General features: G+C 36.2%; 1 long non-coding RNA gene across 1 annotated transcript; it reads left to right on the top strand.

The window, feature by feature from the left end:
• Positions 1 to 11,981: 11,981 nt before the first annotated feature.
• Positions 11,982 to 62,988, top strand: LOC117655695 (uncharacterized). Its single transcript, XR_009623289.2, has 4 exons — positions 11,982 to 12,106; positions 15,513 to 15,600; positions 59,195 to 59,288; positions 61,650 to 62,988. It is a non-coding gene; the product is annotated as an uncharacterized LOC117655695 (long non-coding RNA).
• Positions 62,989 to 72,089: the final 9,101 nt, after the last annotated feature.

Below are 72,089 nucleotides of genomic sequence, written 5' to 3'. Positions count from 1 at the left end.
ATACATCTGGGCACAAAGTCAAAATATTCAAAGAGGGGGAGCAACAAAAATCTGCCTTTCAAACTTATTTTTTTTCTTAGATTCTGCCTATGTATTAACCTTTTCCTTTCCCATTAGCAAAAGTCGAGCAAACTCAAGAAACCTTAATTCTGTGGATTTCTTTGAAAGGTCTTCTTTGATATTAACATACCATAATATCATAAAGGATCATAAAAGCCTACTAAAGTAATTCTCCCATGCAATTTATACCTGGTGTGGTTAAGATGGAGTTGACATGACTCTCTTTCTCATGCTTTTGACCTTTCCTGGACTCAAGAATCCCTTCTGTAATAGTAATGTGTCCTCCTTTCTTGCTGCTTTCTCTGTGGCCCCAAAGTTTGTGATAATAGAATAACAGAATAATAGAGTTGGAAGGACCTTGGAGGTCTTCCAGTCCAATCCCCTGCTCAAGCAGGAAACTCTATGCCATTTCAGACAAATGGTTGTCCAATCTCTTGTTTAAAACCTCCAGTGATGGAATACCCACTACTTCTGGAGGCAAGTCATTTCACTGATTAATTGTTCTAACTGTCAGGAAATTTCTCTTTAGTTCTAGGTTGCTTCTCTCCATGATTAGTTTCCAGCCATTGCTTCTTGTCCTCCCTTCATGCTTTGGTCTTATGTTTGTTGCTCTTCTCTGCATACTTTCCAGAGTCTCAACATCATTTTTATATTGTGGCAACCAAAACTGGATGCAATATTCCAAGTGTGGTCTTACCAAGGCATTATAAAGTGGTTATTAGCTCTTCATATGATCTTGATTCTATCCCTCTGTTAATGCAGCCTAGGACCGTGTTGGCTTTTTTGGCAGCTGCAGCACACTACTGACTCATATTTAAGTGATTGTCCACTAGGACTCCAAGGTCCCTCTCACAGTTACTATTATTGAGCCAAGTACCACCTATATTTTATCTGTGCATTTGACTTTTCTTGCCTAAACGTAAAACCTTACTTTTCTCTACATTGAATTTCATTTTGTTAAATGGGCCCAGTGTTCAATACATTTAATCATAGCCTAATTATTGGAACGTTCCCCCCCCCTTGATCTTTCAGGCTGCTATCATTCTATCATATAAAGCGAGCAGTTTTCTGGATGCGCCATTGAGGAGTGTCATTTGGACCATGCTCACTCTTTATTGAATCACTTCATTCTTAATGGGATGGCTCTGGCATAAACTGTTTGCCTATGAGTAAAAAAATATAACATCCAGGATAAGAGCAAGCAAAAAGTAAAATTTTTAGCATGCTTTTAAATCTCCCAATTTGGGAGTCCCAAATCAAGATTAGAACAGTGGTATCTGTCTATAAATGTCAGTCCTGCAACCCACCACTGCTGCATACCCATGGGGAGAGTTTACTTTTTTTTAGGAAGGTTTAATAATGATGATACTAAAAGTTTCATTTCATATTCATCTATCAAAAGCTGTGCAAGACTACTCATATTGCCCTAGCCTGATACATTGGTTTCAATATAGCAAGTATCAGGGACCTATTTATATAAGTACATCATTCTATAATTTCTGTTGGCTGCCGGCTGCCTGCAATTTGGCAGTTCAAATCTCATCAGGCTCAAAGTTGACTCAGCCTTCCATCCTTCTGAGGTGGGTAAAATGAGGGCCCAAATTGTTGGGGGCAATATGCTGACTCTGTAAACTGCTTAGAGAGGTCTGTAAAACATTGTAAAGTGGTATATAACTCTAAATGCTATTGCTATTGCTATTATTGACTGCAGGTTCAGCATTCCCTGTATATTTTGCAAATCTCTGGAAAAGGAAAGTTTCATCAAAATACATTTGATGGTTTTATTGTTTTGATATAAGACAGAATGTGGGTGGTTTTCCTAATCAGGCCAGTATAGGTCATCAGCCTTTCCGCCAATTTCTTATATGTTATTTAAGCACATTTTTACTCATAAACACAATAGCTTTTCTCTGAGTCCATCAGCTACAAGTTAAGGAGACAAACTCAGATGAAAGGGTGGGGGGGGGAAGAGAAAACTTCTGTACATGCCTTGCGATACGATGAAAGGCACACTCTTATTTTACAATGCTTTCTTACTGATGGCTAGTTAAGTTTCATTACTATTTCCATATGCAATTATATGATAGTGGCTAGGCTGTCATTGTACACAAATGACATTGTAAACAAATGGCAAATAGGAGCACCCAAAAATTTCTATAGATGCTGACATATCTGTACTTGCCAACAGGTTGTAATTAAGTCAGAATTTATTATAATCATCTGATAATTGAATGCTGATCTTAACAAGCTCTGTGGAAGAAAAAGTTAAACACCTATTTGTACTGCAGTTACAATTCATTTCCTACAATCCAAAAATTACAGTCCTCAAGACCACCTCACATTCATGAATAGCTAATAAATCATGACATAAACAATAGAAAGTTCCTTCCTGATGCTGCCATATTGGCTCTGAAATGTCTTTCTCGAGGAAACTGATGTTCAGTTTGCTATCTTCTTAATGATTCAGTGGTCAGTTCAATTTGTTTTCGGTTTTTGGGGGACATTTGAAATGTTTCAGTATTAAAAATTGAGCACTATGTTTTATCATTCCTATTCTTTCAGTTTATGTATCTTATGTCTGATATATATTGCTATGCATCTCTGTTTTGAAGTGTACTGTTGTAATGTGATTTGTGATGCTATTATTATTATAATTATAGTTTTATTTATCGAAATTTGCAGAAATGAAAGACATGTCCACAGGGTAATCACGGGAACTCAAAGTTGGTCTCAGATACAGTGTTATAATGGCAGTTTCTGAAATCTCACAGCAGCATTGCTGTCTTCTTTCCCTTCACTCAGAAAACAGTCTCAACTGACACCCCGTATGGAAGAAATAAATAACAGGCAGAGAAGAAAGAGAAAATCTGAGCTCTCCTGCCTCATATGGTTTCTTTCCTTCAACTTGGAGCCAGTCCTGTTAATAAGACAGAAAGATGTAGCTCAAGACACATATATAAATGTCACCTCCCCAAAGATAGTTAGACAAGAAACATTGCACATCCTTTCACTTTCTTCCTTTGTCATATGTTAGGATCCCTGTGCCACATGTCCTCATGGGCTCTCCCTTTTCTGCCTATCACTGCATTGAAGAAAGAAACTAGACTGAGTTTTGCTTATCTCTCCATGTTCAGATTATATTCTCCAATCAACTTTTCTGAAGGTTTGTTGTACATGAAGGTTTGCATGAGGAATTGTGTTTGTGAGAAATGATATGACAGCCTTAATTACTCTGGAAAACGACATCTTTTCCCCCCCAAATTGTGTGCCAAAGTGACAGAAAACAGTATTGGAAAGTGAAGGAGAGAATAGGCTATATTGAGAGTGTTTTGTGTTTTTCAGGCCACAAGCAACAATTGGAAGGTCAAGTATTGAACATGACTACAATAATTCTAAATCAGCTTCTGAGCCATCAAATCACATCAAACTCACCGAGATGGGAACAAGCCTAAAGGTATAAGTGTGATATTTTCATTCTCTGCAGTTTAAATCCTTGCACATATCAGACTGTCAAAGAAGTGAACAATTGGGGATTAACTTCTAATAGCTATGCCTGCTTCCACAGACTCCAGAACAAAAGAAGGAGGCTTACATTTTTATTTCAGTTTATTGATTGACTTCCTCCTTTTTTATTTTACTCCATCTCTGATCAGGCCAGTTTCTGACTCAAATGTCTTAACTTTTTTTTTTCTGAAGTTAAATCTGTGCAATAAATTCTAAATATGATAGCATGGTCTAGTCAAGTGGTGCATGATGTAACTATATTGTTTTCTGTTTAGGGCTTTTTCTTGGATATTTGGAGGCAGCTCTGGATTTTGCACTGCAAGGAAAAATATGGCCAGCACTGACAATGATCAGTGCAAGTTTTCTGCAAAAAGAATAGCGAGAGAAAGGAGAAGGAGAAGGAGAAGGAGGGGGAGAGGGAGAGGGAGAGGGGGAGGGGGAGGGAGAGGGGGAGGGGAGGGGGACGGAGAGAAATAATGCACCATTGGATACGATGCAATATTTCACACAACTGAATTTCATATTGCCATTACTTTTATTTATATTTATCAGTGTTTTATTCAGCAAGTTTTAGAAAAGGCACAGAAACAAATTATAGAGGCTGTTACCAGATCATACTTGTAGAATGCTATGAATATAAAAGACATCCTTTTACAGATCCCTACTTCTGAGGTCCCAATTTTTCTAATTATAATATTTATAATAAATAGCATAAATAGTTGTTGGATGCTTTTCAAATGCTAAATCAGTCATATATAATCCAATACTATTTTGCCTGGATGTTGAACTTCATACAGTTTGCTATATATTACACATATCAGATTGTCAAAGAGAATAATTGGGGACTAATTTGGAATAGCTGCACCAGCTTCTACATTTCTTAAAACAATAGATATTGGTTCACCTGTTATAGCAGCATGAGTACCATTGGGTCTAAACAATTACAGTATTTCTAATAATCCCATCTTCACTGTGCTGCCCTGGCAAGTCATTCAAAAAAGCAAATGCAGAGTTTGACATCCCTTCTTAACTGCTTTAGAGATTTCTCTTCTTTTTGGAGTGATGCTTGAAAGCATTCTTTGGTATATTACATATGATGTATTATACTCAAAAGTATGAGTCCCCAAGTTCTACATGAATCCATTCTAGCACAATATAACTTATAACAGAGTTTTGTTTTGCATACCATTAATTAACCATATATTGTGTTAACATTTTGCAAATATCTGGGGGAAACTTTATTTGGCCTGCTCCCACCCAATGGCACATATAAAAATGAATACAATGGTTTCATACGCAGGATGAATATGGTTCCTGCCTTTGATAGTTTTAAAATTTCAGTACTTCATCATCACTGACAATTCTAGCTTCTCCTCTTCTGCTGAACACCCTTTGGCATACACAGCTTAAAGACTTTTGCTGCCTAAGGATAAGAGTGTAATTCTCCCAAATCCATGTTCACAAACCAACCAGTGGTGGAACAGCAGAACACTAATTTAGGACTATGGAGAAAGCCATTTGGTAAACCCTACTCTGTCCTCCAAGAGCTTATGTTGATTCTTGTCTTCTCAGCATCTGCTCCTTGTAGCAGTCACCTCATGTTGTCAAATAGAAGAGTTAGTATAAGAGATGTCCTAAGGGTATGGGTCAGTGTCAAATGATACCAAATGCATAGTGATGTCATGATGCAAATACCATGATTTGCATACTTACATTAGTTGTCAGGACATGAGTTTTAAATGGCACGGTTTGTATTGTGACATCATGACACACATTTCATTATCACATTGAAAAGTGAATGCTTATGACTAGCCTGGTTTTCATATCACAGAGTTTTCAAGATAGATGTCTTTGGTTTGTGTCAAAAATCTAATTTGTTTCATAATGAGATTATATCCTTTGAGGCCTAAACCAAGATGGAATTGGTAATATCAAAATTATCTTGTCTTACAAGACTTGAATGATTAGACCACCTTAGAAGGAATGAGAAAGAAGGCTGCTGATCACATATGAAAAAATATGTTCCTTCTATGGCTTTTTATTTATTTATTATTTATTTATTGGTTCGATTTATATGCCGCCCTTCTCTGGAGACTCAGGGCGGCTTACAATGCATTAAGCAATAGCCTTCATACTTTTGTATATACCTGCTTAGTAGGGCTTTCACCCCTCCCCCCCAAGCGGTGTTCTGTTTTATACAAAGTCAGCTTATTGCCCCCACAATCCGGGTTCTCATTTTACCTACCTCGGAAGGATGGAAGGCTGAGTCAACCTTGAGCCTGGTGAGATTTGAACTCACAGTAATTGCAGGCAGCTGGCAGCTAAGTACTACTTAACAGCACTTTAGTCCGCTGCACCACCAAGGCTCCTACAATCCTACTCCTTTACCACAATCAGGTAACAATATTCATTGAATGGAAGGTGCTTTGCATGAACTTGTTATAAGGTTAAGAAATGGGGTTGACAGTTGGCAAGAAAAATAGTTTCTAGTGATGTTTTGATTGGCTAAGTAAAATGCCTATTAATATTAATAGTAAAACCTATTATTCTATGTTCTATATGCAGAAGAGCCAGCAACCCAAAATTCTTGCACAACTGTGCTTGACATTTTCCCAATGTTCTTTTATTTCTATTTGTCAAATGAAAAAAACCAATACCTCAAGAACACTAAAGAGATATAACAAAGAGGGAAAATGCTTTAGATGTTATGGTTCTCTTCTGTCTTTCTGTGTTTAAAAATTCATCTGAAAAATTGATGATCTGTTCATTGTGGGTTTTTTTTTTAATATGCATTGTTCAAACAAATTGCTATTGAGTGTTGCATTGCCATAGAAAACCTCCAATAAACTAAAACAAATTAATTTCTCAACAAATGTCTGTTTACTATCTGTCCTCTTACATCTAACAACTTTTAATGTATCAATAACTTCAGTCTCCAATACCTTTATTAAGACACCCTTATTGATAGACAATAAGCAGTTCTGAGACCATACTTTCAACAATTAATATGTTTATAATGAATGATTTTAGAACTTTTGGAATGTCATCTTCTGTTTAAATACGTCAATCATTAAACTGACTCCCATCCTTAGAAATTAGTAATAGCTTACAAATTTGACTACACAGCTAATGTATAAGGCACTCCTATTTTCATTTCTTTAAAAAGAATTTGAAACTAACTTGTGACTATATCCACTTCTGAGACCTTGAAATTCTAGTAACAGAATAGATAATTAGTGCTAATTGGATAGTGTGAAAAGGAATGACAATCAATCTGTTTCCTTTTCCAAGAACTACTACAATTGTTAGAACAACAACAAACAAAAAAGAAAATATTTCCTTCCTTCCTTCCTTCCTTCCTTCCTTCCTTCCTTCCTTCCTTCCTTCCTTCCTCCCTCCCTCCCTCCCTCCCTTCCCTTCCCTTCCCTTCCCTACCCTTCCCTTTCTTTCACTCCATAGCATTATAAGTTTGTTGTGACATTCATCTGGCTGGTGTGTGTAGGGAGAGGAAATCAGAGTTCTTGCTATAAGGAAGGCCTACCACCCTACCTTCTGCTTCTGCTTAAACTAGGCACTTTTCACAATAGCTTCATACTTGTTTACTGCTATGGTGGCAGGCATGTGTGAATACAAATTGGATTCATCCAGAATGTTTCCATTGTTGCTGTACCCTGCAGGCATGGAGTAACTAGGGGAAGTGAGGAAGGAAAAAACTGCTAAGAAATGTTTGATTCCCTCCTCTTACTCAGCAAGTATTTCTCTCCCCCCCAGTTTAATTCATTATTTTGAAAAGAAGTTATATCCTAAACTGAAGTTTTTGCATGAAAAAAAACACTAATGGTTGTCTTGAGGTCAGGACAAGAAGACGGCACTTCCCCAGAGAAATCAGCAAGTTTTGTGCAAAAAGAAGATTCTAGGGTTTTATTGTGATTTCAGATAAACCACTGAGCTGAAAATAGGCTCATTTCTTGAACACAGGTGGGATCATAGAGGTCCAAACTTGTTTTCAAACTGGTACACAATTCTTTGTGAAGATGTCAAAACATTGGGGAAAGTGATACTTGACTAAACAAGTGAATAATACAGCAGTGCAAACCTTCAGAGAGATGTTTTCACTTTGAATAAAGTTTTTCTCAAGTTGCTTCCTAAAGCCTCATGGCCTCCTCATTTCCAAAGCAATGGGAAACAACCCAGTTGTGGGATTCCCGGGCAGACAGCCAAGAACCATTTAACAGGCAAATACTTAGTTAGATCATACAGATTAACAGAGTTGGAGGGGACCTTATAGGTCATCTAGTCCAACTCCCCACCCAAGCATGACAAATGGCAGTTCAATCTCTTGAACTGAACAAAGCCTCCAGTGATGAAACTCCCACAACTTCCGAAGGCAAGTTGTTCCATTGGTCAGAAGGCAAGCTGTTCTCACTGTCAGAAAATTCCTCCTTATTTCTAGGTTGAATCTTTCTTTGTTCTTCACAGGATTAGGCCAGGGAAGGAGTTTTTAAAATGTTAATATAGAGCAGGAGTTTCTTGTCAGAGTTCCTATGTCTTTTTATATAAATGTTCTGATTAGCAGAATTGATTTTATTAATTTAGAATAGGGTTGCAATGCTGTTTCTATGTTTATGTATTTTGATCCTGCATTTTCAGTATTTAAGAGTTAAATTATAGTATTAGACTGTAAAGATTTCAAATTATCTTGTAACTGTGTTGCTTGTGTGTGATGGAGCACCCACAATTTCTGAAGGCAAGCTATTCCATTGGTTGCTTGGTCTCATCCTTAGGAAATTTCTTCTTAGTCCTAGGTTGCTTCTCTCTTTGGTTAGTATCCATTCATTGTTTCTTGTCATGACTTTTGGTGCTTTGGAAAATAGATTGACACTGTCATTTTTGTAGGAGCTCCTTAAATTTCCTAACAGAACAATTAATCAGTGGAACAACTTGTCTCCAGAAGTTGTAAATGCTCCAACACTGGAAGTTTTAAAGAAGAGATTGGACAACTATTTGTCTGAAGTGGTGTAGGGTTTCCTGCCTAATCAGGGGGTTGGACTAGAAGACCTCCAAAGTCCCTTCCAACTCTGTTACTCTATTCTATTGTAAATATTGGAACAGTGCTATTTTATTGTGCTTTTTTACTGTGAATTGGACTAAGGAGAAATTTCCTAAGGGTGAGACCAATCAAGTTGGCCATGCCCACCCAGCCACATGACCACCCAGCCACACCCACCCAGTCTATCATTAGGGCAGAGAACCGGTTGTTAAATTATTTGAATCCCACCATTGAAACAACCACATTGCTTCCCTTTGCTCTGCCCCACCACTGCCCTTCCATTCCCCTCAAAAAAGCTTTTTCAAATGCCATGGAATGCTAAGAAGACTTTCTCCACAGTCCTTCTTGGAATGCTTCATCTCTTGCAAAGCTAGAAAAGTGTTTCTACAGAACAGATTCCTACTTTTCCAAGTGACTGAAAAAGTAAGAGATAATCCAGAGTGATTTGTCAAGACAAAACAGTGCCGTTTTGCTTTTGATGAAGAGAACCACATCATCTCTTGCAATACAAAACCTTCACTGAGGCAAATGGTCATCTTGCACCTGTCTAATGAAAAGCCAAATGGGAAAATATATAGCAAATTGTAGTCTTGTAAAAATAGTTGCACTGGTCTACTATACAATTCTGATTTAATATCTAATCAGCATTAGAACAAAGGTTTCACTTTTAGACTTAACAAAGTGCTTTAATTTAAGAAAAGTAGGAGCTCTCTGCATCAAAGCCAGGAGAAGGAATGTGGAGGTTAAAAAGACAACACGCCACTACAACACTGATTTATGAAACCTGAACTGTTCTCATTCCAGGGAATTGAGAATAAGAGAAAAAAAATATTAATAAGATACTAAGGTGTCATATCTTAAAGATATTTAAAAGAGTAAAAGAGAAGAAAGGTCCATGTTCATACTATTTTCATGCATTTTGCACTACAATCTTATAAAAAGCATCTTTATTATTAATACAGCAGGATTTAACTGCTGATTCTTGTACCTAAAACTGTACCACAACACCAGATGTCAGAACTGTGACAAACCCGAGCACTGGAAAAAGAATGAGAGAAACAGTGGGACAAAGAGAAAAATTTCTCATGCAGAGTATTTCTCTAGTGTCGTGATGGCGAACCCATGGTACGCGTGCCACAGGTGGCACGCAGAGCCCTTTCTGTGGGCACACCAGCCATCGCCTCAGGCCAGCTTCACTGCACATGCACATGTGCCTCCCACTGGCCAGCTGGTCAACGGGTCTTTGCCACACGTGTGTGGGGGGTGGGGCGCATCTGAGGAGCCTGCATGTGCAGGGATGGGGCACATGCGCCGGGGTGCTCCCATTGTGCATGTGTCCCCCCCGTGCCCCATTTTGGGCCTGGAAGGCCTCCTGCACCAACCTGGAAACCAAAACAGGTCACAGGGTGATGTGCGTGCATGCTCTGGAGAGGGGCACATGCACAGGGGGGCACTCACATTGCATTTTGGAGTTCAGGCACACATGCGTGCATTTGCGTGTGCACACACATGCTTTGGGCACTCAGCACCAAAAAGATTAACCATCACTGGAATAGACAGTAATACTTTCCTCCACATTTAATTGTACAATTATGGTAGTGAGAGGTCTTATATGTTCCATTGATTTGAGTGGCATAAGTGCTGTACTATCAGGGTTTAATTGAGAGAGGCAACATAGGAGTACCTCAATTTCAGACATTCAGTCTTCTGGGCTATTTTTCTTAAAGATAATCTAAACTGGTTTCTGCATTTCAAGAATCTCTTAAAGACAAATTGTTTTGTGGATAAAAGAAGGAAGAGCTTAGTTTATTTTGATTTATTATTTTTGTAGGTTCTAACCCTTCAAAGCATATGAAACTCAAAGCACAGGTAGTACTGCTTCTTATTGTGCCACTAAAGCTGAGAATGCCACTTGAGATTTCTATATATTTAATACCTACAGAGGAGCAACTATTCTAGTATCATTATTGTCTCAAAATAAAGCAATCTTTGCACAGCATTATGGGTTAATAAAGTTATTTTTGACGGATCCCAACATCTTCAACATGTACATGGTAATTACTACACATGAACAGCAGGATGTAGACAAGAAACCAAAATGTGTAGTAATTACCATCTGCTATTGCAGGTTCACTAGTTATATGTATTATCACATTTCAAATTCTAGAATTAACCTTTCCCTGAGACAGGGGACCTCTTGCCATCTAATAGGCTTTAATTTAACATGTCATAAATAGCAATCCCATAATGAAGAGTCCATTTGTTTAGTTCACTCAATAGCCAGAGTTTCATTTTGATAGCAACAATTCACAATGCCTTTGGATTTCTTAGGTTTTAGAACATCACTAAAATGAAAAGCCCCCTACTTGTTTTTTGCCATATATCTCAACCAGGACTGCAAGAAAGAAATTCCCAATGGTTTTTGCTTTTAGTTGTTTAATGAAGTGAAATAGAGATACACGGCTATAATTGTTCTATAAATCAGTAGAATAATCCTGTAATGAGCTTTTATTTAATAATATTACAGATATGAATTATAACCATCCTTGGGGGAAGAGGGTACTTTTAGGTTTGCTTTGATAAAGGAGAGATGATAGCAGTTTCTAGATTGCTATAAATTAATCATGTTGTAAAGAAAGTGTACAAAAATACTTTTTCCCTCCCTTCTGTTTCTAAATTAAAAGAGCACAATCTGTGAAAGTCTTGGGTGCAGCCCTCAGAGATCATTAAATTGTTTGTCTATTGAGCTGCAGATCACCAAGTGTTACAAATTCTATTTTTTAATGTGGCAGAAGGGGAAATTATTAAATAATGAGCGGGTAAGATGAACCTTATTAACTATATTTAATTTTAATCAAATGTATATGTAAGTAGGGTAAAATCAAATTACCTTTTGTCGTGGCTCATCCATAACTTTTTGAAGCATAGCCTCCAGCATATTTCACCAAGGACAAGGACAATGCTTGATGTAGAAATAAAAGAATAATAGGGTTATAATAAGGAATATCATCTGCCTCCTCTGCCCATTCTCACACCATCCCAGATGAAAAAACTGTCCAATCTTTGATTGGAAATTTAAAGTGTTATAGTACTCACAACTCTAGAAGGCAGCCTTTTCCATTGTTTAATAGCTCTTATGGGCAAGAAAGTCCTCTTTATTTTGAGATTGGATCTCTTTTATAATTGTCTACTCATTGGTTCTTGTTTATCTTGTGCACTGTGGAGAATAATAAATGACAGCTCGTCAGGTATTTTGCCACAATCTATCACTCCTGTAGATTGGAATTTATTCCCCCAAATTAAAGGGACTTAATCTAAAACTGAATATAATGTCCATATTATTATAGCCTCTTCTTTCATCAACCAGACTTCAACCTTCAAGACATAAACTGGCATTTGGACTGGCATGTTCCAGGGGAACAGAATCAGAGAAAGGCCCAACTAACCATGGTAGAGACTCATTCCCAACATCCTTCCTTCAAAGGTTTAAAGGTAAAGGTAAAGGTTCCCCTCGCACATACGTGCTAGTCATTCCTGACTAAAGGTGGTGGTGCTCATCTCCATTTCTAAGCCAAAGAGCCAGCGCTGTCTGATGACAATTCCGTGGTCATATGGCCAGCATGACTAAACACCATAGGCGCACAGAACGCTGTTACTTTCCCATCAAGGGGTCTCTATTTTTCTACTTGCATTTTTACATGCTTTCGAACTGTTAGGTTGGCAGAAGCTGGGGCAAGTAACGGGAGCTCACTCCATTATGTGGTGCTAGGGATTCGAACCACCGAACTGCGGACCTTTCTGATCGACAAGCTCAGCATCTTAGCCAATGAGCCACCGATGCGCATCCCCTTTCAAAGGTTTAGACTTAGTGGGTTGTTTTTTTTAAAAAAATTACAGATGCAACTGTTGTTTGTCTGATGTAAGGTCTGTACCAAAAAAGAGACACAAGAAATACAATGTCTTGTTCTGGATTCCAATGGCTTTGGAATAGAACATTTTTGACAAAAAGAGAGAAACAGATACTTGCTTATCTCTACTCCTAATATCACCAGTGTTCAGCAAAATCAAAGGAGCATACCTCTCTAACAAGATATCTACACATCTCTGTTTTCTATGTTATTTATTATTAGCATAATGAATAACATAGAAAATAACATGGATCCCATTAATTATTGTCTTCTTTTAAAAGACTTGGAACAGCTTTGTGTCTGGTTTGTCATCAGAGAAAGAAGAATTTGTCATTATTGAAGAATTTTGCTTGATCATTCGGAATTTTCCTGTAGGTTCTTGCGAGGATCCATGTTATTTTCTATATTATTTATTATGCTAATTATTATACTTCAAATAATAAGATAAGTTCAGAGATGTGTCAGGTCTCAAGGAGGTGACAAAGTAGAGCTGAAGTGGACAAGATGGAACAGTTGTAGATTTGGGGGATTGAATTTCAGAGTTTGCAAAATATGTCCTGCACCCTTCCTCAAGGTTCAGGACTTGATAGACTCCAGTTTTGTGAAGTGTTATGGAACTTTCTTTGTGGGGTTTTAAATGGTGCCTGCAGGATTACCTTTATCAATGGATTTTTCATCTTACTTCAAGCCGCTAATTAGAGCCTACATTTTTAAAATCAATCAATGCAGTCATTTAATTAAATTATAAAATGTTTACATATTTTGGACCATGTAATTTAGCTTTGTAATGAGTTTAGATGTGTTTTGCTTTATATGGTACATTTTGCTTCTTCAGATTGCAATGCTTAGGGATTTAAATTTCTATGGATATAGTAAAATATTCCTGGAAAAAAAGAAGTGCTGATCAGTGCTTGAAATTATCAAATAGGAACATACAAACAGGCTTTTAAGAAAGAAGAATAATATAACCTGAAGATTATTTTATGTGTGTATGAGTATGGCACATAATTAACAAATTTAAATGCTTCTATTCATTCTCTAAAAAATAACACCAATGTTAAATATCTGTTTTCTTTTCCTTTGCTTACTCATGCATTTATTCAACACTTTCTATAGCAGTTTATCTAAAATTACGTTCAAAGTAATTTAGGCAGCCATAGTCTGTGTGAGAGATTCCATAGAAGGCTTTAAATCATAGTGACAGGCAGTAGGGCTTGCTGAAAGGAAAGCATTTTTGAAGGAGTCATGGAATAACAATAGGAAAACTTTAAAGATATAACTCTTCAGTGTTTGAGAAAGTAGCCAGCCTACAAAATTGTAGCTTTAAGTTAGGCTCATTAATAGTAAAGATGCTGCATGGTAGCATGCCTTCATGTATTTCAGTGGTATTACTTGAAAGAAGAATACCCTAAATCCACTTTCAGGATTGATCATTGTCTCTCTTTGCCTAATTCTCCCTTCTGGTTGTTTGAAAGAAGCATTTTTTAAAAAAATTATTTAAAAGTTGTTTTTCATGATTGCCATTTCCAGGTGTCAGAATTATCTCTGTGTGGTAAAAGGGCATTTTGATATTTGACATGGAATGACAACTACTAAGCCCTTTCTTAGGTCAAAGTTTATAATATTCACTGCCCAACAGCTTAAAAAAATCAGTAGGATGTCCAAATGGTCAGTTTCCCTGGGAAGAAGAGCCAATATTTACCTAATGAGCAATATCTTGTGAAATTTTATGCCACTCATACTCCCCAAAAGTTGTTCCATTCCATTATTTTATATTATACTTTATTGATTTATCTTACCTTACTTTGCAATGTACCCAGAGAACTTTTGCTGCAGAACAGTTTAGAACTATAATAAATCAAACACAAAAAAAGAGCTAAGCTGTATTTTGGTTCCAAATTCAGTTGGATCTTGCCCCTCATTATCACTGTCACCTCTTTCTCCTCTTCTAAATCTCTGTGTTGCTTTTTCAAATTCTTCTTAAGCTGCTTTATCTTTCTCTTTCTCTTGCTGGCTCAGACAATGGTTCTGTTTCTTTGCCTAGAGTTCGACAATCAAGCTAAAACCCTCAGAGACCCAGGGTAACAGAATTTCACTTTGAGAATAAAATTGCTTGTCTTCATACCAACTTGAATATTGCTTATGATACAATACAAACTGAACCATCGAACATACTATTTAATCCATTGTGTAGAATAGCTTCCAAACTGTGAAACTTTAGGCAATCCCAGGCTTTCCATATGCTCTGTGGAGTCTTGCCTGCCATGGTTCATTCAGGATAACAGAACGCTGGATCAAAGAATTATGGATGGAGTGGTGCCATGAGGCTTAAAGAATTTTTTTTTCCTATAGTCTTAAGGAAGCCCTCCCTCACTCCTGAAAATTGTGTCCACCATAATCCAGTAATAAGTAGCCTTATTACTGTCTGGTAGCAAGATTGGGTGATACTTGCACAGATGAAGTTGTTCTGAGGACACTAATTATTTTGGTTTTTTTCAGCCTTAATTCTAGCCTGCTTTGGGAAGATAATCAGGCATTGTCATCCTGTGTGACGCCCTTCTGTAGAAGACAGGAAATTTGTTTCCGTTGACACTGCCTGACTGAGGTTTTTGATATAGTTAACAATGGTACCCTTCTGGATTGCATATGAGATGGGAATTAAAAGCTTGTTATAGTGTTGCTAATCCTTTTGATAGGAACAGTCTTTGATAGTTGTATTGCAGTTTTGTGACTTGGCTTTCTGGAAGCTATGCTACCATAAAATTCTTTTTATCCCCAGTGATATACAAAATTGTTAGAGCAATTGTTACACAATGCAGGGGGAGGTGTCATTAATTTATATATGATGATAGTTAACTTTAGTTTCCTAATAGCTAAATCAGGACAGATTGAGCATATTCTTAACCAATTTCTGAGTGGAGTGATGGGATAGAGGAGGATGAATTGTAATTATTGCAAAGTGGAATTAGCTTTTTTTTACCTATTTCCAGTGTACCTATTCCAAAACATGGTGAACAGATCTGTGAAGTGGGCAGCTGGCTGTTTATATCATGGATGAAGATCCCACTTTCATCTTTGGTATGCATTGGTCCTTTTAATCTACCGTAGTTTGTTTTTAATTTTAATGTTTCAATGTTTTAATGTGCTTAACCTTCTAATTATTGTATATTGTTATTTATGACATTGTAAACTGTCCGGAGTTACTTGATAGCGAGGTGGGATTATATTTTGAAGTAAGTGTACGGTTTCCAATTGGCTAGTAAGCCACGTTCAGTTGATTTTTAAAAAATAAATATAGTCCTATAGAACTTGAGATCTAGATGTCTGAAAAATTGCCTTGCCAGTATAGACTTGATTATTAGGGAAGGTCCTATATTGAGGTTCAGTGGGGGGGGGGATTCAAATTTTTATATTACTGGTTCTGTGGGCATGGCTTGGTGAGTGTGGCATGGCTTGGTGGGCGTGGCTTGGCAGGCATAGCAGGGGAAGGATACTGTAAAATCTCCATTCCCTTTCCACTCTAGGGGAAGGTTACTGCAAAATCCCCATTTCCTCCCAAACAGCTGGGACTTGGGAGGCAGAGAATAGATGGGGGTGGGGCTACTCAGAGGTGGTATTTACCAGTTCTCCAAACTACTCAAAATTTCCACTACCAGTTCTCCAGAACTGGTCAGAACCTGCTGAATACCACCTCTGTTGAGGTTGACAGAATGGCAACTTGCCTACTTGCAACTGGCCATTTCTGTGCTAGTGCTTACATTCTGTAATGCTTTCTTTGCAAAATGCATGAGTAACATCTATCTGTGAAAGAGAAATAAAGTGAGTCCTCTTTTATTTTATATTATTTTACTACCTTTATAGTTTTTCAGTGTGAACACTATTTTTATGCTGTTTTAAACAATTTATTGTAAAAGGCTTCAAGTTTTACAATATTATTACTATTCCTATTATTCTTCCATCCACTTAATTGGCTTTCTCCCTTGTTCTCTCATTATCTATTTATACTGTTCATATAACAAGGATTCTCTTTTGCCATTTATTAAGCTGTATAAGCTTCACACATCCAAATTTAATTGACTGGACCTGTAACTGTCCGTTCATTGATGCAAGGGGTCTCCCTGTGAGTAGAACAGCTTCCACTCCTGTCAGAGGCTCCTTCTTCGCATGTGTAAATACATGTATTTCAGTCGCTAAAACTGTGCCTATGTCTATACTGAGTTTAAGAAATGTTATTATCACAATCTACAATAATTTGGCAAGATAGTGTACACCATCCTCCAACTGCATTATATGTTAGATTTAGACTACAGTTCAAAGCAATTACAAACAGTCTTTGAACTACTTGGATAAACAGACCAAATACACATTTTCCCCCTTGGGAATATTGATCTGTTTCTGTATCTTCAAATCAATCTCCTCCTCTATCTTGAATACAATGAAAAAGAAAATGGGATTTAAAGTGGGAAAAGGAAATAGATGGTAAACATCCAGGTTTGTCTCAAGAATGGCTTACAATATCTATTTTTTAAATTTTGCTATGTTTTTTTTGTTGTTGTTGGAATTTATAGTTAAGTATAGATTGATTTGTGAGAGTTTTTCCTTGTTATTACATTTAATGGATTAAATAGTGAGCAGCCTTGTCATTTCAAAAAATGATGGATTAAGGGGCAAAACAGTAACAGTAGAAATAAATTATTAAATGGCTCATCGGTATGGACCTTTACTACTTCCTCAGCAATTTTTCCTGGCAAGTAGTGTTTTGCTGACATGGAACCCAAGAACCAGATACTGAGATCATCCTAAAGCTGTAAAATTTGCATTGGCTTATATGAAACTTATTTTCAGGAAAAAAAATGTTTGTATTTATATTTTCTTAGCATCCTTGGGAGTGGGAGTGGGAGTGGGAAAAACAATGTTTGGATGTTAAGCAGATGGTAACAATTAGCTTAAAAAAGAAAGTGAAATGGTAGGAGGCAAATATACAATTATTGTTCATACTGGTAAGTCCATAAGCAATAAATGGGAGAAAAAAATCTTCATGATTTGATGTGCAAAAAGATAGCTGGTAATTGGCTCTGGAATTTATTATTTTGAGCTAACACTTAAAATTGCCCCCATAAATGATTAAAACTAAAAAGTGCAACATTTGTTAAAAGTGAATAATAATCCTTACTATACACTACACTACCAGCAAAAGGTCAAAGTAAAGGTTTCTCCTTTCCAGTTTTGTTTGATTCCAAGGGATGGTACTTACTTCCGATTCTTAGCCAAGGGAGCCAGTATTATCTGAAGGCATTTTGGTAGTCATGTGGCCAGCATGACTATATAGAATGTTATCTTCCCACCGCATTCCAATTCTTCTATTTGTTTATTATTTTCCTTAGAGGTAATTTGGGATAATAAGTGGCCCTAGTATTCTCCTGTTTTATAAGGAGATGATCTGATATTCCCAAAATCAATTCCACTTCTTTCAAAGATCGGCAACAAAACACTGATCAAATTTCTAATGCTATACGCTGCTCTCTCCATTCCTATGCAAACAGATTGCTCAGCTTACAAAGGGCTTGTACTATAGACAAACTGATGAAGACTGGGGAGGGGAAACCATGTTTCCCGCTTGTTTCTCATTCTTTTTTTTTTTTTTTGCAAAAAACAAATGATCTTCTTTGTGAACTTCTAACTGTGCACGCTCACAATTTGCTCAGATGGCAGAGTGAGAGAAAAATCTTGCAAATGCAACATAAAAGAGTTTTCATGAATTGGTTAGATATCAGTTTATCAAGAAACATGCTTTGCTGGCATTTGTCCACAGGTTTAGGTAAACAAGCAAGATGAAGTTAAAGTTAGTAACAATGGCACAGACAGAATAGTGCTGAAGCATTTCTTTTTGAATCGGCTACAGCAAATTGTGAGAAACACTTGGAGACATTCCTGCAATACAGACTAGGAAAGAAATGTTCTTTCTGTTACTTAGTCTAATTGTTTAAATCATCATTGTCTATCATTCTAATGATGCCTTGAGAACACGTAATGAAATAAAATGTGGCCATTTTAGGGAGACTTAGCATTTAATACTTCCTTATATTTTTTCAGATTGTTGTGCATTTTGGTTCAAACACAGTTTCTTTTGTATCAGTACAAATATTTTTTAAAATACTTTTTGAATTACAAAAATTATGCTTCAGCATATATTTATGCAAACTGAAAAATAGCAGTGTTATAGCTATATGACAAAGAAGTCTCCACGGAATAAGCCTCATAGATACAGTTACCATGGTGGCGCACTGGTTAGACTGCAATTTTGCAGGCTAATTATGCTGACTGCCAGGAGTTCGATACTGACCAGCTTAAGGTTGACTCAGCCTTCCATCCTTCCAAAGTCAGTAAAAAGAGGAGCCAGATTGTTGGGGGCAATGTACTGACTCTGTAAACTGCCTAGAGAGGGCTGTAAAGCAATGTGAAGTAGTATATACTATAAATTTAAGTGCTATTGCTACTAAATATCTGAACAGGCAAATAGATATTTGGAAAGGAGGACAAAGATGGGGAAAGGAAGACACACTATTTGACTTTCTTAGCATGGGTAACAAAAATTACACTGACAAATTGCAGGAAAAAAAAGTACTTAGGTTTCCATGCCCAGAAATTACTTTTTCTAACATCAGAAAGAAAGGTTTTTCAGTCACATTATTTTTCCAACTAATCTTTATTTTCAAGAACATATGCCAGTGATAAGATAGAATTGATGATGACACACTTTTCAAATTTCACCATTAAAACCTATGACAAGTCATATGATCTACAGATTGCAGCGTTCATAAATCTGAAGAGGCTGGATTGGATTGCTGAAATTAGAAAATAAATTAAATAGCATAAATCTAAGCTGTCAAGTTTGTCAATGAATGAGGGTGAGAAAGAAGCAGACACAAAAGTTTGAATGACTACGTTTGTAAAAACAGATCAATTTTTTTGGGGGGTATAAATTTTTATTAAAGTTTTATAAAAGACATAAAAATTAAAAAGCAAGAGCAATAAAAAAGAGAAAAAAGTAGAAAAGCAAAAGGGCAAAAAGAAAGCACCAGAAAGAAAAAATTGAAAGAAACAAATTCTGATTTCCCTTGTATTAAGTATAAATATAATCACAAAATTATCTCTTACTCTCCGATTTTAAAGGGTAAAGTACAACTGAAACCAGAGACTTTTCTCTGGTGAATGAACAAGCAATAAGAAAAAAGTCATAGGACTTTGAATTTATTTATATATATTGCAGAGAGACTACAGGTAGTCCTCGACTTACAACAATTCATTTAGTGACCATTCAAAGTTACAACGGCACTGCAAAACATGACAAGACTGTTTTCCCCACTTACAATCATTGCAACATCCCTGTGTTCACGTGATGAAAATTCAGATGCTTAGCCACTGACTCTTATTTATGACAGTTGCAGTGTCCTGAGGCCATGTGATCATTTCGTGATCTTTTGGCAAGCAAAGTCAATTGGGAAGCCAGACTTGCTTAAACACATTAATAATTTAACAACTGCAGTGATTCACTTAACAACTGTAGCAAGAAAGGTCATAAAATGGAGCAAAATTCACTTAACAACTGTCTCACTTAGCAACATAAATTTTGGTCTCAATTGTGGTCATAGATCAAGGACTATGAGCATTGCATGCTCAAAAGTGGAAAGGTTTGACACTATTTACAAAAGAGGAATAGTTGGTGAAGATGAAACTTGCAGAGATAGCTTAATTAGCTGCTTTGATTAGAGAAAAAATAGTATACATATATTTAAGGTTGACTGAAAACCGTTAGACTTTTTGCACGAAACAAAAATGCACTTACGATTTTTGGTTTTAAAAAAAGTGAGGGCTTTTTTTGTAATAATGAAGTAAAACAGTCCAATTTAAAAAAAAATACAATTGATCATTTGGATTAAAGTAGCAGTATTTTCACAAGAGAAGTTCTAATTTCCAGTTCTTTTTCCTTTGGAAATAATCTTCTATGCATAATTAAATTAAAATATGAAACTTTAATACAACAGAATATAACAAATCCAAAGGATACTTTCCATAGAAGGATTAAGATAAAAGAATCCTGTTTATTAAAAAAAAATCCAACATTACCCTAAATGTTCCTAATCAGATTTAATGCTACCATTGTCTTTTAACTAAAAAGGACTTCACTAATAAAAGAATAATCAGCAAGTGCCAAGTCAATTCCAAGAAATTATTTGAAAGTATTACAAATGTGAAAAAACTAAAATTGGACCTTACTTCAAAAGAAACACGTTACACATATTAATAGTTTTGCATTAAAATTTGGAATTGATTTTGGAAACAGATGGTTTTATATATATATATTTAATTTGCTATATAGCAACACATTTCCTGCACCATGGAGAAAGTTTACATTACAGTATATGACTGAAAACAAATGCAAGAAGAATGCATTTTTCTATCTGTCAAGGCTTTTACCAATGATTGTTGAATGTTGTTTAGCATTTTCCTGGTTTTGTTGTAAAGGGTTTTCTTTGGGAGGGGGGCTATTATCATTTTACAGCTGACTGGAAGATACATGCTTTGACAGGTTTGGTTGCCTGTTGAAATCCATCATCTGTTCTTTTATATTGATTTCAATATCCCACTGGCCTGTCTTAAATATAACTCAGAAAATATCATGACTATCAAGAATGTTCAAGTTATATGTGAAAAATAAATGCAATGTGCATAATATCTTCCATTATCTACTTCATATATGCCCCAGGATAGATCTTTAAGACATTATAGTATAAAAGTATTTTGGAAGAAAAGTAAGCAAGCATATTCCACCTCCTCTTTCCAGTCATTAGCTTTTAAACAGGTTTCAATTTTATTAAAATGTTAGAATTGGTTCAGGGACTTCCACAGTTAATTCCAAATAACAAACATATCAGCCCTGGCCAACAGAAAGATAGCAAAGCATCTGTCTTTCCCAGCCTCCCTTTTGTCATCATTTAGTTTCATTTTAATGGGAATCCGCATACTGCTTAGATGAATTAAATAAAAAAGAATTCTGTCACATATCCTCATGGCTCCAAGTTGGCAATTTTACTGCTATGCTTTCATGCTTGGCAGAGTGCAAAACCAAATGAAGTCAAGGTAGTATTTGTGTGTGTGTATGTGTGTATGAATATATATAAATGACCATTCTAGAAATAGCTTGGAAAGAAGGTCTAAACTTTAAAGAACTTCACATTGCTATAAAAATGTCAGGCTTTTTAAAATATGCTATCTGTCTCCTGGGCAAACTGTGTGACTTTTCCTATAGATTTTTTTAAATTAAAAAACACATTTAACTCTGCCAGATGAAAAATTTACCTTTGAAAGTGGAACAGTTAAATAAAATGGACCCTCCTTGTTTCATTAATCCATTTACTCTGATAGGGCACAGAATTTTCCTGTTAGAAGAATGTCGTATCCTGCGGAAGCCTGTTGTAAGAGATTCAGTAACCATGAAAGTAGAATTCCTTGTGATGATTCATGCTAATCATTATTGCAGCAGGCATGCCTGCTTAATGACTCGCTGAAGCCACAGAAATCAGCAGTAGATCATTGTTATTTTTCTTGATCTATAGAGTGCCTGTTCTTACTTCTTTCTGGTTTGGGTAGAAGTGCAGACTGCATAATATTGTAATTATTTTATAATAAGAAAATACCCTGGTATGAAAAAAATGGCATACATTTTCTCTGAGTGCAAAGCATATTCAACAAACTAACCATTTAGCGTTGCTCTTTATAATCTATGACCACTATTAGCAAGAGAGAAGAAGCTCAATCACATGATATAAATTAGTCAGTATGTAGTTTTATAAAAGTGAAATAAAAACCTGAACAATTAATTTCTAAATTTAACACCATATATTTAGGTTCTTAGGGACTGCCTATTTTCATCTCAGAAATCATGTGTTTTTAGTTTGTCTGCAGAGCTTGGATCAAAAAGATTTTACAAAATCTTGATTTTGCCATTTATCTCCTAAATAGCTGGCACATACTGGCCTTAAATAAAACAGCCAACCCAAACAACCTATATATAATCCCAGTCTATTTACTTTTACATGTTGCAGAGATATTTTAGATGATAGCTAGCTAGCATCAGAAGTAAGTCCCAGAAAATTTAATGGGATTGATAAACAATTTACCGTATATCTATTAAAAAATACTGTATATTCCTTGATGGGGCTAATTCTTATCCAAAAAAATAAAAATATTTCAGTTTCACTAATGTATAAAGTAAAATGTATAGAATTTAGGATTTTAATAAATTGCAAAATAAACCTGACCTAGCCATGAAGCAAAGATGAAGTTGATCTCCTTTCTAAACCACAGTTCAGTGGCTTATGTTAGTTTGGGAAAAGGGAGGAAATTTTATCCAATGATCCAAGCCTAGTGGATGATTGAATTATCTCGAATTACTTCCCTGCAGTAACTATAAATCTTTCAAAGCTGACAAAATTTGATCAACCCAAACTTTGCTGCTATAGAACATCCTTCTCTAGTCCACAGCATCCTACTTTTAGACTATCGTACTTGGGCTTTGGCTAGACTATTGTTGAAATATATCGGATCAAAGCATTCTATTTTGTTAAAGGGAATTCAGCTGGAACTCTTCATGGTCGTATTGGTTTAGGTTGAAACCCTAGTTCTGCTTTCCTGTGTACCTTATATTGTTTATGACTAAGGTGCCTGAAGATGGCAATCATTTTATGGTAATGCCTACATAGATTCTTAGATTTCTGAACATTTTTACAGACATCAGGAGATTAGAGATGCTTGCTTTGTGTTCATTCTTTGAAACTAGAAATGAAAGAAAATGCTTTTACTAAAGTTTGAAAAAAATATTCCCACTCTTAGTAAATGATTATGCATACATATTTATGATTCTTTGTCCAGCAGGGACAGAGAATTCGAGAAATAAAGAAGCCAAGCAGTCAATTTCTTGAGTCCTTCAATTTGAATTATTATGGAACTGAGAAATAGGTTAGTGGTATGCATTCTGTGGAATATGTGTCCTCCATCTCTATTTCTTAAATAAATTAAATTAAATATGTTTGGAGAAATTGTATCTCAAACATATCAAATTAGGTAACAATAAATAATAACTCAGAAATAAGAAGAGTGACTTCTTACCACAAGAAATGGTTGAAGCATGCTGTTTGATACTTTCTGCACAATTTCCCCTATGCCTCATATATTTATATGAGTTCCCATTAAATGCAATAATTTATTTTACTTAAACCCCTAATGTTCCTACAATGGGAATCTGTTAGATATAGGAGCAATTTTAAACTTGTTTAGTGTACAATTCTATACCAGTCTACCCCAAAGTAAATCCATTCAAATTCAGTGAGACTTCCTATTAGGCAAATCATTTTGCTAAGACAAGCATTCAAGGTTATAAATTAAAGTAGCATCTTTAGTAACCTAGATTTTTATTCATTTTGTATTATATGACACCTCTTGTGCACCTTCTCCAAAATGCACTCCTGTGATGCGCAATCCACAGTTGTGCATCAGTCATACACAACTGTGACCCCCATGCATTCTTCTTGATCTTCACCACCCTCCTGAATGCTCTATCCAACCCACACAGTACATCTCATGGCATATTTCCCAATCTGTGCTGCCTTCTTTGATCCACACAGCATCTCTAACACATACCACATTCCAGTCCTGACCTGTACCTGGTTTTGCAACTCACAGCTGGCTTCCCCACTGACTTTGTCTATGCAAACTTCCTACGAGCAAAGTAAATGGAGAAGCTGGCAGGAATTCTAGTGAGAAAGGAAGGGAAGGGAAAAGGAGGAAGACAGAGGGAGAAGAAGGGAAAGAAGGATGTAGGAAAGAAGAAATGAAAGGATGAAAGGTTGGAAGAATGGGAGAGTGGAACAGAACAGAACAACAGAGGTGGAAGGGACTTTGAAAGTTTTATAGTCCAACCCTCTGCTCAAGCAGGAAGACCTTATACTATTTCAGACAAATGGCTGTCCAATCTCTTAAAAAATTTTGTGTGATGGAGCAGCCACAATTTCCAAAGGCAAGCTGTTCAACTGATTAATTGTTTTCACTGTCAGGAAATTTATCTTTATTTCTTGGTTGTATCCCTCCCTCATAAGTTTCCATCTGTTGCATCTAATCCTGTCTTCAGGTGCTTTGGAGAATAGGTTGATTTCTTCTTGTTTGTGGCAGCCCCTTAGATATTGGAAGACTACTATCAAGTCACCCCTAGCCCTTCTCTTCTTTGGACTAGACATACCCTGTTTCTGCAACCGTTCTTCATAAGTTTTAGCTTCCAGTCCCCTAATTATTTTTGTTGGTCTTTGCACTAGAAGGAAGGAAGGAAGGAAGGAAGGAAGGAAGGAAGGAAGGAAGGAAGGAAGGAAGGAAGGGATTTTTGATGCTCCCTGTCAGCTTCCCACAGGAAAATTCAACAGGGAAGCCAGCAGTAAATTAGAGGTTACTGTCCCTCCAATTGCTATTTTGCCCTCCCCTTAGTCAATGAATTTCTCTGTTTAGGTTAGGAGAGATCTCTGAAAAGATCACCAATGGGGCATGGATTGTCTATATTTAAATAAATCACCAAATATAATTTTAGCAGTCTTTACGATGTCATTACCTGTCCTCCCATTAATATTCCAGCTGTGCTGCCTCATTGTGGCAGTGGGGTGTTCCCTACAGGAATGAGCAAGGAATGCTGTATGCCAAGAATATATATTACCAGCAAGGTCAGCTAAAATGTGAAAGTCATCCCAGCTGCCCAGGGGTCACTAATATCATGCAGCAGCAATACAGGAAGGTTTTGGAGGCAGTGATGAAGGCATCAATTCATACTGCTCAAGATAATGTAGTGGAAAGCATTTCTGTATTTTTACCAAGAAAATAACATGGACAGAAAAAACAAAATAATTGATAATATAGCCATGCATTATGGCTCCCTCCAGTCAGATAGCACTCAACATGCACTGAGTAATGACTGACAATCTTTTTGGATACTAAAAGTGCTTATGATGTGCCTCGACTAAAACCTTTGGGATATCTAGTTGTTGATGTTATCATACAGGAAAAGAAAATCTGAACCTTAAGAACAAATTGCAGTTGGAACATGGAACATTAGAAGCACGAGCCCAGGAATGATTACCATAGTAAAAGATGGCATTATCAACTTCACCTTGACATCTTAGGCATCAACTAGATGACTGGGATTGACCCTTTCAATCAGAACATCACACTGTTTACTACTGAAGGAAAAAAAAGCAAAGGAAGAACAGCATTACTTTTATAATTAGCAAGGACAGTACTTTGCTACAATAAAATCAATGACTGAAAAAATGTCAATGAAATTTTCTGATTTAGTTGACATTTTGTAATTGGACATCACCAAATGGAAATCAAATTGACTATATTTTGTTTTTATAATATTTATTTTTTATATTTCTTGTTTAATTGTTTCATGCTGCCCAGAGTCACATTTTGTAAGATGGGTGGATATTCAAATTTGCCTAAGAAATAAATTATTGCTGAAAGGGGTACACAAGGTACAGGAACAGGAAAAGTTATGTCACCAAAGACATAATCATAAATCTAATCATAAATCTATCTCTCTATCTAGCTATCATCTATTAAATTTATATGCCACCAATCTCACTCTCTAAAGTGATCAATTGTTCATTTGCAAGTTTTAAGTTAAGCTAAAGGAGAAAGTCAACCAGTTTCCGCAATATGATCTAGCTCACATAACCACAGTTTTCAAGGAGAACATCAGGAATTGCAATAAAGTCTTAACCTCATTGATAAAAAGCCAGAAGATCTGTGGAATGAATTTAAAGGAGTTGTTAAGGATGAATGTGTAGAGACTGTCAAAGATAAAGAAACAGAAGAAAGTAAATTGGATGTCAAAACAAACTGTGAAATTTGCCAAGATGAGAAGCCAAAGCCAACAAAAATCTCAGGAAGAAACTTAACAACAGTTTCAGAGAGCTGTTAGAAAAGATATGTTGTAAACTTTCTTTATAAAGTTTAATGTATTTATGCATTATAACATTTATATAAAAGCTTATACATTATAAGCTTTCATGAAAGTTCCATGAATTACCAAACCTGATTATAATTATTTATATTGACTTCAACTATTAATTCAAAAGAGTTGACATCATTTGAGGATAAGGTGCTAAATTCATTTTTATTACTTTGCCAGATTCCAAAAGTTATATAGTCAGATATAACTTTTCTGTTTTCTCCTGATCTCTAGATATTCTAAAACAAAAACATTATTTGTATATTTATATTATTTTGCAAGTCTCTTTCATTATACACACACACATATATGTATAACATTTTGCAGCTTTTTGTCTCTGCCCAACTCATTATTCCCATATCCCCTTGGTTGGACATCCTTTCCATTTATGTTTTAAATGGCTTCTCATTTGCACATCTTCCCCAATTATAATCTAAATATCTAGGTTCCAGGAGATTGATTTATGGATATGAACTCAGTATAACGAATGACATCTATCTGGATCCCCAAAATAATATGTTTTGATCATTGTAGAGAGCACTACTGATAATATCTGTGTACAGCATGCTAAACAATAGGTAATGAAGTTCCTGTACATTTTAGTTGACAGTTATAAGACATATAAAAGGGGAGATGGCTAGAAATTGTTCTATTTGTTGATAGTTTGTGCTAACTAAACCCAGTGGATACATTAAAATGTACGCTTATTTTATAATGTAATCACTTATATTATACAATAGATCCCACCTTCCGCATTCTGCCCCTGCCCTCCCCATGTGACCTTGGTTTTTAATTTTTTACTTTTAATTTGTTTATGTTTTAGTGCATATATATCTTTTGACTGTAAGCCGCCTAGAGTTACCTTATGGTAAGATGGGCAGCCAATAAATTGTATAAATAAATAACTATAAATAAATAAATTACATATAACATTTTCCTTTAGGATTCTAGGTTTTTTTATTTTTGCTTTTACAGCACCTGCAGCATTTTTGTGCTATATTTTTGCCAGTTTAACATCAGAAGCATTTTAAATAACACCTTATTTCGAATTTCCCAAAGCATTTCAAACTGATGATTAAAAGCTAGTTTGATCAAATTTCTAAACTGAACAAATTTTCTGAATCACAGCAGATCAATGATCTGAACTAAATCAAATTGGATTGGAGCTGATTTACATACCCTTGATCTTAACCATGAACAGTTAATATTTCTTTTTATTATTTTACAGAAGACTTAATTTTCAAAAATATTGCATACAGTCAGGTCCAGAAATATTGGGACATTGACACAATTCTAACATCTTTGGCTCTATACACCACCACAATGGAGCTGGAATGAAACAAACACAATGTGCATTAACTGCAGACTGTCAGCTTTAATTTGAGGGTATGTACATCCAACTCAGGTGAACGGTGTAGGACTTACAGCAGTTTGCATATGTGCCTCCCACTTGTTAAGGGACCAAAAGTAAGGGGACAGAATAATAATCATAAATCAAACTTTCCCCTTCTTAATACTTGGTTGCAAATTCTTTGCAGTCAATCACAGCCTGAAGTCTGGAACTCATAGACATCACCAGACACTGGGTTTCATCCCTGGTGATGCTCTGCTAGGCCTCTACTGCAACTGTCTTCAGTTCCTGCTTGTTCTTGGGGCATTTTCGCTTCAGTTTTGTCTTCAACAAGTGAAATGCATGCTCAATGGGATTCAGGTCAGGTGATTGACTTGGCCATTGCATAACATTCCACTTCTGTCCCTTCAAAAACTCTTTGGTTGCTTTTGCAGTATGCTTTGGGTCATTGTCCATCTGCACTGTGAAGCGCCGTCCAATGAGTTCTGCAGCATTTGGCTGAATGTGAGCAGATAATATTGCCCGAAACACTTCAGAATTCATCCTGCTGCTTTTGTCAGCAGTCACATCATCAATAAATACAAGAGAACCAGTTCCATTGGCAGCCATACATGCCCACGCCATGACACTACCACCACCATGCTTCACTGATGAGGTGGTATGCTTAGGATCATGAACAATTCCTTTCCTTCTCCATACTCTTCTCTTCCCATCACTCTGGTACAAGTTGATCTTGGTCTCATCTGTCCACAGGATCTTGTTCCAGAACTGTGAAGGCTTTGTTAGATGTTTGGCAAACTCTAATCTGGCCTTCCTGTTTTTGAGGCTCACCAATGGTTTACATCTTGTGGTGAACCCTCTGTATTCACTCTGGTGAAGTCTTCTCTTGATTGTTGACTTTGACACACATACACCTACCTCCTGGAGAGTGTTCTTGATCTGGCCAACTATTGTGAAGGGTGTTTTCTTCACCAGGGAAAGAATTCTTCGGTCATCCACCACACTTGTTTTCCGTGGTCTCCCAGGTCTTTTGGTGTTGCTGAACTCACCGGTGCATTCCTTCTTTTTGAGAATGTTTCAAACAGTTGTTTTGGCCATGCCTAATGTTCTTGCTATCTCTCTGATGGGTTTGTTTCTTCAGCCTAATGATGGCTTGCTTCACTGATAGTGACAGCTCTTTGGATCTCATCTTGAAAGTTGACAGCAACAGATTCCAAATGCAAATAGCACAGTTGAAATGAACTCTGGGCCTTTTATCTGCACATTGTAATTGGGGTAATGAGGGAATATCACACACCTGGCCATGGAACAGCTGAGAAGCCAATTGTCCCATTACTTTTGGTCCCTTAACAAGTGGGAGGCACATATACAAACTGCTGTAAGTCCTATACCGTTCACCTGAGTTGGATGTACATACCCTCAAATTAAAGCTGACAGTCTGCAGTTAACGCATATTGTGTTTGTTTCATTCCAACTCCATTGTGGTGGTGTATAGAGCCAAAGATGTTAGAATTGTGTTGATGTCCCAATATTTCTGGACCTGACTGTATATCAATTGCAACCAAGGGATACCAGATTTGGGGTACAAAAATCTGGGTGACTTATTAGATGGCAATAGATATACTCTTTGCTGTCATTCTAGAGGCTACTAGATGTTTTTCAACCTAACATCTAGTAGCCCTTATGAAATCATATATATAAAATAGATTTTGCAGATGCCATTTATATGCTGCCTCTCAACCAGCAAAGATTAGGGCAATGAAAGCAATTTATCTTTAATCAGGCTGGACACAATATTGAAATAGTAGAAAGTAATTTGGATTGTTCAGAAGCACTAGGAACTAAATAATCATTGACATTTTAAAAACATTTTTGTCCACAATAGGATAAAAAAGTCTAATGTCTCTTTTAAAAAAATGAGCAACTCCCTATTTTTGGAGAAAGCAATGTTCACTTTTGTGGCAAATTCACTGTGTTACATTTCATTAAATACAAGATCAGCTGTTTATTCTCTCACCTTCCTTTAATAGTTTTTGGGAACTCCACAAAGCTATAGAATGTTAGTTATCATTTACTGATTTTAATACTGGTATTGAATTGTGTCATTCTTACTCAAGTCTCAAGAACATAGTGAAGGAAGAAGTGAGAAGGATTCAAAAAAGTCAAAGGAAACTTGACAACCACTTATTATTATCTAAGAGATTGCTGGTAGAAATCAACAGTCTGATCAAATACAGTTTTCCTCACATTTTCTCTTAACAAGCATCTAGGTGATCCATCATTGTCAGTTGAGAGAATTCCCAACAGCATAGTGAAAAGGATATATAGGTTTGTAATAGAAGTGAAATGCAGAATAAGAGTAAGAAGAGAGAGAAAATGGAGGTCCTTTACCATTCTTTCTTTGTGGCTCTTAATTAATTCAAAATATGAGCATTTTAGGCAATCTCAAGCATTGTTCTTCTGGGAATATCTTCATAGTCTGATCAAACTGTTCATTCATTATTTAACAATGCTGATAGCTACTATGCAATTCTTGCTCTCACTCTCTCCAGGGGAAACTTCAACCTCTCTCAGGGAAAATCTAAATTTTTGTATATTGCAAAGGAACTCGGGACATGAATGCTCAATTTATATAGATTCTACCTGAACTACAATACACTTAACACTGCCTGTGGCTCTATATTCCCATAATGGAGATTTAAGTTTTGTTCCTCTGTTCTTCTCATTAAGTAATCTCTAATGAACATATGAATAATCTTAGATTCCTCATAATAACTGCTTGAAAACTGCTAGTATACTGCATTTGATAGTATTTGATGACTGTGACAAGATAGCACTTATTACTCCACACATAATCACATTTTATTATATCATATTGGGAAGTTAGCATGCAATACTGTTTCTGAGACAGCACAGTGTGCAACTTTAATTAATAAGGCAGTGTTATATAGAAGTGAGAAAACTGAATTTGGGGCAGATTGGAATGATTTGTAACAGATTTTTCTTTTTTCTGAGGCAGAGAAAATGAGTCCAACCTGCTTTATTCTATGTTATATGCAAATAGCAGTGGCGGCAGAAAGAAATCAGAAAGATTTTTTAAAAAAATAAAATAGCAATAGCACTTATATACTGTCCCATAGTGCTTTACAGGACTCTGGGGTGGTTTACAATGTCAGCCTATTGCCCCCAACAATCTGGTTCCTCATTTTGCCAATCTCGGAAGGATGGAAGGCTGAGTCAAAATATCAGGATTGGGAGGAGGAGGATTGGAATTAATGAAAGATTAATCTGCTGTCATATCAGAGTGATCCTTTCAATCAGACCACCTGCTGTTCTCCTCTCCCTTGGAAAGGAAGAGAGAATTTATAACAAAGATCCTTAATTTAGTGACTTGGTTATTACCTTATTATGACCATTGTATGATGATAGGTTGCCTGCCTTCTTTCTTTCTTTCTTTCTTTCCTTCCTTCCTTCCTTCCTTCCTTCCTTCCTTCCTTCCTTCCTTCCTTCCTTCCTTCCTTCCTTCCTCCCTCCCTCCCTCCCTCTTCTACTTTTTAGCTAATCACTCCAATGTAGAGTTTGACCACATTTGGGAAGGGGAATAAATATTCCTTATCAACACCATTTCCACTTTACACCAACAGAACCATTATTTTCTTATTTATCAGTAATTTACCACAGAATTCCTTCACTTTAAAATCCATTTTCTTTACACTTGTCATTACACTCGTCTCAAAGCAAAACAAACAAAAAATTGGCACCTTCTAAAAATTAGATTTAAAGGAGTTTAGCTTGAAAACACCAGCACCAGTTTCTGTGAACTTCTGTGACACTTTCTTCCTTCAAAGTGACAAGTGACCTAAGTGCCCTCTGAAATTCATTGTGTTCTACTGAAAAAAAAAGTGTTACTGGCACTTTAAAAGCAAATTTAAAGGGCATGTGGGTTGAAAACCTCTGTGCTGTGAAATCAGCTATGAAAGCTGACTTGTTTCCTCCCTATATAACTTTCCCACAACTGTCATTCTGTTCTGATAAACAAGCAAACAAAAATTATAGCTATGAAGTTTTTCCCCATGGTAAATAAATGGAGGGCAGAGCTTCTGATCTGGGAACTGAATCAGATAGCAGTGCTTTCAAAAAAAAAGTGCTGAATAGTTTCTACCATTCGCAGAGCTTGAATCCAGATGATGAAGCAGAATAAATTGTATCTACACCCTGTAATGATCACCATTTGAAAAGAAATAAGCCTTAACATATAACATAACTTAGAACCAGTTTAGTCTCATGGTAAGACACCAGGCTAAAAAGCAGAAGACCATGAGTTCAAGCTCCGCCTTAAGCGATGAAAGTTAGCTGGGTGACTTTGGGCCAGTCATTCACTCTCAGTCCAACCCAACTCACAGGTTTGTTGTTGTAGGGAAAATAGGCGAGGGAAGGTGTTTTGGATATTTTTTCTGCCATAAGTTATATGTAAATGCAGTCCTCCTCTTTTAGCAGCTTTTTTCTCATACCTGAGATTCACAGAAAGATTTACAACTGCTGCTGTTTGTTCATCTCCCTGACCAGCCAAGTATTTTTATACAGGTTAAAAACTTATGGGACTGACTGCAAACAGCTGTTCTCTGATAGACCAGTCAGCCAGCAGTCTCTGATTGGCTGGCTGGAAATTCCCACCCACCCCCAAACTCTGAATAGGAAGTGGACTTCTAGGAGATGGAGGAAGAAATGATTGAATCAAAGTGTCAGGAAATACAACTACAGGGCCCATCAGCCCAAGGGAAAGAAAAGGAGAAGTAATTTGGGGAGAGGGAAATTGGAAAAGGCTGGAGAGGAAGCACTGCTCCTGAATGCAGCTGCATTCTGGCTTGTAGACTGCATTTCTGCTTTTGTAAGAGAGGTGAACTGTGATAAGAAAGGTGACCATTGTAATTGAGGGCAGAGTGACTGCGAACCCTGAGCCAGCTGCGGTTTCCTGAATCATCACTCCTGACTAGAGAGGTGGGTCCCATAGACTTCTCCTGCCCTGCAGAGGATGCATTCAGAAGGAAGTCAGCAGGATTGGTGAGAACCCTTTCCTCTCAACACATTCACTTTTCTTTCATATATTTGTTGTATGATCTATTCCTCATTCATTCTAACCATATGACAAAGCACCTCAACAGAAACAAGAAATTTCTATTGTTTTGATCAATACTTTTGTATTCAATCCACACTGTTTTAGCATCCATTCTTTTTGCTTCTATATTTTGTTTTATTACAAGTATTCTTAAGTAATCAGTCCCACTTCACCTTTCTTTATATTGTTTCCTGCTTTACCGAGCTCTAAACTTCCATATAACAATGAGCAGAAGAAATCACTTCTACACGGGCATTTATAATTTTTTTGACAACCATTCATTTTTTGCAACAGACCACATACTGTTTTTAATAGTATTTGTAAATCCTAAAATTTCTCACTCTATTTTTCAGTTTTTTTCAGTAAACATTCAAGCAAGGTATAAACATTCATCAATTTTAGTTTTCTTGCTTTTTGTAAATAACTGGCAAATTGTTCACTCAGTTTTCTCTCCCAAGTATAACTATCTTTGAAACATTCATTTTCAGATCTATTCTTCCAACTGCATCACACAATCAATTCACTGCACATTATCCAGCTTCTAGCCAAACAACAAGGCATTGTCTGCATAGAAAAGTATACAACATTGACATCCAAACCAACACATCTTTAAAGTTGCCACATTCCTTCTATATTTGTCTATAAATAAATTAAACAACCAAGGGAATATCACATCTTTTGTTTTATTCCCTGCTCATTGTTGAACCATTTCCTAAGCATTCCATTCATTCTCATTCATGCGTTATTCATCATATACATGTATCTCTCATCACATTCAATAAAATTAACTTCAATATTTCTGAAAAATTATCTGTAACTTAAGTCTTTTCACGTACAGCCAGTGGTGGATTGCTCCCGGTTTGCACCGGATCGCAAGAAACAGTAGTAAAAAATTTTAATAGTTTGGAGAACCGGTAATAAGATTGGCTGGCCACGCCCCCGAATCGGTTCCCGGCCCGGTCACTGGTCGCTTACCCCACCCACTCCCAATCTATTGCTGCCTCCTGAGTCCCATCTGAGGGCTAGAGGGGAAAAAAACTGTTTAAACTCTTGCCACGGGGCTTCAAACACCGCTGATTGGTGTTAAAAGAAAACAAATGAGTAGACCAGTGCCTGCAAAAATAGAAAAAACAGCCCCTTACAGCTTCAGCATAGGTTAATTAGCACAAGTTGATTAGATCAGCCTCCCGACTCTCAGCTGATTTGCTCTCAGCTGTTTTGCGCAGGGCTCTGTTGTTGCCAGCTGCAGAGTGCTGGAGCAGATTTTTTTCCCCCTAGCTATGCTGAAAGAAAGAAACTGAAAGTAAAGCAGGGTCTTTGCTTCAATGTGGCAAAATGAGGCAGAGAGAGATTTCTTTTTCTTTTTCCTCACCAAAAAAGGTAGGTGCAAAACTGCAAACAATGGGAAATTTAGGGCAAAAGAGGAGAGTTCAAGATTTTAAAACACAAAAGAAAAAAAGCTCTATTTAACTAGGGAATTTTAATAATTGAGATACTATTAATTGTATATTGTGTTGAAAGCAGAAATGGTTTAAGTTGTGGTCTGGAGGAATATATGGGGGAAATTATTTAGTTTATTATTATTGGTAAATATAATTAATTGATTCGTAAGAAATTGGATTGCATGGAAATAATTGGAATATTCATGTTCATATTGATTGATATACAGAAAAGATAGTTATATAACTAATTGATTTATATTAAAATGTTGAATTTGTATTAAACAATTGTAATATTACATAATTAACCAATGTGAGGATGGATATAAAAATAGATGACAATGGGAAGGGGTATAATATAGAATAGAAGCGAAAAATTGAATTTGATTAAGATTAGAGATGAGGATGAAGAGTAATATTGGTTTTTTAAAAAAATAGATGAAGAATAAATATGGCAAAAAGGAAATATAGAAATTATAAATTTAATTGAAATGACTAAACACTGTTTAAATTTATGAAGCGGCCAAATACTCTGTTCAAAGAAAATACATTGTATGTTTGTATGTGTGTTTCTAATTATTGCTATTTATTCATATTTGTTCTCTTTTATTCTTTAAAGTTTAACAATTTCTTTATCTTAATATCTTTATATTTGTTTGGGGTTGGCTTTCTTCCCTTTCATCTTTTTTATTGTACAGCAATCTTTCTCCTCAAACCTACTACCTCTCTCTTTCCTTTCCTTCTTACTTTCTATTTCCCCCCTCTTCTTCTCCTCCCTACTTCTTCTTCCTTTCTCCTTCTCCTTTTCTCTTCCTCCCTCTCTTACCCTCACTCCTACTCTAATTTCCCTTCCCTTCCTTCATCCCTCTCTATTGCTGTATCCTTTTATGCATATGGACTACTCAGAGGGCTGAAAAAGTTATTTTTGACTGGTCCTCGCACTTTTGACCAGTCCTCAAATTTACGACTGTCCTCACATATTATGTTTTTTACCCTATCTTATCACCATGGTGAAGAGAAGCAGTTGTGAAATGAGTGACATGGTTGTTAAGAATGCTGCACGGGCATAAATGATGACCAGTCATAAGTGCGAAGACCGGTCAAAAGTGCAAGGATCTGTCAGAAATCACTTTTTTCAGCCCTCTGGGTAGTCCTTTTGTGCATATGGACTACTCAGAGGACTGAAAAAGTTATTTTTGACTGGTCCTCGCACTTTTGACCAGTCCTCAAATTTACGACTGTCCTCACATATTATGTTTTTTACCCTATCTTATCACCATGGTGAAGAGAAGCAGTTGTGAAATGAGTGACATGGTTGTTAAGGATGCTGCATGGGCATAAATGTGAGGATGGTCATAAGTGTGAGGACCAGTCAAAAGTGCAAGGATCTGTCAGAAATGACGTTTTCCAGCCCTCTGAATAGTCCCTATACACATAGACATGGTCACCCGGTCACATGACCAGCTAGCCATGCCCACCCAGTCACATGACCTCCAAGCCACGCCCACAAAATAAGCCACGCCCACAGAACCGGTAGTAAAAAAAATTAGAACCCACCCCTGCTTACAGCACAATAAACTTTCTCATAATAGTACCTTTCTCAATTTTCTTCTGAAAATGGTACATCCTTTAGAGCATATACCCACAGTGGAGTGTTTAAAATTTTGTTCAGTGTTTCCTTTAATGCTTTCAGTCAGAACAAAGCACCTTTCTAGGCACACCTAATAAACTCATTCTGTAGTCTTGAAATAACATTCACACACACATTAAAAAAAACCAGACATATTTGAAACAAAGTGCACCCATATTTTAACATTTCTCTATTTACAGTGTCCACATGGACAGCCTCCATTTGTCAACTGTTCCACATCTTATATGACTTTTTTATCATTCTTGTTTTGGACATTACCATTTGTAGTATTCTTCACCCCATCACTGTCATTCTCAAACAAATCATTTAAGTAATCATTTCCATACTTCTCTTCATACATTTATTTATTTAACTTATTTGGCCATGGAATCTTATTTCTATGCCACTGCAACCCAAATGTCTCTCTTGGCAGCCCATATAATTAATATATATAGAAATGTAAGAACATTTCAAAAGTACAATGAACATAAAAAATGGCAACCAAAAATCAAATCAGCATATATTAGAATAGCTCATACATTTTTGAAGATCTTGTAACATTTTTCTCTCTATTACTGTTCTAAGCTGCTTACATATCGTCATTCCTTATATCTACTTTCTATTTATCATGCTGGGAAATTAATTTATCTTGTATTACTTTTTCATAGAGGACTTATACTTTCTCTTCCTGTAGTCATTCTATTTTCACTTTCTTTTCTTTTTTTATAATTTTTCCCTAAATTCCACTTTTGATTCTATTGAAAAGTGGTCTGCCTCAGATTCATAACCCCTGATTGCCTTTATATCCATCTCTAATGTTCTCACTCTTTTATGTTTAATAGTGAAATAAATCATAGGTTTTTTTATTCATTGTTGCCATATATAGGAATGAATAGAGTTCCTTCAACCAGGTACTTGAAAGGAAGATACCATTTTCTAAGCAGATATTCACCAAATGATCATTTTTCTCATTCATTTCACAGTGCCTTAAAAGCCCCATCATTGTTGTTATTATTTTTATATTCTCTCATTTCATTCTCATTCATGTCACCTAACTCAATAATCTCTTCCACCTCACCCAGGCTGGTTCACATTTATTGAAAAAGGTTGAACATTAAAAAAAAAAAAAACCCTAAATCTTATCTCAGGTTTTTTTATCACAATTCACTGGAGAGTGAGGGTTTAACTACTGTTTATTTAAATCTTTTAATCAGATATAGATATAAAAGGTATAGACTGTTACTAGGCTTACTCACATTCATGTTATATGCAACCTGAATAACAATAATGACAGCATCCATCAGTGTCAGCACATGTTGGTACAATTAGTAATTTTACCCAAAGCCTGTTCACACAAATCTATGCAAGCTAGAATCTTCAGTTTAGAAATCAGCTTACAATGACTATTACTTTAAACATCTTTGAGCCAAACTAGTAAAGATTTAAAGATCTTATTCAGCTCCTTGAAAATATGTATGACAAAAATCATTCAGTAGTAGATGCACCATGTAAATAGATTCCAGTAACATAATAGTTTATCGTGGTCATACGCTCTATACTCTTCAAAAGCAGCCCCATCTGGAGCGTGTTGTAATAGCCTAATCCAAATATCACTAAAGTTTGTGTGACAGTAACTGGATGTGCCTTCTGAATGAAGAAATGCTATTATAGTTAAGATAGAATCAATCAAAGCAGTTTAAGCCAGATAAACAGATGGCCTTCCTCAACTCACAGTGGGGTTGGATTTGTGTTTAATTGGCTGCGACTCTATCTGCACTTTTTCATGCTTTGGAGTTAAAGCAATGTGAAAATGGTTGAAGATTATGAGTCAAAAAAAAGGTTGTTCAGAGATCCTTGATTTAGGCCAGTGGGCCCAATTAAAATGGATAGGCTTTGATTGCAGAATATTATGTTAATTCTTACAGCTTATTCAAATCAACAGCTTTTCTTTTCCCCAACTCTCAGTTCAGCTCTCAATCCATAAAAAAAACCTTGAGATTGATTCTGGCCAACTATTCTTGTCTAACCTACTCTGTATCTATTCCAACCTTGTACACTAACCCATATAAGCAAGCAGAAAACAAAATTGACCAGAGTTACTTAGCAATACTACAACTAAAATTGCTTTCATCCAAGAGGGATAGGAAGACAATGTCACTCTTCTATTTGGTAAGGGAGGCATTTTATTTACTTCCCTTAATTTTGTATTGGTTTTGTTTTACTACATATTAATTTTAGAAATAGCCACTTTTCTGAAAAGAAAGATCTTTGACTATAGAAACTGTTGAAGGTTGAAATCCAATAGTACTGCCTCATTAATACCTTATGACTTACTGATGACAAAGGAGCAATAAAGTACAAATGGGTAGTTATGGATTTACTCTGTATTTCATCTTTGTCCTCACTGTGTTCTTTGTCTAAGGGTTTGTTAATCTGAAGTCATTGTCTTCTACTCAAACAAATCACATTTTCTTTTTTTAAAAAAACCTCTTCTATTGGTAGGATATACATAGCTAGATTCTAGCCAGTGGTGGGATTCATCCGGTTCACACTGTTTCAGGAGAACCATTTGTTAACTCTTTGTGGAGTTCTGCAAACTGGCTGAATAGTCAAGGTTGCCTGCCTGCCTAACTATTCCAGTAGCTCACACACACCTCAGACGTTCCTGCTTGTTCTGACAAATGGCAGTCCAATCTCTTCGTAAAAGCCTCCAGTGATGAAGCTCCCACAACTTTTGACAACAAGTCAGGAATGCTTTAATTTGGACTCCTCTATGAGCAGGATGCTGACTTAATGGCATCTCCAATTCTACGTTTGTGGGCATAAATATTGTGTTTATTAATTGCTATGAGTTCTTTTCCCCCTTTACATATTATTTTGATACTTGTATTTTGCAATCCAGGCAAATGTATGGAGAAACTAATTAATCATCTAGCATGAAATAATGTAGGTAGATATCACAGGCTTAGTTCATAATGTCTTTCCTTATTCAAGTTCTTCAGTTCAGCTTCCAATGCCTCCTTTATCCAAATCAGTTTTTATTCCTGTACAGAAATATGAGAATTAAGTCTGAAAGCCTCTGTTTGCCAAACAGTTTGTATACGATTTGATAGAATCATCCATTTTCATATTAATAAGTAAGGAATAAAGATGCCTTACACATATCTTGGCAAAGTGTGATAAGGGTAAAAAAGAGCAATTGTTTAATGCTATTGTTTTCTTGTACAACTTGCAAGACTGAATTGCTTCTACATTAATGGACATATCAACATTTAGAAATATGAGATTATAATGGATTCACATGAGTGGTATGTGATGATAGTCCTTGCAAGACTTCATAAGAATGGGGCATTAAATAATATTGCTAGTGGTTTATTAATTCTTCAGTGCATAGAATACACGGGTCATTTTGTGAAAATCAAGCCAATTTTTCAAAAGCAAATTGCTTATATCAAACTTATAGCATGTTAAAGGAAAAGAAACAACAACAATGTACAAACCTTTCACTATTCAGGTTTTTAAAAGATTCTCCCAAGGTAGTCACTTTATCTCACAAAACCTAAATGGAGGACAGAAGTTTGAAGCTCCATAGTCACAAGATATTCTATAACTCTTGTGATGTGGCCCTGTAAATCCCTTGAAGCTCAATGCTGAAAATACTTAAATAAAAAATAACATGTGTCTCCTGGAATCAGTATATATGAGGGGCAGAAGGAGCATTGTTTTTGTCCTGGAGATTCCCAGATTATTTGACAGACTTAAGATACAGAACTTCTGCCTTATATGATGGATCATGCTTGACTTAAGAACTATTTATTTTTATTTTTTTTATAAAGGTTTTTATTTGAAAATACAAACTAAACAAAACAAATCACGACAAAACATACAAAACATGTAAACATATAAACAAGAATTCAAATATATATCAAGTTTATCGTAACTGTACTGTATGTTCTTATTTGTGTTTTTGACTCCTTACTACTATTGGTCTATCTCTTATCTCTATTTTGTTGGTTCATTGTTAAACCATGTTCGTAAGTTTATATTCATATTACTCTATTAAGTTACTTCACTTACATGCTAATTTTTCCCTTTTCTGCCTTCCAACCAGGTGTACCACTTTTCCCATACTAAATAGTATTTGTGTTCTTCTCTATTTTGTAGTTCCTTTGTGAGTCTGTCCATTTCTGCACAATCCATGATTTTGTTGATTACTTTTTCTTCCATTGGTATGTCACTTCCTTTCCAATTTTGTGCAAAAATTATTTGCGCTGCTGTCGTTATATGGATAATTAAGTATTTGATTTCCTTTTCATATTGTCCATTTATTATGCCTAGTAGAAAGATTTCTGGTCTCATTTCTATTCTTTGCTGAATTATTTCTTCTATTTGTTTTCTGATTGTTAGCCAATATTGCTTTGCCAGTGGACAGGTCCACCACATATGATAATAAGTCCCTTTGTGACGTTTGCATTTCCAGCATGTTGAGGGGGTGTTAGGGAACATTCTTGCCAGTCTAGCCGGTGGAAGGTGCCACCTATAGAAAATTATAAATTATCATGTTTTCCTTGACTACTACTTCTTCTAATTTATATCCTCATAGAAAATTATAAATTTTTTTAATCAATTTGTCTTGTGGTCCTTGTAGGATTTTATCTAATTCATATTGGCCTTTTTGGAATCCAAATTGTGCCAAATCTTTTTTGTACCTCAATTTAATTTGTAAGTATGGCCACCAGTCAAAGTCTGAACCCATATCCTTCAATACTTGCCTCATTCTTAGTTCCCCTTGATTTTGTTTAGCAAGTCTTTGTATGTTTTCATTTTGGTGTTCTCCATGGTGTTTGGGTAAATCTGAGCTTCCATGGTCGACAACCATTCCGGAATTTTATTGTAGTGTTTTTTTTTGATGCCCTACCAGGTTTGATATAATGCATGCCTAATCATGTGTCTCTGAAAGTATCCATGTTGTCTGTCAGTGCCCTCCCATAAAAATGCATGCCATCCTCGTTCTAGGTCAAATCCTTCCAAATTCAATAATCTTTTATTCTTAAGTTCCATCCAATCTTTGATCCAAATTAATGCTGATGCTTTATAATATTTATTTATTTTATTTATTTATTTATTTTTAAATTTGTATACCGCCCTTCTCCCTGAGGACTCAGGGCAGTGAACAGCCAAGTAAAAACATAAACTACAAACATTAAAATACAATTAAAAAGATATATATAAATTTGGCCCCATGATTAAAACAATAACAGACAATTAAAAACATTTTAAAAAGTGTTAGGCCAGCCCGGCTTGTTGGAAAAAGAAGGTTTTAAGGGCACGGCGGAAGGCACCGAGGTCTTGGATTCTCCTTATCTCTGGGGGCAGCTGATTCCAGAGGGTAGGTGCCCCCACAGAGAAGGCCCTCCCCCTGGGGGTCACCAGCCTACATTGCTTGGCTGATGGCACCCCAAGGAGGCCCTCTCTGTGGGAGCGCACAGGTCAATGGGAGGCCATCGGTAGCAGCAGGCGGTCTCGAAGATAACTAGGTCCTATGCCATGGAGCGCTTTAAAGGTGATAACCAACACCTTGAAGCGCACCTGGAAGACCACTGGGAGCCAGTGCAGGTCACGCAGGAGAGGTGTTGTATGGGAGCGCCATGTGTCTCCCGTGACTACCCGCGCGGCTGCATTCTGGACCAGTTGGAGCCTCCGGGTGCTCTTCAAGGGGAGCCCCATGTAGAGAGCGTTGCAGTAGTCCAGGCGAGAGGTGACGAGGGCATGAGTGACTGTGCACAGGGAATCCCGATCAAGAAAGGGCCGCAACTGGCGAATCAGGCGAACCTGACAGAAGGTCCCCCTGGCTACAGCCATAGCTATATGATCCCCAATCCGGTAGCACCAAATCCTCCTCTTTCTCTTGTATCCTGTAGATGTTTTAATTTAATTCTTGCTTTCTTGCCTTGCCAAATATAATCTGATATTAATTTATTAAAGTCCTTGAAAAAATTCTTCCCTGGTTTTATTGGGATTACTTGGAATAAGTATAGAATTCGGGGTAGGATGTTCATCTTAATTGAGGCGATCTTTCCCAAAAATGACAATTGTAGTTTTTTCCAAGTTTCTAAGTCTTTTTTAATTTGTCTTGTTAATTTGTCATAGTTATCTTCTCTAATTGATGAACTTTTATTGGTAAGCCATATTCCTAAATATTTTACTTTCTTTGTCGTCTGTATGCCTAATTCGTCTTCTAAATCCTTTTCTTGTTCGCTGGTGAGGTTTTTGGTTAGTATCTTTGTTTTTTGTTTATTGATTTTAAATCCGGCTACTCTCCCATATTTTTCTACTTAATCTAATAGTTTAATGCCGGTTGTTATTGGTTGTTCTGTAATGAATACGATATCATTGGCGAAAGCCTGTAGTTTGTATTCTTCCCTCTTAATTTTTAGGCCTTTTATTTCATTATCTCTTCTAATTTGTTTCAGGAGGGTTTCCAGAGCTAGTATAAATAATAGGGGGGACAGAGGGCACCCCTGTCTCACCCCTTTTGATATTTGAAATTGTTCTGTCAAATCACCATTTATTGCTATTTTTGCTGTTTGTGAAGAATAGATTTTTTTTATCATATTTATGAATTTATCGCCGAATTTCATAGCTTCCAGTTGAAGTATGAGAAATTTCCAATTTAAGTTATCAAAGGCCTTTTGCGCATCTAAAAAAATTAAGGCCGATCGTTTATCTACATTCATTTCAAAGTATTCTAGTACGTCGATTATTAGTCTCATATTGTTTCTTATCTGTCTCTTTGGGATAAAACCATTTTGGTCTGAATGAATGTATTTGCTAATTATTGTCTTGATTCTTCCTGTGATAATTGATGTAAATAATTTATAGTCCACATTTAAAAGTGATATCGGTCTATAATTTTTAATATGTGTGTGGTCAGTCTTTTCTTTTGGTATCAATGTAATGATGGCCTCTGTCCAGGAGTTAGGAATTGTGGCTTCCAGAATTGCATCATTGAATACTCCAAGTAGGATTTCGTCTATTGCGTGTTGGCAGTTTTTATAAAACTCTGCAGGTATTCCATCTGGGCCCGGGGTTTTGTTTGTTTTCTGTTTCTTCCTTGCCTCTATTACTTCTGTTATCGTAATTGGCCTATCCAACAGATCTCTGTGTGCCTCTTCTAATTCTTGGATATTGGTGCCATTTAGGTATTGTCTAATCTCTTCTTCTGGGGGCTCTTCCTGCTTGTATAGGTTTTGGAAAAATGTTCTTGCTATGTTCTTTTTGTCTTCATTCCTGTGGTGTATCTCTCCTGCATCATCTTGTAGTTGATGTATTGTCCTGCTCTCTTTTTCTTTCTTCAGTTTGAAGAATCTGTCAAATCAAATCAAGCCAATCCTGTCACACTCATATAAATCTGTAAGTAATATATAGATAAGTAATAAATAAGTAAGAGTTAAATATTAAATATTATTTAGATTAATATCAAATCAAATCAGCTCAAATCAATATTAAATCAGCTATTACTAGTGTGGATATGTAATATATAGATATAAATATATAGATAGGTAGTATATAAGTAAAATTTAAATATTAAATATTGTTTAGATTAACGTCCACTTAAACTATTTGTTCTAGTTAATTGGTAATTAATAATTAATTAATCCAGTTAAATCAAACGTCTCACAATCAAAAAGTATTATATTATCTTGCAAGAATTAATCAGGTAAATATATAAAGTTATTTTGCAGTCAATATCTCGTTATTTTCACTCTTACGTATAGAGTTCTTATGTCCAAATTCTTGTATTTATAGTCTTTAATGTCCTAGTATCCCTCTCTCCAAAAGGGTCCAAATCATCAGAAAGCCCAATTTTTCAAGTTCAAACACTTTGATATAGTCCAGTCTTTATGTTATTTTCCCAGCTAATTTCTCAAGTCATCGCTTCTCCGCTTGCCGATCTGTTGCAACACTTTCACTCGCCCTCCCCACTTCAATGTCCTCCGTCTCTCTGTCACTCTCACTCTCACTCTCACCGTTTCGCTGTCTTCTTATTCTTAAGTACCTCTGTCCAGTTCGCTACAGCTCTTACAGCCTTGATGGTACAGTGGTCTAAGCACCCTGTTATTAACACAGCTGCCTGCAATTACTGCTGGTTCGAATCTCTCCAAGGCTCAAGGTTGACTCAGCCTTCCATCCTTTCTAAGGTAGGTGAAATGAGGACCCAGTTTGTGGGGGCAATAAGCTGACTTTGTATAAAAATATACAAAAGTATGAAGGCTATTGCTTAACGCATTGTAAGCCGCCCTGAGTCTCCAGAGAAGGGCAGCATATAAATCAAATTAAAAAAAAAATTTAGTCCAAAGATCTTTCTTCTCTTGGAATTCAAATCTGCAGCCTGGTCTCAATCGCCTCCACATAAATCCCTTTGGAAATTCACGCTCCAAGCAGTCTCTCTTTTTCACGCAGTCACCGCCTGTCAGTTCTTCTTCCGCCTTTGTCGTCTTTCGTCGCCGCTATTCCACTGTCTTTGGGGGTCTCAAATTCTCCGCTCTCTGTTTTCTGCTTCACTTATTGTTGTGTTTTACTCACTCTGCTTGTTTCTCGATCTGCTTTCAATTTAAATTAGATACAGTTACGATCCTTTCAGTTTGATCTTCGCCTTCCTGCTGTGCGGTTTCAATGCTTCCGGATATATATATATATATATATATATATATATATATATATATATATATATATAAATATATATATGTAGGTCTTTGGTTATTTGGGTTTTCTCCCACGTAAAATTGGAAGTACCTTGGCGACGTTTCAACGAAGTCTCATTCGTCATCTTCAGGCTGGTGTCTTCGGCCTTGTGCTTCTAGGAGCTGAAGATGACAAATGAGACTTTGTTGAAACGTCACCAAGGTACTTCCAGTTTTATATGGAGAAAACACGAATAACCAATGACCTACATACAAATACCCGCGAAAACCTCAGAAAGATCATATTAATAATTACTACTTTTTTTTCCTGTACAACTATGAGGCTTTGAAAAAAAAGGCATGGTTAATGCCAGTAGGGATCTTTTTTCCAAGCTCTCATAGCTGTGTATATTAGTAGAGATTAATCTCCTCTCTCTCTCTCTCTCTCTCTCTCTCTCTCTCTCTCTCTCTCTCTCTCTCTCTCTCTCTCTCTCTCTCTCTCTCTCTCTTGGCATAAAACATTTTTTTAATTACAAGGTTATAAGAAAAGTGGTACTATTAGTGAAATGCAAGATTCTTCCTTATCAGAAATCCATATCTTTACCTTTGATGTTCTTGCTTATCTTGACACCAAACCTGTCTGTCTGTCTGTCTGTCTGTCTGTCTGTCTGTCTATTAAAAATTAAAGAAACCAGGATGGAATACGGAAATTATCTACATTAAACTACACTAAATTTATTCTACTTTTAAAAACTACATTTTAAAAAGTAAAAGAAATTGTTTAGTATAGCCACTTTCAGTATTCCACCCTGATTTCCCTAATTCAGAAAGTCCATTGCTTTCCTTCAAAAGCTAACAGCAGTAGAGACTTTTTGTTTTGGCAATGTCTTTCTAAATTAGATTAAGCTGAGAAGGTTAATTGATGTGCCTAAATCCACTGAGTGATTTTCCCTGATTAGTTAGTATTTGAGCCTAATTTATTCCCACATCTAAGTCTAATAATACCCTGATCACTAAAATATACACCCCATTTAATTGGATCTCTGATGTGAGGGGGAAAAGAGAATCATCACTTTTGTGTTAAATGGGACTAGAAGATGGGTGCAGGCAATTATGGCAACCAAACTGAATATATTTGATGGATGACAAATTCAGACTAGTCAAATTGCACACATATTCAGTATATAATTTTAACATGATGCCCACAGGCACAAAACCCTTTCTCTGTTCCCGTTACCTGTCAGTCAGGCTATTTTTGGACATACTGTAGTTATTTGAAAAAGAGCTAAACCTATACTCAGAAATACACTGTCAGTTTTGCTAATAAGCAAAAACTGTAAAGGAGCACAAGATGATAAAGAAAAAGGAAGCAATAATGAGTGAGGGTCTGCTCTGAATAGTCCTACAAAGGAGAGGCTGCTCTGTTAACAAGTGACCAAGGAATCCATTTTGACCTTATGGATGAAAGTATCAAAAAGTAACCACTGGATGGCCATAAAGAACACATACCCACTAAAGACACATTCTACATTCATATGAATGTCCACATGTAATAACAATTACAACCATCACCATGGCTCCTTGTTCCACTAAGATGCCCAAAATGTTTCTGCCCTTATCACCGAGGGTGACATTAGTAAGCATGATCACTGCACAAACAGCTGAAAGAACTGTAGATGCTCAGGAATGGTTCTGGAATCTTTGATTGATTGGGGTAATAGTTGTGCTCAGGTGTTCATGGTCAGAAATAATGAAAAGTAAAACCAATAAAATATGACCTTGCAAATACTTTTGCTGACAGAAGCAGCAGAAAATCTGTATCTGACCTGATTGATATTATTTCTTTTGTGCAACATAGGAGTAGAACTCTCTCAAGAGTGCTGTTTAAAACAGAGATTTAGCTCCTCTTGAAATTAATACCAAACTGTTATAAAGAGCTTACATAAAAACCTGACAAACTACATGGAATTCACAACTCAGGCATGACCTGGGTAAATGTCTTTCAGAAGGTAAGTGTCTCATGAAATCTAAACCAAAATGATCATGGAAGACAATATCCAGCAACTGAAAAGTAGAGTGTGTGTCTTCAACAATCTAAAGTGGTCAGTAGAGCTGACCAGATGCCGATCCCACCTTCATGAGCATCCAAATAATCAATGAAGCCCACCATATCATCTCCACAGGAAATACTATGTTGGAGAAAAAGTGAAAACAGTATGGTTTTTTAAAATGCAGGGGCAGACAAGGACACTGTGACGATGATGTTGGGACACACTTATGTTGTAAATAGGAGCAAGTGAAGAAAAGAGATTTTTTTTATAGGAAGTACTGAAATTTTATCCCATCTCCTACAAAAACTTATTGCTTAATCAGTTTGCTTATTGTTACAGTGTGAGGCTACATAAATCATTTTTAAGATTTTAAATTGTAACAATCAGCTCACATGAACCTCTTTGAGATTTGCATTTCAATTCATTATCATTAATATTCATCTTACTCCATCAATCCATTTAGTTTCTTTTTGCTATTTATTATAAATCAGTAAAATATATTTATAATAAGTATAATAGCATTTGCATTTAATATCAGGCTAGGAAGAAAAAGTGAACATTGAGCTAAAATCCCATATCTATTTTTTTTCACACTTCAGCGGCTCAAAAAATCTGAAGAAAGTTTCGTATGGAATTAATTTAATTTCCTTCCTTCCAATTTATAAGAATAAATTTACAGAATTCCAAGTAAGAGTGCAAAAAGATTTGAATTGGTAAAAATAATGATTACTTAAGTTATTTCAGATGTTTTATTATGAGAGCTACAGTCAAAAAAAAAAATAAAGAATACTTAATGAGAAGTACACAATCCCTTTTGGAAAATGTTGGCACTAGATATATTACAGTTTACATTAAAGAAATAAGATAAACTCAACAATTCTGTAACAAAATTAAAATAAAGTGAGGCTACCAAGAAGAAGAAATTGTTTGGAATCGAAAAGTTAAATCATTTCTCATAGTCTACAGTCTACAGTACTGTTGTTAGATAGATTCCATGGATGACTTCTTTTCTTTCAGAAGAATTGGTTTGTCAAACTTAAAAGATAGGTAATCAATAAAGGTATTGTTTTGCCTGTATCTGTTGCTCACACCTATTGTTTCTTCTTTCTAAAATATGGCTCTTTTGGAATAATTTATGGAATACCAAAATGGTTTTCCATTATGAAGATACAACATCAAAGCTCATGCCATGCTCCAACAATAGTTCTTTAGATCTATGAATCACAGTGACTGCTATGCAAGCAACTTGCAAGATAAAGGAATAATATTCCTTTCGGTAAAAGTTATTTTGTTATATAATACCAAACATGTGACAACTTATGTTTATATTTGTTGAACCCTAATGTAATACTGTTTAGATCAGCGTTTCTTAACCTTGGCAACTTTAAATGTATGGACTTCATCTCCCAGAATTCCCCAGCCAGGCTGACTGAGGAATTCTGGGAACTGAATGCCATACATTTTAAAATTGCCAAGGATGAGAAACACTGGTTTAGATCAATAATACATTTGGCCATATGGAATGTTTGGCAAGCATATTGATTTGCAAGTCCCAAATTCACTGAAATTTGGTCTGTAATAAACCAGGGAAGGAAGAAGAGAGAGAGATTTCCCTGTCTTCTATTAGAATAATTTCATTCATTTCCATTGAACTTTGTCTTTATTAGGCACAATAATTTATCCTTGATATTCCAGCCATTCCAGTAGCCATGATCAGCTAGGTTAATTCCACAACTATCTATTGCATACCTGGACAACACCAAAATATTATAAAATCAACATTTTCAACAATCATAGAACTTTGCAGAACTTTGCACTTACACTCTCTTAGGCCTATCCAGGAGCTGGATCCATCATAGAGCAATTATTGAACTAAATGTCCACATGATTTTTCAACAAATCAATGGAAATTTAAAAAATATTTAGAAAATATTTGTAAATGATATTTTTCTGCTATTCATGAAAATAAAACACAGCCTCATATAATACCCATGATCATGGTAACATTGTATCTGACCGAACTATACACATACAATCTCATACTTATATGTTGCAATCTCAAACATGTTTATAAGGAAATAGACCTCATCGGATCTAAATTGCCTTACATATGAATATTATGCCTACAATTGCACTTTTACACTTTGCAGCGGTTTTTCATTTTTGAAAAATGACTGGATGTCTTTATACTTCACCCTTAGGAAAAACAGCTTGTATTTCTTAATTATCTTTGATGTGCTGCTCAGATGCCATACATAAGTAACCAAAGGATGTTAGAAAAAAGACTTGACCTTTCTACATCTGGGAGTTTAATTACCAGTGTTAATCCCAATAGCATTAGATAGAATGACAGAATTTAAAATTAAGTACTTGTAATGATTTCTAATAGTGTCTCTTTATAATTAAGACAAGGTGGGAAAAAAGTATTCCATTGGACAGTCCTTTTTATACTTACTGAACTTTCAGTAGATCTGTTCACAAACTTATTATTTTCAGAGGTTTGGAAAGTAATAATTAATAACCATTAAAGTGCCTTTTAACTGAAGACTTATGTATGGGACTAATTATATAATTTTATACTGAATAGAGATACGATGAAGCCAGCATATATTTTTTCATGTCTTTCTGTTCAGCTAATGAAAAACATGTAGTGGAGCTATTAAATCTCTCATAAGAGTACTTCTTTACAAAAGAATTGTTAAAATTTGTAAGACTGGAATACATACAACTATATGCATACAGTACATGCAGTTTTATGATTAGAAGTACACTGATACCAGAAGACTTCAGATCTGTTCACCTTTTGTCTAATTAGGTTACACAAGAATAAATCCCAAATCCAGATGCATGAAAAAATGGGCTCATCCATCATATTCTGATGTTTGCTATTGGCATTTTTGACATAATCAGTGAAATAATCAGTAATATAACTTATAAATTTTTTTGGACACATTATGCAAAAACCTAGGTTTCTGAAGAATTGTATAATGCTCTGAAAGATAGAAGACAAAAGTAAGAGAATGGCCAGCAGAAAATTGGGTAGACTCATTTACAGAGGTGATAGGTGCACCATTTCAGGATGGTTACACTCTTTTCTCAGTTCTGCTCTACTCAGGTTTTACTGCATTTGCAAAAATTATTCTTTTGATTATAATTATCTGTGGTTTGTGGTGTTCTAGATGGCAATCAGCTTTTATAAGAAGCTCTCATAAAAATTAACATCATCCTAATCATCAATGAGAAGGAGGAGGAGGCTTTTGCTATAACTTGCTGAAGTTTTAAGATATGACTTTTGCCTGATGGACGGGATCAGATCTCTATGGTGCAGCTGACATGAAATAATGCTTTATAGTGTTTTTTCATTCCATGTATATTCAGTCAGACAGACTAGCAATTATAAGCATAAATAAATAATATAGGACTTCCGGCGGCGATCTCAGCGCGTTAGGGACGAAAGGGGCGATGCTCCGCTCCTGAGTTCCTAACAATCCCGCATCTGGAGCCGAAACAGGCGTTATTGATCTCGTAGTGATCAATAGCTTAAAGGGGAACATCTTAGGACCTCAGAGGAGATCGCAACTTCTCTGAAGGTACAAGATTAAGCCCTTAATCCAGAGTGAGGAAAAACCAGCCTTACGGGACTGGCCAGAGGCGCTGATAACTGTATAAGAGGGAAGCGAAGATTGAAAACTATAAGAGGTCATCAACAGAAGACTATTATCTAGAAAAACCCAAAAAACTACCTGATAATAAGAAGCAGCGCTGGTGGAAGAGAAACCCGAAAAAAGAAAGAGGATAAGCGGCGACGGAAGATAGATCGGAATGGAGCCATTTTGAAAGCAAAGTGACAGCGCAAAAATCTGAACAGCTGAGTGTACAGTGAGAGCGGAAGAACGGAAGAAGGTAATTCCTATGAACACTGCGACGAGAATAGTGAATAATTTAAAAAGATTTTGATATTATTATTGGACTTTATGAGTGTGGACTGGATTGAGCGGAGAGAGTTGGACAAATAAGAACAGAACGTGCAGCACCAGAGCGAGCGGAGAGAGTGTGTGCAGTGTGGAGTGCCGGAGATCGGAGGAGAGGAGAGGAACCTGGATGGATTTCTACAAATTGTATTGGATTTAACTGATGTGGAGTGGCCAGAGTGGATTTATAAATTGATCGTATTGGATTTTACTGATGTGGAGTGGCCAGAGTGGATTGAATTAGATAATTCGAAGAAGAAAAAGTCTGTGGGAGAGTGCGGAGAGTTGGGACAAACCCCGGTAAAATTGATTGGAGTGGATTTATACAAACTATCTTTTAGTGATACTTCTTGCGAAGATTAGGATACAAAACTGATACAAAGTGTGAGGGACTTTGATTATTTGACTACTAGAGACTGAACTGTTTGGATTGAACAATTTAAATATTGACTAATACTTGGTGAACCAGATAATAAGGACTTAAATAGAGGATACAACATTATACTCTGGGGATCGGATGTGGATTCTAACAACAGGAATACAGAGGACTATAGATTAAATTGGATCGTGGAATAATTAAAGTGAATAGGGTGACTCAGACCTTTGGAACTGTATTTGGTTGGAAGAAAGATAAGTTTACATAACACCAAGAAAGATAAAAGATTATAATTAATGGACAATATATATATGCTTGGCTTGATTTAAGTTTATTCTACTATATATCATAAGATACTAGACCCGGAAAATAACCTTTAATAACTTATTAGTTTTTTTTCTTAAGTAGTTTGTCTAATTTGTTTATTTGAAATTAATTAAACATTTATAGCATATTATCTTCAATTATATTTAATTAATTTATTCATATACAGTAAATGATTTTAAATAATTAGATAGAACTATAATAATTAAATTGCTATTGATACTATTTTAGAACTATTATAATAAAATACATTCTATTTTGTAAGTAATTGAAGAATAAGGTAACTAATGAATTGTTAGAAGCTTACTTTTTCCCCGTTGTTTCCCCTTTCTCTTGCTTCCCCCCCCGCCTTCCTTTTTGCTGTTTTCCCAATATCGTATTATTAACCAGAAATACTCTGAAAAAACCTTGTAAAAATAATCCTGCATCTAGGTTATAAACATTAGACCTGAGAATTTTATGAAATTGTGGGCAAAAATAATAAGCATAATAGATATGGCAACCTCAAACATACCAACTACTATTAAATCAACCAAGAAAATACCCCCAACCCAAACACTATTGGTGGCTTCCCCGGTCCAGCAGAAGACAGGGGAAACAACAGATAAAGAAAAGACCAACATAGGTATTCAAAACATCCAAGCTGCCCTTGCAATGATTCAGGAGGGAATGAAAAGGATGGAAGATAAGATGACCCTGAATCATGATGAAACCAAAAAGAACCATGAACAAATGCGATTGGATGTAGGGGAAATTAAAGATGAGATTAGAAATATAGATGAAAAAATAGAGAAAATTCAACAAAATATAACCGAAAACGAACAGAGAATCCATAAAGTTGAGGAAAAGGTGGAAGTCACAGCTACCAGGTTGGAACAGATGGAGAACCAACAAGCAACAAGAAGTCGAGACACAGAAGACGCACTGACATTTCTCGAAATGGAAAAGGCATCTTTCTACTTAAGATTTCAAAATATAGAAGAACAGAGAGAGGAAGACTTGGGCGAAATTATGGTTGGAATTTTGGCAGAGGCGACACATAAGGATAAGGATGAAATAAGAGGTGGTATTGACGAAATTTACAGGGCCTTCACAAACTATGCCAGAAGAAACAAACTCCCTAAAGAAGTACACATCAGATTTACAAAAAAAACAATGAAAGAAGAAATATACCGAAAGATGAGAGAGGAGACAGTCATGTACAAAGGGAGGGAAGTTCTAACGCTAAAACAAGTACCGAGAAGGGCCAGGGATAGGAGAAGAGAATATAACTTCTTAACCCGACAGTTAAATAAACTCAAGATTAAATTTAGATGGCTTATACCAGAAGGAGTACTCATTTCTTGGGAAGGAAGAAAATTTCGAATCGACACCATAGAAAAAGCCCAGGACTTCGCAGACCAACATTTAGGATATGAAGGAGAACAGGAGAGCAGAGGAGGCAGAGAAGATTCAAACCCCAGTGACCCAAGAAGAGCAACCAATAAATAAGGAGGACAAGGAACGGAAGAAGGGAAAGCTGGGGAAGGAGGAAATGACGGGGATCACACAAAGAGTCACAAGAAACACATCAAAACTCAAAACAACAGACAAATAAACAACACCAGGAATGGAAGAAGAACTAAAACTCATCTCTATAAATATAAATGGTCTAAATTCACCAAGCAAAAGACATCAGATATTCACTAAACTGCAAAAATTAGGAGCAGATATAATCACCCTACAAGAGGTACACATAAAAAAACAACAGAAAAAATTACTCGAAAATAAAAAATTAGGAGTAATGTACACATCCTTAGGCGACTGTAAAAAAAGGGGAGTGGTAATATATGTTAGAGACCATATAAGAACAAAGCCGATATATGTGGACAAAGAGGGTCGAGTCTTAATAATAGAAGTAAAACTGGAAACAAAAATAATACTGTTAGTAGCCATCTACGCCCCAAATGGAAACCAAATAGACTTTTATAAAAAATTACAAGATAAATTAAAAGAGCTGGATTATGAAAATATCTGCATTGTCGGAGATTTTAATGCAATTGTCAACACACGAGAAGACTACTATAGTAACAGGAAGAACAAAATCAAAAGGAAGACACTGCCACAAACATTCAAGAACTTGGTACAAGAAATGAGTCTACATGACACTTGGCGAGAGTTAAATACTACAACCAAACAGTACACATACTTTTCTGGCCCACATCAATCGTGGTCAAGATTGGATATGGCCTGGATGACACCCCAACTAAGTAAAGAAACACACGACGTAGAAATTATGCCTAACATGTGGGCTGACCACAACCCCATCAAAATAATTTGGAAAGGCTCCCGAAAACAAAAAAGATGGAAAATGGACACAAGCATTATAAAGGAAAAAGAATATCTACAAATGATGGAAAAAGAGATTAAGATATTTTTCCAAATTAACACAAAGGACCAAACGTCGTTACAAAATCTATGGGACACGACGAAAGCATATATTAGGGGCCTAACCATTGCATACGTGGCAAAGAGAAAAAAAGAGAAACAAAGAATCAGGAATGACTTATTGGAAGAAATCAAGATAGAAGAAACTAAATTACAACAGCACCCTAATAATAAGATAGCACAGCAAAAACTTAATTTGGCTAAACACAAATTGAATTTGACTACAAAAGCTGATTTGGCACAAAAAATAAAAATGGCAAAACAGACCAACTTTGAACACGCAAATAAAACTGGACGCTGGTTAGCCCATAAATTAAAAAAGCAAACAGACAAAAGAATTATACACCAACTCCAGGACGAATCAGGAACTTTATTCCATACACACGTAGATAAGAAAAACATAGCCAAAACATTCTTTCAGAATCTCTATCGGCAGGAAGATGTCCCGGAAGACCAAATTCGAAAATATCTTAGTAAAGTGAATATTACACAATTTGAAGAAGAACATAGAGAGACCCTGAACCGTCCCATAACAATGACTGAATTGACTGAAGCTCGTAAAAAACAAAAGAACAATAAAACTCCAGGACCAGATGGAATTCCTACTGAATTTTATAAACACTCCCAACAAGAAATAGACGAAATATTGCTACAAGTCTTCAACGCAGCATTATTGACAGCTGAAATCCCAAAATCATGGACAGAAACCATTATTACGTTAATACACAAAGAAGATTTAGACCGGACCCAAGTTAGGAATTACAGACCCATTTCATTACTCAATGTAGATTACAAACTATTCATGTCAATATTAGCGCAGAGACTTAAAACAATAATTCATAAATACATACATACAGACCAAAACGGCTTCATACCCAGGAGGCAGATTAAAAATAATTTGAGAACGATCATAGATATACTGGAATACTACGATAAGAAAATAGATAAGGAAATAGCTTTAATATCTCTCGACGCCCAGAAGGCCTTTGATAATTTAAATTGGTCCTTTCTTACATCACAACTCGAATTAATGAATTGCGGAGAGAAATTCCTTAAATTGATAAGAAAGATTTACTCCTGTCAAACAGCCAAAATTGCAATAAATGGTGACATGACACAAACTTTTGACATTCAGAAAGGCGTACGACAAGGTTGCCCCATGTCACCTCTATTATTTATAATCGCACTGGAAGTTTTACTAACGGAAATCAGGAAGGAAGAAGACGTAGAAGGCCTTAAGATTCGGGGAGAGGAGTACAAATTACTTGCCTTTGCAGACGATGTGATCTTCATATTGGAAAACCCAATACGATCTGGAACCAGGTTGATGACAATGATAGAGGAATACGGGGAAGTTGCGGGCCTCAAAATAAATAAGCAGAAGACGAAAGTATTGACGAAGAATATGACCCAAACACAACAGTTGAAATTAGAACAAGAATTAGGACTTCAAATAGTAAAGAAAATAAAATACCTAGGTATTTGGCTGACAGCAAAAGTAACTACAATTAAAGAAGATAATTATACCAAATTGTTAAAACAAATCAAAAAAGACTTAGAAATTTGGAGTAGATTACAACTCTCATTGATGGGCAGAATTGCCTCAATAAAAATGAATATATTACCAAGAGTACTATATTTATATCAAGTGATACCAATACACCCCGGAAGAGATTTCTTTAAGAACCTCAACAAAACAACAATGAACTACATATGGCAGGGAAAGAAGGCCAGAATTAAAATCAAAGCCCTACAGGATTCACGGGACAAAGGAGGTCTAGCAACACCAGATTGGGAACTCTACTATAAGGCATCAGGATTGACCTGGATTAAAGAATGGATGGAACTCGACAACAAAAGAACTTTATATTTAGAAGGCTTTGACTTAATAAGAGGATGGCACGCTTTCTTATGGGACGGATCGGATAAAAGACACATGTACTTCCAATGTCATATAATTCGAGCTTCATTATTCAAGATCTGGCAGGATATTAAGAGAACTCACTATACTAAAATACCAAAATGGTGGTCCCCGATGGAAGCATTGATATACCCGAACACTCTCGAAATAGGAAAAATGATGAGGTACCAAGACTTACTGAATCATGAAGGCGAACTCATTTCAAGACAGCAACTCCAAAACTCTGGCATAAATATCGATTGGTGGCCCTATACTCAAATACACTCAAGACACATAGCAGACAAAAAGCAATATGGAATCTCGAATAATTTGAATGAATTAGATAAGATTTTACAAGGCCCAGAACAAAAAATGATAACCAAATTATATAACTACTTACTTAGATATAAATTACTGGAAGAAACAGTAAAAGAAAATATGATAAGATGGGCCAGGGACATAGGGCACAACATTCAACTGGCAAACTGGGAGAAATTGTGGAAACAGAACATCAAAATGACAAGAGCCATACCCTACAAAGAAAACCTCATAAAAATGTTTTACAGATGGCACCTAACACCAGCCAGACTAGCCAAAATATATCCAAACACCTCCCCACGCTGTTGGAAGTGCAAAACAAAAAAGGGGACATACTACCATGCCTGGTGGAAATGTACAAAGGCCCAACAATACTGGAAGGACACAAAGGAAATTATTGAAGAAATAATAAACCAACAAGTAGAAAACACTCCAGAATTCTTTTTATTTGGAATGATAACAACACAACACAACAAAGAGACAAAATACCTCATCATACACATCTTGACAGCAGCACGGTTACTGTTTGCGCAAAATTGGAAATCAGATCAACTCCCAACCAAAGACAAACTAATCTCGAAGATAACAGAATGTGCCGAGATGGATAGACTGACACTAGAACTCCAAGATAAAGAAGAAAGTGAATTCTATCTTGTATGGCACCAGTGGTATCAATGGCTAGAAAAGAAAATCAGTACAAATATAGATGAAAGAAAATAGGGTAGAAAAAATAAAACCGGAAATAAATAAATTAAGAGGAGATGCAAGATTATTTCCAATCTAAAACATCCAAATTGACAAAGTATTACTTATATATTAATTTATAAAGCAATATATATTCTGATGATGATCAAAACATATATGTAAAGTTTGGTATGGGTAGGTTGGTGGTGGGAACTTGTTTGTCTTTGTAATGTCTTTGTATTTTTTGTATTGTCTTTATATCTCTGTTTAAAACTCAATAAAAAAATTTAAAAAAAAAAGAAAAGAAATAATGCTTTATAGTGTTTTTTCATTCCATGTATATTCAGTCAGACAGACTAGCAATTATAAGCATAAATAAATAATAAAAAAATCCTTCCTGGGCAATTGCTACCCTGAGCTACCCAGAGTCACCTTGTAGAGGAGATGGGTGCCATAAAAATTTAATAAATAAAAGAAATCTGGTAGGAGAATTCAGTATCTTCAGTGACCTTAAAATGATGTTTGCAAGTTTGAATTTCTGCTAAGATAATAGCAAACCATTTCTGCATTATCTGAAAGAAAATAGAATGCGTGTTACGGAAACATTTAGGCAGGTTTGGGTGGATAATAAGAATAAAGATCAGAAGATATTCTTGTGTTGAACAGTCACTGCTGAACAGCCTAAAGCTGAAATAAAACTTGATCACTTTGATGTCAGTCTTGAAAGAAGGATTTCTTTTCCTACATGGACACATACAACTAAATAGCAATAGCACTTAGACTGATATACAACTTCACAGTACTTTATAGCCCTCTGTAAATGGTTTACAGAGTCAGCATGTTGCCCCCAACAATCTGGGTCCTCATTTTACCAACCTCCGAAGGTTGGTAAACCTTGAGCCTGGTGAGATTCGATCTGCAAAATTGTAGGCAGCCAGCAGTCAGCAGAATTAAGCCTGCAGTACTGCACTCTAACCACTGCACCACCACGGCTCCTGAATTGAAACATGGTGTATGTAAAACAAGCCTCAAGGAATAGTTCAAACTGTCAACATGGAAATGAAGCATACTAAACTGGGTATTTCAAGAATAACTGAACTTAGATGACCACAGGGAGGCACTTTAAAATCAGATGATTATGTGATGCATTATTCAGGAAATGAGAACATAAAAGTAATGAGGTGGCAATGATACTTCAAAAGGACATTGCTGAGTATGTACTCAGCCATCATTTAATAAACGGCAGAATCATATCTGTAAGAATTGGTGGATATCCAGTGAACATCAATGTTGTGCAAGTATACACATCTATTACAAGTGTTGTAGTGGCAGAAATTGAAAAATTCTATGGCAAATTTCAAGAGGTACTAAATCACTTGATTAAATCAACAAGAAGGGTGTTTGGCATGCAAGATTGGAGACCAAAAAATCTGGAGTTATTGCAAATTGCATGTCAATAAATTATTACCAGAAACAATTTGAGATGGCAGGCATTTGACTATGCAATTTCCAGAGCTGAGCATGATTCAGTGCCACCTAACTAACTAGCAGATAAAGGGAGGAAAATGAGTGTTCTTATTGATTTCCATTATGAACAATTCTTAAAAACCTGGAATTAATTTAAGTACTATTCACTACTTGCTGTCAGATGCACTTTAGAAACAAAAAGAGTTCCAGAGTCATGGGATTAATGTTTTTGTCAAATTCTGTGTAAATAAGTATAGAGAAAGCTATCCTAAATTAGACTAGAGAGGAGTGGAATAGCATATCTACTGCTGTTCCCAAGTTCTATTTTGGCTAGTCAGGCTACCAGATGGTGTGTGTGTGTGTGTGTGTGTGTGTGTGTGTGTGTGTGTGTGTGTGTATGAATATTTCCTAGATAGTGCAGTTTGGCACAGGTTTGTATTTAAATGTTCCCCTTCCAAAGAAAATGCAGGAAGGGAAGAAATTAGCTGTGTCAATTCTATAATGGGCAGAGCTGGTAATCCAGAATATAAATGGCTCTGGATCCTTCAAAACTAGGCCTTTACCATTCCACCTTAATGGTTCGATTTTTGAAACTTATTCCAGCTCCCCAAATTCTAGTGGGGACAGTCTTGGAGCAATTTTATGGCAATTTTATAGAGTAACTTTATGTGCTGTAGTAATGAAACTCCCATCAAATCCTTATTTCTTTTAAGGAGTTAGGATGCACTGTAAGAATTACACTTTTTTAGATTTGCAAAGACTCTCTATTCAAATGAAATATAGGTATGACACATTGGAAATAGAGCTATGTAATTTACAGTATAGTTCTTTCTGCTATGCCATATGGTGTTCACTGAAGTAATATTCTGTTCCTCCCACAGAGATCCACAGAGAAGTCTTTCTTGAACTTTCTTTATTGGACAATATCTTTTTCATACCTTTCTGAGCATCAATGTATTCCTACTTTCTTTTAAAGTAAGTATGAAAAGTTCACTGGAGATATTTCAGAGTCTAATTACATGAGTTAATAGGAAGGGTTTTAGCTTTGTCTGAAGTGGCATTTCTCCTATGGATAATACATCCCCCCCCTCACCAAATGTTTGAAAAAAAAGAATAAAAGAAGATAACTGCACAAGCTATATACACCAGATTCTATGTTACTGTACAACTGCCTCAGATTTATAATGTTTAACAAAAAGACAAAAATCACAGATTCTGTGTTTCCCACCCCCTCTTTCCAGCCTCTCTGAAGGTCCAAGCTTTGCTGGAGCACTTTTTTGAATTAACATTAATCATTTTGCTTTTTGCTTTTGGATGTGGGGACAGCAGAGGAGGGAGCCCTGCTTTGACCTTTATTTTTACAACCTGGACACAGGAATCTAAGGAGATTCCTGGTTCTTCAGGTTCACAGACCTGCAGAAACCTACTAGGTTTCACATTCTCGTAAGCTATTCCTCATTCTTTTGCCCTCCCATTCTAATTTTCAGGGTACTACAGTATGCATGAATCAAAATCTTTAGCTTTTCTTGCAGTCTTCTTGTCTTGGCTGTTCCAGTTTCCATGTCCCCATTACCCAATTTCCGTACAAAAGATTTTGGCAGCAGCTTAAAACTGAAAATCATTCCTCTTGAGCATGACCTTCAAAGAATTTCTTTAGCAGGGTCACATTATGACTTTTGTGGGTACTGGGCATTTTTGGCCCCCTCTCTATAAAAATAAAATAAAATTATCTTGGTGGTATTTAATATATTACTGATATATTTAATTTTAATTTTATTTAATTTTATTCTATTTATTATGTCTGTTTTCAAGACTGAAAGGCAAGACATCAAAATAAATAACTTCTACAGTATTTCATTTTTATTATTTCTGATTAAAAACAGTATAAAACTTTTCATGAGCCCTAAACCCTGTGCCTGTTATGCCTAATGGATAAATCAGTCTTGCTCTTTAGCAAACTTTATTAAGCAGAAGGGACTGTGTTAAAAGTTTCCAGAATATTAGAGCATAGTCTTTGGAATTTCTTTCTTAAAAAACCTTCCTGTGATCCAATAGCATGGTGGGTCTTTTTACTAATAACATAGAAGTGTGTAGTTTGCTGTTTTCATAATTGTCTCTTGCATTTTATGAACCAATCTGTACAAGAGTCTTTTAGCTAATTTTCTTCCTTACCCTTCTGCTTATGGTTTTTTCCTAGATGTAATTTCCTTACCACAATTTGCTCGGATGCCACCTGTAATAAATATTTTCCATTCTTTCTCCTTCTCCTCTCACCTCCTTCATTCTTCTCTAATATATTCATTCCCCCACCCCCCACCCCCATTACCATCTGTGCAGACCCTTATCTCCCTAACTTGGTATGACCTTTTAGAAAACCATCTTCAGAAATAGACTGACAGATCACAAGTAGAGAGCGCTCCAACCTGCTTCGTCCCACACCTGTTTTCCAAGTGTGTCAGTGAGCTATTTTTGGACACACATTTAGTGTCTTTCAAAACAGCTCTAAACTGGTGATCTAAAATAGCGTAAGTGACAAGTCATAGGCACTGAGCACCTCCACACCTGTGATATATTAGTCATCCAAGTTGTTCAAAATATCTGCCTACACTTTCCCAACTATGTCCCACTATGTATTAAGAATATTTGGAGACACTCAGTAGGAGGAGAAATGAAACCAACTGAATTCACCACTTGGTTTCCTTTCCTTAATTTGTTCCTCACTCAGCTGAAGTATGGTCACTAATTGCTCCATTTTGTTGACTCATTTTTTAGAAATGACTCTATGCTTGTCCTTGCTGTGAAAATATGTTCCAAAGCATGAACTAAAACAGACCTCAAACACTACAGATCAGAACTGCCCAGTGGTAGCAATTTACCTCCATTCTGCTTTTAAGGAATTTTAAGAAGTAGTAGATATTTCTTTCTAGTTCCAATCTGTAGCTCTCAGGTTAGCTAAGAACATACTCCTGACTTAGAGGGAGGAAGGAAAGACTATCTACCTTCAACAGAATGTTTATCTTCAAACTAGATCAACAGTCTTGTTATTCATGCTGGATTTCATCACAGTAATGTTAGAAAGAGATTGGTAAAAAATTCATAAAGACCTTGAATTTCATACTTCTGTTTTTGATATATTTTGAGTGAAGAACAAAATTTATCCTGACATTTACTGATCTGCCTTACTTTGTATATCCTTCTGTTAGAAATGATACAAATATTGTGTGTATTGCTTTTAATATATTTATTGTTTTGTATATCTTCTTTATTATACTAATTGCACAATTGATCAGTGTCACTGACAACAATGCCTGACAACTTCCATGTCCATTTTGTCAGAGGTTGGATGTGAAGGATGAACCAGAGAAATGAGATCACAGTATCAGCTCGTATATACTGGCCAGAAAAATACGATGGAACCTTCAGCCTACTAAACACTAAAGGTAAAATGCATCATTGCTAAGCATCTTAGATCACCAGAAATAGCAAGCTTTATGCTAAAAAAATGTGGTTATAGATGAGATATTGGGCAGTAACATCATCATAATAATGTTTAAGTCTACATTTGCTTGGCAATGAGATTGATTAATCTAAGTAAAATGTACTACTAAGAAATGATGCCTTATGAAATACTGTTTGTCTTAATTTGGGAAAGGGTTAGGGTTAGACCAGGTCTAATTGTATGTATATTGTTAGAATTATAGTTTTATAGAACAGAAGTAAGATCAAACAACTCCAGTCTTAAGTTCTCGATGTAAAGCATGTGTGACTTAACATTTCTCTTCAAGATATCTTACATTTTATTAAATGTGTCTATTACACCCACTGTATTCATACGAACTATCAGATAAGGTGGTTTATTACATCTTAGAATTCATTCAGTTAAGAACTGAGTTTGTAAATTGTTGGAAAATGTTTATTAGTACAGTATGGTGGAATTGGAGCTACAGAGATATATACAAAAATAAAAATCAGTAGAACAAGATAGTTTAATTTTTCCTTTGTTGTATTTTCTTATGAGAGACCTAATGTAGAAAGCTTTGCAGGCTACAGATATTTTTAGAAATTTGACAACTTCTTCTAGTCAGTCTCACAAAATAGATGTCATGGGGAGCAAACTATGTATATAATGGTTATGATTGTGGCAATGATTAATTATTTATCAAAATTCAAATTAGTAAGCTTGTTCTAATTTATCTCCAGCTCTGAAGAAGGGTCTTTTTCAACTATGTTTTAAGGACTGTGAAATTTAGGCTGAAAAAATGCAGATGACCATAAAATGGCAGCAAAAACATACGAGTTTTCTGTGTCTGTAACAACAAGTAATGAAGACCTGGCTTTTCTTGGTTAGCTGCAAAGAGTTTAATCTTTTATTCCTGAAGCTGGGGACTGTATTCTTTGAACTGCTAATTCATCCACCTGTTAGATTCTTCTCCCTCTTTGTTGGGAAGATCATCTGGGAGGTAACTTCTGCCTATTCCATGTTCTTGGGAAGGACTTGATAGCTGAACAAAAATGTCAAATTCAGAATTAAGTATCTGGCTAATTGTGAGACCAGCCATAATAATTAAAATAGTAACAGTAATAATTTATTAAATTTAAGTGCTGACAAATATCCAGTGATTCTGGGTAGTTTACAATTGCTAAAAATATTTAAAAACAAAGAATAATGCAAAAATAAGATAAAGATAAAGGTTCCCCTCGTGTATACGTGCTAGTCGTTCCTGACTCTAGGGGGCAGTGCTCATCTCTGTTTCTAAGCTGAAGAGCCAGCGCTGTCTGATGACGATTCCATGGTCATGTGGCCGGCATGATTAAACACCGAAGGTGTACGGAATGCTGTTACCTTTCCACCAAGGTGGTCCCTATTTTTCTACTTGCATTTTTACATGCTTTTGAACTGCTAGGTTGGCAGAAGCTGGGGCAAGTAACAGGAGCTCACTCCATTATGCGGTGCTAGGGATTCGAATCACCAAACTGCCAACCTTTCTGATCGACAAGCTCAGCATCTTAGCCATTGAGCCATTGCATCCCCTGCAAAAATGCAAAACTAGGAGAATACAAAAGAACAATGATGGCAAAGAAAACAAACCCTTAGGGGAACTAAAAAGAGATATCAGTCATCTTCACCAAAAGCCTGGATGAAGAGACAGGTTTTTAAGGTCCTTTGAAATACCATTAGGATGGGAACAACTCAAACCTCAGGAGGAACCTCATTCCAAAGGGCAAACATTGCTACAGGTAGGCTTCTGGGTTCCTGACAAATGACATTATTTAACTGATGGAACCCAAAGTTACCAACCCCACCAATCCATGGAGACTGTTGAGATCTTGCTAAGAACAGGCTCAGGCTTAAACCTAGCAAGAATAAGTGGCCGGGGATTCTTGGACCACTGAATTTTTGGCACCTGCCACTTCTTCTATTCTTCCATATCCATTGCCCAACTCAAGACTGATGCACAAACTGGAAATGTTCTTAAACTCTTAGTTCTTGTAGATGGTAGCGATGACTGGGAAGGCCTTTGTGCAGGATCAATTTTTGTACCAGTTTACCTATACTTATATTGGGTGCTCCCCTGCAATCACCATGCAGTAGTCATCTCAGGGTACAATATGCAACTGTAATATGCTCTACACAGGGCTGCCCTTGAAGACTCTTTCGGAATTTCTGTGGGTCCAGAATGCAGCAGCATGAGCAGTGATGGGTTTCAACAGATCCAAGTAGTACCACTGCTGTATGAACTGTTTGCAAGTAAACTTCTGTATGTAATTCGAGGTTTTTGTTATCACTTTTAACCCTTAATGGCATAGGACCTAGTTATCTGAGGAACCCTTTTCTCATATAGTCAATACCCATCCCATGCAATCCAATGCAGGTTGGCCTTCTTTTGTCCCATTGACAAGCAATGTCATCAAGCATCTGGGAAGTGAGCTTTCTTCATTGCTGCACCAGGCTAGAAACTTACTGTTGGAAACATAAAGTGGGATAGCCATGTAGCACAGAACTGTAGGCTTAGACAGAAAGGTTAGGCTCCTTATTCTAGTTAGAGATTATTATAAAACAGTTTTTTGCCAATCTTCTGATAAAATCAGCTAAATCTAATATCCAGTTAAATTTGACAGAGTTTTGACCTTGATAGAGTTTACTCTTCTGCTATTCTGTCCTCAAACCAAGCAAATGCAGATAATCTCATAGTACACATCAAAGCCATCAAGCCTAAAGCCCTTCAGAGCATACCAGAGGGTTAGGGCAGCTTTGTCACATGCTGACTCTTGCAGATCCACTGAAATCACCTATCCTAGAAGAACTGCTGTCAGTGCCAGGCTGGAAAAGGCTGAGAGGAGCCTTCTCCTTTGCACTAGCCCACAACAATCTGAAGTGATAAGACTGGTGTTTATAGGACTAATCTTGTTACTTATCACATCCATAAAAGGCTTCCCAGGGCAAATCTGTTCTTTAAACTAAACAAAAACTTGGTGCAGATCAGGGGTGAAATTCACTTACCTTCCCTACCGATTCGCAAATGTATGCGCTCCGCATATGCATACACTTCACTCACACGCACCATCATCCACGTATGCACAAAACCTTCTGTGCATGCGCAGAGGCTTAAAATCATCACAGAAAAGCATCGTCATGACATCCACGTGGGTGGGCAGAGCCTCCCTCAGCCGCTGCTACCAGTTTGCCCAAGCTGGATAGAACCGGCTGAATTTTACCCCGGCGCAGATGACCGCAAACTCATTTAAAATTTAAGCAGCATATTTTTGGTGAAATATTTTTAATGTGTCACTGTTATTTTAAGCCAGGTTTTATTTTATCTCTGCCTTTTTTTTTTTAAAGAAATCCTCAGCTGCATCCTTCAGTCTACTTTAATATTAGGTAGATCCATTTTCACAAATATCTAAGCCCAAATAGTGTCCATGGAATCATCCTAAGAATATTATCATCACAAACCAAGCTGTTTACCTGAATGGTTCTTAATAGTTGATTCAAATATGAGGCTCATTGCACTGCACTGGCAAAAAATGCCTCAGTATGGTAGTTCTTCAGATATTGCATATGTTTAATGGATAAACATGATTTTCTTGTATGTGGGCTTCTGATTTTCTGGGCCAGCAATTGTTGCTGCTAAAATGTCCAGTGCGATCTTCACTTCTATGGTACATCGTCCATGTGATTGATTCTGGGAGATACCGTTCCTACAAATCTGCAATTACTGACCATTATGTTTGAGTCATTCTTCAGATTATCATTGCAGAGTTTTACTATAGACCATTTTCCTTACCTCTCCTTGTTTCTTTTGCTGCTTCTAATGACAACACAGAATAGCATTGTGATAGCCAAATCGGTTGCTTGTTGACAGCACTGAAGACTACAGACAGATGAGAGAGGCTGAAGTTCGCATCAAAGTCGCAAGGAGGTAGACAGGCACAAATGAGCCGCAGCAAGTAACTCGTTCTAATCTCTAATAGAACAAGCAAGGAAGAAAGCAAACTCTTCACAACTGTCACCAGTGGCTATGCTTTTAAAATGAGAATGTTGGGGATGGTTTCATCAGGAACAGGCAACAGCTTGTAAAATCTCACTTTATTTTATTCCTGCTTTCCGGGTACATAATTTATCTCTTTGATTATGCATATAGCATTTAACATAAGAAAATTAGTACGCAAAGGGATAGAATTTACAAAGCAGTTATTACTGACTTCAGATCACATAGTCTCAAGATAACTATAATTGAAACCAGCGCAAATGATGACAGCAAATAATTTTTATAGGATTTTCTAACAGACATTTCTTTATGAAATATTTTATGAAATAAGTTGCAGTGTTCCTGAATTCTAAATGAAAAGAAAGAAGTAATTGAAATAAGACCAAAGACAGCAATTGCAGATTTGTAGGAACGATATTTCCCAGAATCAATTACATGGCCGATGTAACATAGGAGCAAAGATTGCACTGGACAATATTAAAGAATAGAACACAGCCTCTTGTATAATAGAAGAGTCTTATTTTTACAAAAATATGATATAAACAGCTCTTTTTATGAAAGAAACAGCTCATATGTTGGTTTTCATTTCTGCTTTTTTTTTCTGAAAAGCTGTTAGAATGCTTCTTAACTGAGATTAATTCAATATTGGACAATAGTGCTGTTTTAGTGTTTTATAAAGTTGGGGGTTGGAGCACAAAATATTTTAAATTAGGGAACACATTATATATCTTGAAATGGCTGAGATTGGTAAGGCAGGAACCAGAAGTTGTCAGGCTAAAGAAAGCTGTTATACAAACATACAGTACATTTAAGATTTCATTCTTGTTTGTGATTAAGATCTAAGTTGTATAGAAGAGTCCTTTCTCAAATTCATGCAAGTGCAAAACAATGGGTTAAAGATCCGAAGCTATGATATAATGCCAAGCCTTGGTATAAAGACTGACATATTTAGTGCTTTAACAAATTGACTACTGGTATTAGGTCAGCTCTTTAAAAAAGGATAATAGAGACTAAATAATGATACTTCAAACTCATGATTTAAGAGCCCAAAATTAGAGATTCAATGAAATAATTTTCTCAAGATTGGAAATGAAAATGGCAGTGGATCAATGGTCCTTATATAAGGACTGTCACAAGGCCCATTATGGTCTCTGAGAAGTCTGGAGGCTATGTGTTCATTGGAATAGTCCCCCACTCTACTGTCTTCTCATTGTCTTCTAAATCAAACTATATTTTTCTCCTATTTTTTTTTTGTCCACTGAAGACAATATTGCAGTAATTGGGAGTATGTGATGAAATCTAAAATACTGAAATACAACTTGGCATTGATTAAAATACCGAGACCAAAAATCTGTCTCCTGAAATCATAGCATACAAAATTAAGAGATATATTGCAGATTAAGATTCTATGAACTGGACTTTATTTCTATGCATAGATAAAAAATATGAGAAGTAGGCCAAAAAAGTTATAAAATAGCGATGATTTGTGAAGGTCCTTTGCAGAATTGAAATATTGTTACTTCCTTAGCTTTGCTAAGTTGAATATTTCAATGCCATTTAAAATATGTTATATTTTTATTCAGAATAACAGAGTTGGATGGGACTTTGGAGGTCTTCTAGCCCAACCCTCTGTTCAAGTAGGAGATTTCATACTATTCTGGACAAATGGCTGTCGAATCTCTTCTTAAAAACCTCTAGTAATGGAGCACCCATAAATTTTGAAGGCAAGCCATTCCATTGGTTAATTGTTCTCAGTGTCAGGAAATTTTTCCTTAGTTCTAGATTGCTTCTTTCCTTTATTAGTTTTCAACCACTGCTTCTTGTCTTGCCTTCTGGTGCTCTGGAAAATTGGTTGACTCAGGGGTGAAATTCAGCAGGTTCTATCCAGCTCGGGCGAACCGGTAGCAGCAGCTGCGGGAAGCTCTGCCCACCCACGCAGATGTCATGACGTCACTTTTTTGCGACAATTTTCACAAAAGAAGGCTTTGCACGGATGATGGTGCGCGCACATTTGCGAACGGGTAGGGAAGGTAAGTGAATTTCACCTCTGGGTTGATTCTCTTTGTCAGGGCATTTATTAATCCCATGTTTGGCTCTGGGACTAATTACCCTGGTTTAGAGGAGATGTATCGTGGCAAGTACGGAAAGTCTGATAGTCCAGAAATGATGAGCTCAGCTGGTAAATAAAATAACGCAGTGACATTCCCCTTCTTTGCCAGTTGAGCGAATATCAGTTCATCATCAAATAAGGCACATCTTCTTTCGCAGATACTCGTGTTGAGCTGCTGGAAGTGGTTTGTTGAGCATATCAGCAATTTGATCATGTGTAGATATATATTGCATTTTGACAAAACCTTTTTTCACTAAATGCTTTATGTTTTGGTAACGAATGTCAATGTGTCTGGACCTAGAACCTGTGAAATGAGATTCAGAAATATAAACCACCGATTCATTGTCTTCCATCACGGTGATCGGTCGGATCGGGTGTGTCCAGATATCTGTGACTAAAGCATCAAACCAAGTTAGGGAATTACATGCATCTGAAACACAAGCATGTAATTCCCTAACTTGGTTTGATGCTTTAGTCACAGATATCTGGACACACCCGATCCGACCGATCACCGTGATGGAAGACAATGAACCATCCTCTGCTACCAGATGTCAGGGCATTTATTAATCCCATGTTTGGCTCTGGGACTAATTACCCTGGTTTAGAGGAGATGTATCGTGGCTTATTCCAAGTTGCAATATTCTGAAAAGAAACGCGAGGAAGGTTTCTAATAAAACTCATTTATTTGTTATAAAGAAAATAAAACACCTCACTAACTAAGAAAAGTAAATTGTTACATCTTGGAAGTAATTTGGGCCAGCTGCCTTTCAGCAACCGGCACCCGTGGCAAGAGAACAAAGGAAAGAGTGTGTGAAGGAATGTGGGTGGATGGACATGCGTAGTAGCTTTTGATAACAATTCTTGGCAAGGTACGGAAAGTCTGATAGTCCAGAAATGATGAGCTCAGCTGGTAAATAAAATAACGCAGTGACACTCTTCTTTGTGGCAGCTCTTCAAATATTAGAACACTGCTATTATGTCATCCCCTAGTCCTTCTTTTCACTAGGCTAGACATACCCAATTCCTCTAACTGTTCTTCATAAGCTTTAGCCTCCAGCCCCCTTAATTATCTTTGTTGCTCTTCTCTTCACTCTTTTCAGAGTTTCAACATCTTCTTTTATATATATTGTGACAACAAAAACTAGATGTAGTATTTCAAGTGTGGTCTTACCAAGGCATTATAAAGCAGCACTAACACTTCATGTGATCTTGATTCTGTTCCTCTGTTAATGCAGCCTACAATTGTATTGGCTTTCTTGGTAGAAGCAGCACATTGCTGGCTCATATTTAAGTGGTTATCTATGAGGACTCCTAGATCCCTCTTGCTACTATTGAGCCAGTTCCATCTATTCTATACCTGTACTCTTGGTTTTTCTTGCCTAAGTGTAAAACCTTACTTTTCTCACCATTGGATTTCATTTTGTTAAATAGGGCCCAGTGTTCAAGTCTGTTGAGATCCTTCTGGATCACTAGCCCATCTTCTGGTCATTGGCTAACCCTGCCAGTTTGGTGTAATCTATAAATTTAATGAATTCTTCTATTTTCCCATCTAAGTCATTTATGAAGATATTGAAGAATACTGGGTCTAAGACAGAACCTTAGTACTCTACTGCTTACTTTCCTGCATGTAGATATAGTTCCATTAAGAACTACACATTGAGTGAGATTTGTCAGCCATTATGTATCCATCTGGTGGTGAAGTTGTCTATCCCACATTTTTCTAACTTACTAAGAAATAGGTTGTGGTCTACTTTGTCAAATGCCTTAATGAAATCCAATTATAAGGATTTATTTAGGCTTACATGCTTCCCTATTTAAAAAACAGTTAAGCAGCACACATTTCCAATATGGTAATTAAAATATAATTAAGACCACCATCAATCCAATGGCAGAGGAGGAAATGTAAACCAAAACAAAATAACCCAAAAACATGATTTAAAAATTCCTAATGTCCAACACTTCCATTTTATTTTTAGGAACCATTAGAATATTATACTCAAAGATATCCAGATGGGTCAGATCTTTGTTTGTTCTCTGATAGAAGAGAATAAGAAGAGAAAGCAAGGAAGAAACCACTCTTGTCTCTAGTGATATGCTATTTGAGAGCAAGGGTGTCATAAAAAATACTTCCTCTCAGAATCCCTGATATTGATAATTCATTGTGATTAGGAACCCAATTTTGCCATCTATAGGAAGTAGACCAGTAGATACCCAGGTCCTTTGGTTTACCAGTACCTTGAATTGCATCTGAAACCAGTGCAGGATAGCCAATGTGCCTTCTGAAGTAGTACTTTCATGTATGCAAACCAACTAGAGTTCCTTATTACTCAGGCCTTTTCTCTCTGGATCAGATGAAGTTTATGATCTTAAAGGATAGCACCATGTAAGTATATTGTGGTAGTCCAAATGTAAGATGATAAAGGTATGAGTAATCATCAATAAAGTGTCCTGATCCAGGATGACTACAACTGGCACATCACAAAGTGTTATGCAAATGCTGCCTTGACCACAGCTTCCATGTGCTGTTCAAGAAGGAGACATGACTCCAAGAGGATTCCAAGATCATGAGTCTTTTCTGCAAAGACAATACATTCCAATCTGTTATGGAATGAAAGAATGAACTGTTATCAAACGAATGAAAGAAATGAGCTGAAAATTAAAGATTGCACAAAAATGTGTGTGTCTGTGTGTGTGTGTGTGTGTGTGTGTGTGTGTGTCTGTGTCTGTGTCTGTGTCTGTGTCTGTGTCTGTGTAGGGAGAGGTTAGGCTTTCCTCCCAGGATGAAATGCCCTCTTCTTTCCTGATTTCCTCAGCACCCCATTTTTACCTGAGTCTACCTCTGAGAAATATTAAGTATTAATTGACAACAGATGGTGGCAATTTAACGTATCTATAGTTTAAATACCAGAATCATTTGAAGCCCTTTCATCCATCTCTTGCTTTTCTTTTCTTCCTTTCTCTATCCTTGAAGTTAAGATTTTGAAACTATTTCTGAGCTTAAAGTAGAAGAAGCAGTATTTAAATACGATTACTTCATGATCACCTGAGTTTTTAATAAAAATAATAAAATAAAGTGCAAAACTGGTCAGATTACAGTCCTTATCTTAGAACTTCTCAAAGAACATGAAGGGTTATCATGAGGATATATATTTGCCATGGCAGGATAAAACACAGAGTATGCTTAGAAAGAATTAATCCCAAAGAGCAGGAACCTAGTAGTCCATAGTCAGTAGGCTGAAGGTTACTAGTCCCTTGAGGATTGTGATAAATCCGGAGAATGGGAAACTGATTGTGCCCAATTGGTGGGCAGAATATCTTTAGTCCCTTCATGAACAAACATTCCCTAGAGAACCAATTGTATTCAGTTTAATTTACTTCTGAACAACCACAGATAGAATTGCATTAAAGCCTTTTTTAAGGAAAACTTTAATCACACATATTTTAAGCCGTGAAGCCAGACCACAAGAAAAGGAAGAAATTATAGCTGAAAAAAGCCCATCTATAGAAAGATAAAGCTGATATAGCTATATGGTTATAACACACACACACACACACACACACACACACACACACACACACACACACACATATATATATATATATATATATATATATATATATATATATATATATATATATATATTCAATATTGCTTGTAGGTGGTGAGAACATCAAAGCTTTCACACTGCTACCTAGATATGCTATAAGAAACTGCAATCAATATTTTACAATGTGTCATTATCAAGTCACAGATAATTCACAGTAGGTAATTAACAGGTGATAATGAGCATCAAGTCCAATATTTCAAATCATTCTGGAAAATCACACCTACAAGAGAGGTGGCAAATTCTCAGAAGCAGAGGAAAGCAGAAAGAGTACACAACACTGCATAGGACAATACTGTACTCTACAGAGCTTTGTGATAATCTGCAATGGGAGAATCATTATTCTGCTTTTTGAGGCAGACCATTATTTGATGAGCCATCAAGTTTAAGCCATCAAGTTTAAGAGGCCATTGGTACATTGGTACATGAAGCATAATCTATTTGCTTAAGACCAACCAAAAACAAGAATATAAACACTTTTAAATTATTCTCAGCACACAAATTAATATATATATATATATATAAAAAGATAATAGTAGAAACAAAGAGTTGAAAAATTATTCTAGATGTG

Source organism: Pantherophis guttatus, chromosome 7, assembly GCF_059756535.1.
Source record: "Pantherophis guttatus breed Tessera chromosome 7, ASM5975653v1, whole genome shotgun sequence".
NCBI classification, from domain to species: domain Eukaryota; kingdom Metazoa; phylum Chordata; class Lepidosauria; order Squamata; family Colubridae; genus Pantherophis; species Pantherophis guttatus.
The sequence above is the reverse complement of the archived record's forward strand: the minus strand, read 5'-3'. Positions and strand labels throughout refer to the sequence as shown.